The sequence below is a fragment of the Polyodon spathula genome, chromosome 5 (assembly GCF_017654505.1).
Source record: "Polyodon spathula isolate WHYD16114869_AA chromosome 5, ASM1765450v1, whole genome shotgun sequence".
NCBI classification, from domain to species: domain Eukaryota; kingdom Metazoa; phylum Chordata; class Actinopteri; order Acipenseriformes; family Polyodontidae; genus Polyodon; species Polyodon spathula.
In genome coordinates, this window is record NC_054538.1 from 52,460,251 (window position 1) to 52,532,339 (window position 72,089).

Sequence of the window (72,089 nt, forward strand, 5' to 3'; positions counted from 1 at the left end):
TACAGTATGACATTTTGAGAATAGCACAAGCTATATAAGCAATAGCAAACCTTGGTATTGTGTGTCCAGGAACTTTGTTTACCCAAAAAGAGTGACTTTTTTGTGTGACTTTTTTGTTTGTTTTTGCCAAAAGGAAAACAAAGATAAAATTAAAGACATAATTATCCAGAAGACCTTTCCTATTTCTTACATGCAGACTAATAAATTAACAAATACTAATCTTGTCATCAGGGCCTTCATGAGAACAAAAGGGTGCCAAGTTTCAAGATGGAGTTGTGGAACTGTCTCCTACCCAATACAGTCCAATGGCACATAGTGTAGTGTTTTTGTTTGTAAGGTCTGCATACAGTACAGCTACTATATCAGTTTTTCAATGATTATTTAAGTACAGCCACACTAGGTGACAGTGTAAAGGGTTTCTTGAAGTAATGTAAAATAAACTATCCACATAACTTGTACCATTTATGATTTAAAAAATTATTAAAAGAAAAAAACCTATTTTCTCAGTTTGCAGAGGATGTTCTCGAAGGCAGACAGAGCAACTTTTCCCCCCAAAAGGAGTCCGTTGCTATTATCCGAAAGGAAATGGCGATCAACCTTGTAAAGGAATCAGGTATACAGGGTAATAGTGCTGTATGAGAGTTAATACTGATAGCAGTGATGATGCATTTGTAATATTCTAAGCTCTTTTTACTGTACAGATTAATTTGGGGCCCGGTTCATGAAGCTACCATTAATAAGTTACATTTAGCTCAAATTCTCACAATTGACAATACAGTAATAGTTCAGTGACCTTGTTAAATCTAGCCAGGTTTGTTGTATTAAAATTGATCACTTAATTGTACTTGTTTGGGTGAGCGGCAGTGTTGCCATGTTAATCTTGTATTGTCCATGTTACAGTATAGTGATGTTTCATGATAAAAATAAAATAATGTGCAGCTAAACATTTAAAATGACTGGTAAATACAAACAAGAACAACAAACAATTTAATCTACAGTAGTGAAACAGTTCGGTGGTGGGGTTTCTAACTATTTCTAACCCACATGTGAGACTGCAATGTCTGGTGGCCACAAAGAAGTTGCTGTTGTCAGGAATGAATGTTTACCGAAGCATGAATAGTTGATACAGTCTGGAATGTTTAAAAAGGCAAATGGACCTATGATGGATTTATGCATTTATAAGATGGGAGGGAGATGATAAATTATAGAGGACAGGTAAGAGTACCTGAGATGTAGTTATTTGTGCACATTCTCAAATATGCACCCAAATATGATTTTTCCACAGATGATCTGACCAGTCTGTGCCTGTTTTGTGGAGAGCAGGACACTCTGGGGGGTGCAATGTCACAAGATGAATGGATAATTTAGTAGAGAACACTCTAGTTGTATTTTAAACTTTTTCAACTGCAACTCCAAACATCTAGTCAAAATTAAAAATAAATAAGTAGACGTAGGTGTTTTCTAAAAGTTTATGCAAATGAAATGTACATGGTTTCCATACTTTATAATGATTTCCTAATTAAACTCTCTATACCCCATTAGTATTTCTACACCCTCTACTTTCCTTTGTATTTTTCAGATTGCGTGCGATGGCTGCAACAGGTGGTGTCTAATGTCAACTAATGTCAGCTTTTTTTGTGCAGCATGCACATGTGAGGACACACAAATTGTTCCTTTGTACTGTTTGCTCCTCCAATAAAAAACATTTGATCACAAAAAAAGTAAGTTGAGTATGCAGGTGAGAGAGAGAGAGAGATACACTAACAGTATAGTTTGGTAGTTTATGGAAAGTTCCCGCTTGATTCACAGAGGGGACACCAAATTTTCTAGTGACTGGAAAAAACGGTGCCCCTGGAAAACATGCTTGTTTATTGAGTGCAAATGCACACCAGAGTGACAAACCTTACTGAGTATGCAGTTGAGAGAGACACACACACTGTCTAAGTTTTGTACTTTTTGGATAGCTGCTGCTTGATTTCCAGGAGGGCCACTACATTTCAGTGTCCCCTTGTTTTTCATCTGCAAATGCATGGCTGAGAACTATAAATGCACTACAGGGCAAAACCCACTAGCATGATTCTTTTTCAGACGGCAAATAAATAATAATTATAATCTCCTTTCAAGTTAAACATTTCTATTATTGGTTTATCTCTGTGTGTGACAGTTTTGACAAACTGCCAGGAATGAAATTACTTACAAAGAAATAAGTAAATAAACATTTAGACGATTGTACTGCATTTAACTGAATTATAAAATAACTGGATTAATTTACACGTGGTAGATTACTTGTGTAGTAATAATAAATAAATATAAACAACAGCGTTTAAATATTATTTTTATTAGCTGACACCCTTACACAGGGCGACTTACAGTTGTCACAAAATATACAAATTTCACAATCCAGTAAGAGCAGATAAAATATACAATAACTTCAGTCCTGATAAGAGCAACTTTAATTATAGTATATCCACGTACAGTTCGATACTCACAGTATAGTAAGAGTACATACAGTACTTCTGTCCAAATAAGAGTAGTTTAACTAATTTATACATATTTCAGGAAACACAATATATCGTTGTTGTTGTTACTGTATTTAATCAATCTATTCTAGATGTAGTATCGCCGAAATCATAAGTTTACACAAACATCTGCCGCCCAGAAGCAATAAACCCGTTCAAGTTTGCAGCAGTGCACACATTCACGTTGCAGCACGCGTTGCTCTCATGGATTGCAATGATAAATTACACACTTTGCGCCAGGAGTGAGTAATCACACGCTCCCGCTGCCAGGTTTGTTGGACGCGCATGCGCACATCCATCGGAGACACATGAATTCTAGGGGGCACTGAATCCGTCATAACACCGTATTTAAATGAATAATTAGGCATAAAATAGTTTATTTTCTGAAAAACTATAATACAATAAACATTTCTAAAGAAACTAGTGTGTAAACAGGTTTATGTTCAAAACTGTAAAAACAATAGTTTTTAATCTAAAACGAAAGTAACATGATTTCTCTTGTGTGTGTGTGTCACTCGCAGCACAGAATGTTGCGAAATGTTTCTGCTTAAGTGCTGTGGCTAGCTTCAAGGTGAAATCTCTCCTACTAAAATCTCTCCCCCAGTGCATTTCTTGTACAAAATGAAGGAATTGATGGTTACTGGGTCCAGTAGAGATAACAACAGGCTTGTATATATAAATAAATAGAATGTTGTAGGTTATATTCAAAATAAAAACATGTATTGAAAAAGGTTGTTCTAATGTTAATTAAATTGAACTTTTAGATATTCCACACACACACACACACACACACACACACACACACACACACACACACACACACACATATAAATTCTAAGTAGTAAAACTTGTACTTAGTATAAATTATATTTTATATAATTGTGTGTGCGTGCATGCGTGCGTGTGTGTGTTGGAAATGTAAAAAGAAAAAGGGATGCCGCACACTTAAACATACTCCTAAAATTTTTCAAAATTTATTGAGAAAGAAACCAACGTTTCAGCTACAAAGCCTTCATTAGGGTATACAGAGCCACTAATAGTTTTTTTTTTTTTTTTTTTATAGACTAAGTAGCAGATGTTAACAATCAACAAATTAAGAAGTCACAATCAGTCTACATAATTGATAGTTGCATAATACATAAAACATAATAGATTGAAACAAGTTATTAATTAAAGATCAGTATAGAATCACTTGAATAATGTTGATTGATTCATCAATAGTAATAATGTAAAAGATAAAGCTAATATTTAACCAACTAGAAGTTGCAAGCAACTTGACGGCTTCCAAGGCATGCTTGTTCCACAGTAACCATGACCCTATCTGCACTTTCTAGGGAGTTATAAGCTAGTTTTGCATTTGACCTTAAGGAGAGGTCACAGTCAAGGCATTTTTTGAATAGAGCATACATGGGCTCCTATATGTGTTCCATAGTAACCATTACACTGTCTGCACTCTGTAAGGAGCTGTAAGCTAGTTTTGCATTTGACCTTAAGGAGAGATAAAAGGTCACAGTCATGGCAATTTTTGAATCGAGCACATGTGTGTTCGTATGTGTTCCATAGTAACCATGGCCCTATCTGCACCCTGTAAGGAGTTAAAAGCTAGTTTTGCATTTGACTGTAGGGAGAGGTCAAAGGTCACAGTCAAGACAATTTTTGAATAGAGCACATGTGTGTTTGTATGTGTTCCATAGTAACCATTGCCCTATCTGCACTCTGTAAGGAGTTATAAGCTAGTTTTGCTTTTGACCTTATGGAAAAATCCAATATGTCTGCCAAACCATGTGACCTATGACTTTGTTTTCGCATTGACACAATTTGCCAAAGGCCTCTACCACCACTTTATGAAGATTCATGAGTCTAAAACATTGTACATTAAATGAATACTGCAATATGTGCAAATTGACCATAGCTCAAATTTGATTGGCTCATGGCATCCATGTTTTTTTTTTTTGTTTGTTTTATGTAGCAACTTGCTTTGAACAAACTTGATAGACAACCTTGCCAAGGCCATGTATGAAAAGTTTTGATTCAATCAATACAATCATTTCAGAGAAGAAGTCATTTGAATATTTTCGACAAATCCAATATGGCTGCCAAATGTTGTGACTGATTGACTTCACTAGGCCATCAGGGGAGTATGTGCACCATGTTTCAGATCTCTGCTGTAAACCGATTTAGAGAAGAAGATTTTTTTAAATTGTCCAAAATTCTCAAAAAATCCAACATGGCCACCACACCATGTGACCTGTGATCTTCATTTTCTCTCTGACACAACTTCCCTTAGATGCCTACCACCCTGCCAAGTTTTGTGAGTTTCCGTGTAGTGGTGTTGCGATTAGAGATTTTTTGAAAAAAGAGTGGAGGAAAAAAAAAAAACATCCTAACAGAAACAATAGCCTAATAATAATAATAATTTAAAGGAACGGTCTAAGATCAAAATCAATATTCATACCATTAGGAATAAGACTTTATAAATTATGGATCCAAAAAGCTTCTCTTTTTAAGAAAAAAATATAAAAATCACCACCCCTCCTTGAAAATACAACCTTTTAATCAACAGATCTAAGAGATGAAATTGAATGTTTGGCTTCTATAAAATGGGCAGCAACTGGAAATGTTTCATTTTTACATCTTAGCATGCTAAGATTTTCAGCTATTCTAGTTTTAAGAGCATGTTTAGTTTTACAGACAAAAGATTTACCGCAAGGGCATTGGATCAAGTATATTACTCCTTTGTGGAGATACCTTTAATAGGAATCATTTTGCCGGTAAATGTATGTTTGAAAGAATGACATTTCAAAGTGCTGTTACATTGAGCACATGCTCCACATTTATAATTACCATCTGGTATAGGTGTTAAGAGTACTTGTTGAGGAGACGGAAGCAAATCAATTTTAAGCAGAGAATCCCTAAAATTCTGTCCTCTTTTAAAAACAACAAGATGGGAATTTAAGAACAGATGTGTCAAATTGCTATCCGATTTTAAAATGTCCCAATATTTATATCCTTTAATTTGTTCAGAAATCTTGATTTCTGAGAAATGTTTTGGGCAGCAACACTAACCAGTTGACCAGACAAACAAGTAGCTAATGTGCGGTGTAATTTAGAATGTGCGCGATAATATGTGAATTAATTTCTCTTGTTAAATGTTTTGATCTTCATGTCAACGCATGAAGCTCTCCTCACAGTGTTTAGTCGTTATTTTCCTACTTAGTAAGCAGACATGGACATTTAAATATCTCCTCCCCTAAATGACTATGAGTTGAGTAATCTGCATTGGTACGGTCGATCCTAAATCAAAACTGCATAGCAGTGCATTTCCTGAAAGGTACTGCAAACACGTCATGAGGAACACTGATAACTTATGCATGTAAACGTCGCCAATGAGAGCCTACCCACTCTAAAATAATTCAACAGGTCAGTTTAATCATACTTTTAAATATAATTATAATGATATCCTTAATAAAAAATTCTGAAATTTTATACCGTGTATACCGTACATTTTACATTATTTATATTTACATGACAAAATGATTTTTGTTAAGTCCCAGTGAAGAAGTTAAATTACACTATGTAACACAATTTTTGTTCCAGGGTAGTAAGTGTTATTTCTTAATTGCTTATGCCTCAAAAGTATAGAAAATGGCTATTATTCCCCACAAACTTTGCTTTTGTGACCAGGACAGTGATATTTCAAAATATCACTATTTCCAATGGGAAAACGGGCAAATATGTGTCTTTTCGTTCACATAAAGTCAGAAAAAAAACAACATATGAATCCAAATTAACATGTATTTATACTAAAGTAATACAAAAATGACTACAAAAGATTTAGAAGTGAGTAGTTTTTTGAGATTTACAATTATACTGTATTTACAGTATAATCGTAAATCTCGAAAAACTACACACTACAAGCAAAGTTTGTGGGCAATAATAGCCATTTTCTATACTTTTGAGACATAATCAATTAGGAAATAACATTTACTACCACTGGACCACACAGCCTCCTCATTGAGTAAGTAATAAGACCTGGTCCATAATGCCTAGTAATGCCCGATGTGGAGGGTTTTATTGCTTTAACACTTCAATGTTACAGCACAATTAATTTTTATAATTGTTATGTATTTTGACTATTTTTTCATTTTTAAAGTATCCTTCCACATAAACACATACAAGTAACGTTTTACAAAATATAGTCCTCGATTATAACGTTGCCTACGAGCTTCTCTATAAAATTAGTCTACTGTATAAAACAATATTTAAAAAAAATTGCCATTATGTTACCAATTTTATTTTTCCCTAATGACCTACAAGTATACCAGATATTTTCATTATATTTTTCTCCAGTGACTTGATGGGGCAGTGTGGATCATCCGGCACTCATATCCCCTTTTAAATGACTCCCTCATCTCTTATTACTGAGGCAGTTGTTCAAATCAGTGCCTTCCACTTTTGACAGGCGGTTTAGAGAGACGCGATGTGTTTAGTGGAACTACTGAAATAAAGGGTTAAACAAAACATGGCATACGTCTGGACCAGCAGTGCTTGAGATGCTAAAACACTTGACAGGCGTGTGAGATTTCCAAGGAGTTGGCAAGCCTCATCCTCAAGCAGAAGCCACCAGCCTGTAAGTCGGCACATACAGCCCCTGCTAGGGCTAATGCACCAAACCGTTTTCAGGACGCACAATGTGAGGCCACCAAAAATACCAGTTCCCTGTTCCCAAGCAGCAGCCACAAGCTCCTGCTCTTATAGGCCCATCTAGATTATTGGCGATCATGCACCTCAGACACCTGGGTGCTTACCACCATCAAGACAGGCTACTCTCTGCAGTTTTGTTTCGGGACATGATCATAACAACGGCTATGAAACCTCAAGACACTATTTTAGTGTCTCAGGAGGTATCGGCCCTACTGCAAAAACAGGCCATTGCAGTTGTTCACCCTCTCAACGTAAGAGAAGGGTTTTACTCCAGGTATTTCCTGATGCCGAAAAAGGATGCTGATCCTCGACCTCAGACATCTCAATCTGTACTTCAGAGAATGAAGGTTTAAAAGGCTGACAATGTAACAGCTGTTGCAGTCAGTCAGGTCAGACGACTGGTTCACTATGGTGGACCTCAAGGACACCTACTTTCACATCTCGAAAAGACCCGGCTACAGGAAATACTTGGGGTTCATCTTTCATGGGACCGTGTACAAGTTCCGTGTACTGCCGTTCAGCCTCTCTCAAGCTCTGCCCATTTTTCTCTTGCATGGACGCTATACTGGCTCCTCTGAGACTCAAAGGCATCAGAACCAGTACTGCCTGCTCACAGTCTCTCGTTACTGTATGGAAGCTCTTTTGTAGTTGAAAGAATCAGCTCACCTGTGCTCGGGCACAGTTCTGGGCAGTGTCAAAAGGAGAGAGGTGGTGACCACAGACGCTTCTAACCTAGGGGTGCTGTCTGCAATGGGCTGGGGTGCAGGGCGTGTGGCAACCCCCTAGGAGGATCTACATCTAAATGTTTTGCAGTTGTAGGCAGGTCATCTGGCCTTGCAACACTTTTCCCAGGAGATACAAGGGAGACGTGTTGATCCACAGTGGTGGCTTACATCAACCACCAGGGCGGTCTCCGGTTTCTTGGTCTCAATACCGTTGCCTGGAAATTTCTACTATGGACTCATGAACACCAGCTTCCAGTAAGAGCAGTTCACCTGCCAGGGGTGAGGAACTGGGCAGTGGACCTCTCAAGAAGAGGCCCCCACCAGAGCAAGTGAGCAGAGTACGAGCAGGACCATGTTGTTAGGAGCGCGGAGTGGAGTGGAGTGGGTGAACTGAGCGTGATCATGAAAAGCCTCTGGCACCGCTCCCGCTCCAAAAGATATTTTGCAAAGGAAAAATATTTGACACTGTACATATAAGATAAGATCCATAAACAATGCAGCTTTTGCTATGCTCTGACAATACTGTGCAGTCTATGTACTCGCCCTTTATTATTAAAGTTAACAAAATAATCAATAATACTCAATTTGCACAGTAAGAGTTTTATTACAACAGTGAAAGCTATTGTGTGCTTGTATATGAACCATGTTATTTTCAAATTTCACAAAGCTTATACAATTAAAAAATCTCTAACCACATGGTATATGCGAAATAGTCAGTGTATGTTAGGATCCCAAGCTGAAATACGACCCCATCAGCTTGAGATTAAATCACTTTTTTAGATAGCTGAAATAGCGTCATATTCAGCTTTGTGTTGTCTTGCGAATGATCCCATCGAGGTGCAGAAGATTCACTTTACCCAAAGCGAAATTATTCTCCAGGGAAATTAATAATAATAATAATAATAATAATAATAATAATAATAATAATAATAATAATAAAAAAAACATTATTGCTGCAATAAATATTTTGCAGACCTTTTTTGTGAATGTATCAATTATAGTTATCAAATGTGTTTTTGACAGAAATTAATGTTTTAATAATCTATTTTACTAGAAACATAATTGTATTGACTGGAACCGGATCCCTGATATTTGTATCCGATTCATCGGTACCAAAGCAGGAACGAGGTACCCAATTTTGAAAGGAACCAGTTCACACATCTCTACATTTTGGAAGCAATTTACACTAGCAGTGGAGCAGAGCGTGAGTGGAGCTGGCTGCAGTATTAAAAGCACTGGAGTGGAGCGGACTGGGGAAATAAAAACCTTGGAGTGAGGGGTTTCAAAGAGGAAGAGAGCGAGGAGCTGCGTTTATGATCCCTCCACTCCGCCCCTACTATTCAGAATGGTGACTTCACCTGGAAGTTGTGAACCTTATCTGGGAGCTTGGGTGTGCAAAGATAGACCTCTTTGCGACCCAGTCCACCCATTGTCCACACTGGTATTCCCTATTAGAGAGCATTTACCCACCTGGCATAGACGCACTGGCCCACAGATAGGCCACTGTTGCCACTGCTTCCACTGTTTGTGGAGAAGATCAGGCACGACCAGGCTCAGATGCTCTTAGTAGCCCCGAAGTGGCCCTAGGAGAACCAGGTTCTCAGCACTGGAACAGCTCCTTTACGGAAGCTGGGTGTATATTTCATGGCATAGCCTGTGAATGCCTACTTGTGCCACTCTACGATGTACTTTATTTAGAAGATAAATGTCCAAGCTTTAAAATGATACCCTACTTGAAGTGGCACAACCAGGCTGTCGATGTAATTTCACCCTTAGAATGTGATCTAGTAGTCATTAAAGTGGCAACCATTTGTAAGGGGGAGGGAGTATATTTCATGGCACAGCTTGTGAAAGCCTGCTTGTGTCACTTTGCAATCTAGTTTTGTTTGAAGATACATGTTCACATTTTAAAATGATAAAAACATAAGAACATAAGAAAGTTTACAAATGAGAAGAGGCCATTTGGCCCATCTTGCTCGATTGGTTGTTAGTAGCTTATTGATCAACTCATCAAGCAGCTTCTTGAAGGATCCCAGGGTGTCAGCTTCAACAACATTACTGGGGAGTTGGTTCCAGACCCTCACGATTCTCTGTGTAAAAAAGTGCCTCCTACTTTCTGTTCTGAATGCCCCTTTGTCTAATCTCCATTTGTGACCCCTGGTCCTTGTTTCTTTTTTCAGGTCAAAAAAGTCCCTTGGGTCGACATTGTCAATACGTTTTAGAATTCTGAATGCTTGAATTAGGTCGTCGCGTAGTCTTCATTGTTCAAAACTGAACAGATTCAATTCTTTCAGCCTGTCTGCATATGACATGCCTTTTAAACCTGGAATAATTCTGGCTGCTCTTCTTTGCACTTTTGCTAGAGCGGCAATTTTCTTTTTGTAGCGAGGTGACCAGAACTGAACACAATATTCAAGATGAGGTCTTAATAATGCATTGTACAGTTTTAACATTACTTCCCTTGATTTAAATTCAACACTTTTCACAATATATCCAAGCATCTTGTTGGCCTTTTTTATAGCTTCCCCACATTGTCTAGATGAAAACATTTCTGAGTCAACAAAAACTCATAGTTTTTTTTCATAGATTCCGTATTCAATTTCAGTATCTCCCATATTTATAATGCACATTTTTATTTCCTGCGTGCAGTACCTTACACTTTTCTCTATTAAATGTCATTTTCCATGTGTCTGCCCAGTTCTGAATCTTGTCGAGATTATTTTGAATGACCTTTGCTGCTGCAACAGTGCTTGCCACTCCTCCTATTTTTGTGTTATCTGTAAATTTAACAAGTTTGCTTACTATACCAGAATCTAAATCATTAATGTAGATTAGGAATAGCAGAGGACCCAATACTGATCCCTGTGGTACTCCACTGGCTATCTCACTCCATTTTGAGGTTTCTTCTCTAATCAATACTTTCTGTTTTCTACATGTTAAAAACTCCTTAATCCATGTACATCTGTTTCCATGAATCACAACTGCGTTCAGTTTGAGAATTAATCTTTTATGTGGGACTTTGTTGTGCCACCTACTTGAGGTGGCACAACCAGGCTATCGATGTGATTTAACCTTTAGATTGTTAGCTAATATTCAATACGTAACTGTGAGAATAAGTAACTAACTTCAGCGTCGAATTAGGAATAAGTAACTAACTTCAGCCTGGTTGTGAGATCTTGGTAAGGCAATCAATTGCAATGTTATGTGTTTTCCTATTGTCAAATAGCAATCAATTGCGATGTTATGTGTTTTCCTATTGTCAAACAGAGGTACATTTACCATTAATTATACATCATTTTTTGGCAAACAAACTGGAAACCGACACGGGGAGCACGGGGAATTGCACATTATTAATTCATATGCAGTTGTACCGAGACTCCAATTGAATGATTGATTAGCAATCGAGTCTTGGTACAGCCGCATAAAAACAGCATGTCAGTGTTGTGTGTTCGGTGAGTGGAGAACGGGTGTGGAGAAGGAGAATAAACAAAGTTAAATAACATAATTAGAACTATCTTGACTCACCGTGTTTGTCTGTTACTCCACTGTTTGTTTAGTGTTAGTCCGTTTTGTTTCATCTTTGTTTTGGCTACCAGTGCCGTGTCCTGTGTTTTGTTTGTCTTGTAACCTTTTATTTTACAACCTGTTGGAAAACATGGATCGAGAATTGATTAGCAGTTTGCTACGCATGTGGACTGGTAGAGCTATACTGGTGTTCTTCTCTGAAAGGAGACTAATATTGCAGATAGCAGACTGTTTGGTTCAAATTGCATGTACTGCTAACAATTGATAGAGACGTTGCGTATACAAACTTCTTGCCCAACATTGACTGCAAGCTAACGAGATAACAATGCTGTGGACCAGAAGGGGCCAGGCTCTAAGACTTCAGAGAGATCGAAATAGATAATGCCACTGGGATCAAAGGGTCTCAAGAAGATAACAAAAGCCAGATGTATGGACCTTTTGGTCACCAGGGAGCTGAAGAATGGGTCGTCAGAGGTTGTCACACTAGACTACACACACAGACACACACAATAGATTAAATATATGGTGACAGAATAATGTGTTGTACCTTTGCTATTGGTTAAGTGTCAGAGAAAGAGGAGGTGGACCATCTATACAGAAGGGTATTTAATGTCATGCAAACACTGTAATGATGAGTATTCTGTTTGTCCTGTACCTGGGACCAGACTTCCTGCATATTTCAATAAACCTAACAACTGATTGAAGAAAAAGACTCTTTTTCTTGAATCTACTTAATCACCATCATTTTTTTAAGTTACTTCAACTCCACGTCTCTGTTCTCTTTATTAAATGCTGAGCACAACCAAGTCACTCAGCTTCACCAAACTCCATGACAGTATCTCTGGGGCCTAATTAAGCACATTTCATGCTGTTGGTTCCTGTTTCTGGTCTGATGTCACCCACTGCAGCCGTCTTTAGCTGCTGTTAGTCCTGCTAACAACAGTCGTCGTTTCTGAAGGTTAACATTAATTTGGGAGTCATCATTGAGAAGGAGCAGTCGGGGATTCAGCTGCACTTCCACACTAGTCTTATCAGAAAGCACATTAGCCACGTATTGCCAGACCGTTCAATTTCTGGACATTCTCAGAGCAGATGCAGATAAGTTCCGGTCACACCCTATGACAGAGAGGATCTGGAGCCTGAAATCACCAGAATGGTGTTGCATATATTCTATGTGCTAATTTAAAGTGAAATAACTGGTGTGCTAGATTTTTTGAGGATAAAAAGATCTAAGATAAAAGTCTCATACTGCATCCCTATCTCAACTGCCACCCAGTTTATCTAGCTCTCTGTCCCACATAGAGGTAACTGGAAGAGAGCTTGTATTAGAAGAAAGAAATATATATATATATATATATATATATATATATATATATATATATATATATATATAGAGAGAGAGAGAGAGAGAGAGAGAGAGAGAGAGAGAGAGAGAGAGAGAGAGAGAGAGAGAGAGAGAGAGAGAGAGAGATGGAGGAGACTGAGCCTCTTGTGGTGACTATTGCAGCAACTATATCAGCCACAGGGTGGATAGGTAACGCAGTGTCCCATGGTATATCCTTAGGCATGAAGAGCTGAGCGGAGTCTGAGATACATGAACTAGGAAAAACCAAGTGTCCTTGAGGTCCTGGAAGGTAAGAAGACCATTATCATCAAAGCGATCACTAAGAACGTGAATATTTCTGGTGGACCAGGGTGCATAAGTAAAAGGCTGGGATCCTGTCAAAATAGATGAGAACTCATGACATTTTGGGGAGTTGCCAAGAAATCGGTTAACTTTCATCCAAATATATAATGAGTTTGCAATGTTTGGGCCTATTCGTAGATCCTGAAGTCTACTTCAACTAAGAATTCTTTAGTTGAAGCTGATCATGTTGTAAATACCCTTAATTGTAAAGCCCAGCAGTAATATTTAAAATTGGGTACAGCCAAACTTGCCCAATGTTTTAGAGCACTGCAAAGTAGTCAACCAAATTCTTGGATGCCTATCCTACCCAATAAAACCAGTTATAATTGAACTGATTTGTTCCAGATACTTTGGTGGGAGTGAAATGGGGATCATAGAAAATAGGAAATGAATACAAGGAAGTATATTCATTTTTATAATGAAGATCCTACCGTGTAATGTAACCTGTAATGGAAACCATCTAGTCAAATCTGCTTTGCTTTTATTTAGGACTTCAAGCATATTTTCTTTAAGAATCTGCTGGAAATTACGAGATATCATAATGCCCAAATATGTGAGACCTATGACCTGTTGCCGAATATGGACATGAGGAAGGAGAGACGTTATTGCAGTAGGGTTCTAAGGCATAAAAATAGACTTAGACTAGTTTATTTTATATTCACAGAGTTTACCAAAATTATCAAACAAGTTTAATGCATTGGGGACTGAATTACAAATATCAGATAAAACTCGTCACTTACCCTTCATCTGGCAACTTGCCAAAAGTGAGTTAGGTGCTCCTAGTATTTTATTCTCAAAATCTCTATTTGTTACGAGTCGAACGAGGTGCTACACATGATGGTAGCATCTAAGTTGAGCCCAGGGTCACTTTTTCACTTTAGATTGACCTTTGCCAGGTCACAGCTCGGAGGGGAAATTAAATAAATAAATAAATGATTAGCAACTTAGCAGTCACAAAAACCCCCAGGTGAATTTTTCTATCAAAATCTGAGACAGTCGGGCAACAAAATGCCCCTTTTCTGATTCAGTTGGCATGGAATGGCCCAGTACTTTTAGACCGATTCATTTGTTTTCTTCAAATCACACCAATAACTTTCATTGAAGTAGCTATTATGCTGTGATATTAGGCTTGTGATGCACCTCTCCGGGTCACTCGGATATCTGGGTCAAAAAATCAAAGCTGTGTAGGTGCAGTGCTATTGAAAATATTATTTGTGCTAAATACACATCATCGAAGTATAGTAAAAAAAAAAAAAACTCCATCCCTGATGTGCTTATAACTTTGTTAAGAACAGTTAATGGGTCTAGGGTTGGATCTGGGGAAAATGCAGGGCAAGGATAAGCACACATTCATTATTATTTGTTTATTTAGCAGACACTTTATCTCGGAGACTAGGATGTGTGAACTTTGCATCAGCTACAGAGTCACTTATGTCTCACCCAAAAGCACAAGAAGGTTAAGTGACTTGGTCAGGGTCACACAGTGAGACAGCCAGGATTTGAACAGAGGACCTTCTGGTTACAAGCCCTTATCTTTAACACTAGAAGCCCCGTGGCAGTCATTTTGGCTATTTTTGGTTTTAAAATGTAAATTTTTCCAGTCACGTAATTTTTTTTTTTGTCAGTCGATTAGCATTGGGACTAGTTAAAATAAATACCAGACTACGCAACAAAACATGAAGTTGATGTTTTAGATTACGATGGCACAGAAGTATTCCACTGGACCTAGCAGCCATCAACTCCTGGGTAGTTTACAAAGAATGCACAGAGAAAAATCTACCAAGGAGGGAATATATTTTAGTTAGCACAGGAACTTCGCAAGAAGCATTTGGAACAAAGGGAGACTGCCAAGCCTGTACCCACAGCTGAAGCTGGCAACCCTGTTGATAGCCACAAGAAATGCCAATGCCATGTTGAGAAGTGCAATAAAAATAAAACTTCGGACAGATGTGCCTTGTGTGCCATCTGATAATAACCTGATTGCTATCCTTTCAGTTTTATAAATATGTACAGTATGTTGTAAACTGATGTCTGTTCAGATGTTTATTTACATGGTCTTGTTTTGATTTGTAAAATAAATATTGATAATATATACACACACACACACACACACACACACAGTGCCTTGCAAAAGTATTCAGGCCCCTGACCAATTCTCTCATATTACTGAATTACAAATGGTACATTGAAATTTCGTTCTGTTCGATGTTTTATTTTAAAACACTTAAACTCAAAATCAATTATTGTAAGGTGACATTGGTTTTATGTTGGGTAATATAAGAAAAATAAAAAACTGAAATTTACAGACCATCAGAAAGACTGCTGTCTCCCCTCCCCACATCAGGCTCTGGGTTACTTGATGTGTGTAACCCATAGACTGACAGCATTTCAGTATTCAATCAAACACATCTTAAATATAACACTTTTTTTATGTACAGACATCAATTTATTTATTTTTTTTAAATCATTATTCAGATTTAATAAATGGTTGATTTTATTCAGCAATAAATTATCTGTTTACAGCAATTAGAATTTTGTAATCAACATATTGAATAAAATCCCAAATATTAAAACATGTCCAACATGCACTCTACATCTGGTAAATTGCAGCAGCATTAAAAAGGCAGAACCTACAGCTACATTTTTAAAGAGCAATTTGAATAATACAGACAGTCCATCCATTCCAACAGCAAGTACCCACTTCAGTAATGCTTTTGAACCACTATTCTTCATGATGTTGGAAATGGAATGTGAATATTCAAAATCCCGATCTGAAGTAGGATCCACATATTGGGTGAAGCTATGTGGGGCAAAATGTTAAATCTTGGATTATGAAACAGGTCAAGCTTTAATTTTATTCATATACATGAACAACTGTCTACTTTATAAACAGTACTGTACATAGTCGTACAAAGGTAAAGTTTGAGATGCACAATTATCAGTGTTTGAATCACTGAAGTACAGTGCAGAAGGTAGCTGGTTGAAACATTGGTTCTAACTGTTAATGAGTACCTTGTGTATGCAGTATTCTGATCTGGTGCAATGCCAGCATTTATCCTGTTTGTACAGCAATCCAAAACATCTTAGCATATGTACTGGCATAAACACAGAATGGGTATTTGGATTTCATTTTCAGAAGTCACAATTTCAGATACTAACCCAGTGCACATACTGTAATATTCAATTATTTAAATCATTTAAGACAACACAATTAAAAGTCTAGGTTTTAAAATCAATAAGCATCAGTGCCCAGCGGTCCAGCTAAGCTGCATACCTGCCATTTTTAAGCATTAAAAAGTCAGAAATACGCACGAAATTTACATTTAATGCAAAAAAATACACATAGCAATTTTGCTGCACAGCTTGTCTGCCTCCCCTGAAACTTCATCTCCTAAAATACAATGTCTTCAGTTACTAGGAAACTGTACAAAAAAGCCCAACATTATCCAATCTATGGCTAGCCCTGCTGTCTTTGTAGCAAATCGAAGTAAGAATAAGAAACATTTCGAAGTTACACAGGTTGAAGCGGAAACACCCCAATCCAGCTACAAATCCAACTAGAACCATCATCAGAGGTAACTGCTAAAAAAAGGTGCCTATAATATTAAACTGTTACACTTTATTAATGCATTTCCTTATTTTATTTATCTTTATGGCTTCATATTGAAGTTTTAACATGTTCACTTAGTTCATGAATTCAATGTTAAAACAGAAGTAATGTAATTTAATTTCAGCCAGTGTGATACCTTGAAAAAAAGTGCCAAGCCAAAAAAGAACCTTGTAGAACACAGACATGGTTGTACAGTAGTTCCAAGTAGCATTGCAGTTAAAATGTAAGACTGTTTTTTAATGCCAAACCCATTACCATTAAAGACTGTACAGTATTTATTGAGATTACTCTTGCCTTCAAGGTAATGTTGCATTTTACGCTCTCAGTGTTAGAGGGCAAGTTACTCCCAGACCCAAAACCTTGGTAGTCGATTTGGCATAAACTTATTATCTTTTATCCTATTACTAGCAATGTGCTTTGATTTTGTACTTTAATTGATATTCTGTTTTGCTCAGTTAAGTGATGATAAATACTTCATGCACAAAAATTTTGGTTTCATACAACAGCATGTTAAGTATCCAAACTATCCCATATCCATTATTTTCTCAAAATCCACCCAGTCGTTAAACAGAATACAATAATATTAAAAAAAATACAATAGGTGTGTTTGTGTGTGTGTATATATTTATTTTATTTTTTGAATTACATATTTCCATCCATCTGCATGTTTTCCTCAAGAATATCTAAAAGAGTCTCATTTTCTTCATATTCTTTTAATGACTGAATCATATGGTCAAGGAGCTCCTCACCCATCATAAATCCCTTAATATCATGAACAGTTTCACTTATTCTGTGGTCAGTAACCCTGTCCTGGGAGAAATTGTATGTTCTGATCTTCTCTGATCTTCCTTTGGTTCCAATCTGTCAAAAGAACAAGGAGTTCAGGTCAGAAAGTGTGATAAAATACCTCACTGCAATGCATGTAAGATTGTATTTATAAGACATTGAAACACCATCATTATATTTAAGACAATTGGTATTGTGATTAAAATACCAAAACAATAGGCTCACATGAGTGATTATGTTTTTATGTAGTTTCAGTTAGAATCATACCTATCCAAATTAAACCACTTGTTTTAATATTTTCAGAATTTTGATCTGAAAACCTATATACATGATGGCTTTTCATAGAAAAAAAATAATAATAAAAAGTGAGACAATTTTGCTAAGGTATAAGTTAATCATTCGGAAAGCTTACATTCCAGTGGCTGCAGCAAGTATTTTGAGCAGATCTATACAACAATGTGGCTGCTGGTGAAAAGGCAATGAGTATCCTTTTTACTGCCTCCTTTATAATTTATTTTAGCTTTTAATATTCTGAAAGTTCATTTAACTTTTGAAAATATATTGGATATGGGACTGCTTTTAGTTTTAGGCTATTGGAGGAGAAAAGTTCAATTTGTTAATAAAAAGTGCACAAAGCAGCAATCACACTTCCTGTATGGTGCTCTGTTACTTTGTATGTTGTTGGCCTTTTTTTTTATTTTATTTTTCAAAGCTTAAATATATCTGTGATACCTACTTGGACCTTTCGAGCGTTATATCTTTTACTTGTTTCTTCTTCAAGTTTCATGCTATAGAGTTTTGCACGCAACACTTGCATTGCTTTTTCTTTGTTTTTCAGCTGAGATCTCTCCTGCTGACACTCAGATACCACACCTGAAAATGTGAAACAGTGACCTTTAATAGGAACATTGACTTATTTGGATTAAAACAAGCTGTGTGTTTTGATTGCCAAAACACTCCCTCTCAGTTTTACCCTTCACAATACTAGAATCCTGCTTACACCAATTTACTGATCTTAGCTGGGAGCCCACAGGAAGTGTTGTCTGGGCCTGTGCGCTCCTGAGGAATTACAGAGGAAAGCTGGCTGGGACTAGATCTTTAAAGACCACTACTGCTCAGGTGCCCAAGATTCCAGAGTTTTCTGCAGACCAGATGACATTAAGCCATTCTGACACGCAAGTTGATTGCAGTACTGAGGCTACATGCAAATGAGTTTAAAAAAAAAAAAAAAAAAAAAACAACACACATGACGAGCAGCTATTTCTTGCAACTACAACCATTTTATTAAACCATTCTCATGCAACCTAGATTATTCAGAATATACACACAATAATTAAAACAAAAACATTCTAATCTATGCATTAGGTAGCAATTTTAATTATGATTTGTTTAATAATTTTGAAGAACCACTACTGCAAAGTAACTCTGTTTAATTACCTGTTGGAATGTGTAAAATTCGCACTGCACTGTCAGTGGTGTTGACATGTTGGCCACCGGCCCCACTTGCTCGCTTTGTTTCAATCCGCAAGTCTTTTAAATGAATGGTGAAATTAATCTGATAAAAAAAAAAAAAAAAAAAAAGCATCACATTATTTTCTCAGCAATATATCATATAGAGATTCAGTGGCCTTTGGGTATATCTTAATGTTTTCATTCTCATTATTTCAGAATCTTAGGGGCACATTTTTAATCACAGGGCAAGGCACTAACGCTAAGGCAAAGGTTGTCAGCAACTGATTATAGGGTGCTAAGTGTGCACAATCAGACTTTGGTCAGTGAAGTGATTTTGGTGCCATATTTTGCCCTGAGTTTTTACGCCTGCGCTACTGCCTGGTGTCATCCACACATTTGGGGAGAGGCCTCATTAGCATTTTCAACTTCTGAAAAAAACATCAAGTCTTTTCAAAGAGCAAACGCTATCACACAATAAAAACAGCAGTTTGTGAGGGATGGAGGCTTTTCTCCAAGCTTCCCCTATCTTAGCTCTTTGCTTAATAGTTTGCAGGTGTCATTTCCTTAAGGCACATGCAGGGTATGCTAATGAGTTCCATAGCGCACGCCTTAATAATAGGCATTCACCTCAGTAAATACTGCCTTACTTGCGCATTATTTATACTTTAAGAAGGTTTAGTGAATGAGACCTAAATTCTCCTTGCTGTATTTGTTATACTTTACAAAAACAATGCACTGGCCTCAAGCTGAAAGAGGGGCATTCTTAAAATAAATAAAAACATTAATAGAAAATTAAGAAACTATGTAGATTAACTAGATTAGACAGCTAGATTAACAATGCTGTTTAGGAAAGAAAAATGTGTTTAACAGGCATTCCAAAAAAACCAAAAATGGGACCTTAAATACAACTGCATTAACACAACAAGCAAAACAAAAAACTGCCAAAATAAGAGTGTTTATCTTGCATGCTCACAGGCATCGTATGTGATACAGCTTTGCCCTGCAACTGCAGGCTTGTAGCCTTATACATACAAGGCACTCAGTGCGATGACCCGGCTTGGTAACCCAGTGCTACTCTGGATTACAGCTTTGAACTGATCAAAAACCATTTTTTAAATGGAATACCTGTGTGAAGTAATCTAAAAGGATCATTTTATTATAAGCACATATCCAATTTGTGTCAGGTTTAATATGCGTGGACATTCTAAAAAATAGGGCATAATATAATAATTACATATAATTATAACTGCATTAACACAATTAAAATGCTTAACTATGAGCTCCCGAGTGGCGCATCCAGTAAAGGCGCTCCTCGTGGAGTGCAGGATGCGTTCTATAGTCTGGAGATGGCAGGTTCAAATCCAGGCTATGTCATTGCTGACTGTGACTGGGGGTTCCTAGGGGGCGGTGCACAGTTGGCTGAGCACCATCTGGGTAGGGAGGGTTTAGGTCAGCTGGGTAATTCACGGTTCACTGTGCACCAGCGACCCCTGTGGCTCACAGGGCACCTGCGGGTCAGAAGTGGAGTCATTCAGAATCTGTGTTGTCCTCCGGCTCTACAGGTCTGGCGGCTTTGCTGTGGATCCACAGAGGATGTGTGTTTCAGCCTCCATTTCCCAAGTCACGAGGGTTGCAGCGGTGAACCGGGATAAAAATAATAATTGGGCATTCCAACTTGGGGAGAAAACCATTAGCGACGACTAAATAAAAAAGCTTAAGTATAAATTACTTATAGTAATAATAAAGCATGAAGTGTACTTATTTCTAAATTATATAAAAGGTTTAGATGCAGAACACAAAATACACTATTTGCACCAAAACTGAACTAAAAGCAGGCTCATTCATCTCACACTGCCTACTTTCTGATGTTCACACAGTGTCCTTTATCCTCAAAACACGATAAACACCACGTTACATACAACTCAAATGATCGTTTCTTTCCGTGATGCGTTATACGCTAGGCTTCTAATTTAGCAAAATCCAACATATCCACTGAGCCAATCGTAGTCGTGTGACACTATTGGCAGTGCCCAGGAGGTATAGTAGTGTATTTAATCTTGTAAATTGTGATTTTACGATTAAATGATGATTAATTTTTAAAAAATGCAACAAAGCAGATTTTCTAATGGGGTGTAGCATTCACAAATAAAGCTTAGAAAACTGTCACTCGATTGGAACTGTGAAACCTCCCTTCATGTCCTTTGCAATGCCACCCCAATTAATGGTGTTTTATGTTTGTGTTCTCCCTATGCACGGGATGTGAACTTTATCGTTTGAATTTATTGAAATGCTTTGCATCTTTAGAAGTGTAAAGTCATTTTACAAAAATGTGAAGATTTATATTTGGTTACGACCCATTTATTTAAAGAATTTAAAATAAATGTTTAAAACAGATTTCAAACACATCAGTGTTTATTTGAATAGTCTGAGACTACACCAAAAAGCACAAGTGTTACCCAAATAAGCATTTCAGTGCAGAATATATATATATATATATATATATATATATATATATATATATATATATATATATATAGGTTATATAATATATATAATATAGTTGCAGAATATTCATGTTTAATTCCTAAAAGTTGACTCGCTGTATACAGTCAGCAAAGAGCCACGAGTCTTATCCTTGGAGTTATGATCCTGACCTGAACACCTTCTCCCATTCTAATCTGAGGCAAGCAGACAGATTGTGCCGAACTGGGTGGAGGTGATGTGAAATGGATTATGATTAAGCCGAGACCATCCAACTCATTTCACTTGTAAACTGAGACAGAATGAAATCAAGGTCTGCACAGATGAAAGGCATAAGAGGTTCTTGGATTAGCTTGCTCCAGAAAAAGCCCCAGAGAGCTATTTACCATCATGTTTTTTAAAGGTTTAACATGAAATCATATGCTGTTCTAGTGTTTTGTAACAATTACAAATGACTAAATTATAGATGTATTTTATTTAGTTTTCTGATAGTGTGACATGTACAAATTGAAAAACATTTTTTTAATAAATATTTGACCTGCAGGAAATATACACTCACATTTATGTGCCAGCTTTAGCATAACTTAATTTCACTTTTAACAACTATTGCACAAGAAAAAGTAATACCATCCAAAATGTAAATAATACAACCCCCACCCCCCCCCCCCCCCCAAATAAAAAAATAAGATAAATATACGGCACAATTCTTACCTCAGTTGGCAGAGGTAATATTGCTACAGTCATTGTACTGGTATGAGTGCGTCCCTGCTTTTCAGTTTTTGGAACTCTCTGAACACGATGTACTCCTCCCTCGTATTTCATGTGTTTGTAGCTTGCTGGACCACTTATGCTGGCAGTAGCATGACGTAATCCTCCTTTAATAGCAGAGAACAAAGTTAAATTTGACATACTTTACACCTATTTGTTATTGGTTAACTGAGCATATACTAACTTGCTTGAAAAAAATAACACTATGTAACACAATTTTTGTTCCTGGGTAGTTAGGTTATTTCCTAATTGCTTATGCCTCAAAAGTACAGAAAATGGCTATTATTCCCCACAAACTTTGCTTTTGTGACCAGGACAGTGATATTTTGAAATTTACCTATTTCCAATAAGAAAACGGGCGAATTTGTGTCTTTTCGTTCACATGAAGTCAGAAAAAAACAACACATGAATCCAAATTAACATGTATTTATACTACCTTAATACAAAAATGACTACAAAAGATTTAGAAGTGAGTAGTTTCTCGAGATTTATGATTATACTGTAAATCACTTTTATGAATCAGCCCCCAAATGTAGTCTCCCATCATGTTCACGTTATACTGTCCTTGGTAGCGGCGTTCAAAGTCCAGTATATCCTGGTGGAAGCGCTCGCCTTGCTCCTCCAAGTGCGCTCCCATGTTCTCCTTGAATTTATCAAGATGAGCATCAAGGATATGGACTTTGAGGGACATCCTACAGCCCATTGTGCCGTAGTTCTTTACCAGAGTCTCAACCAGCTCCACATAGTTTTCGGCCTTGTGATTGCCCAGGAAGCCCCGAACCACTGCGACAAAGCTGTTCCAAGCCGCTTTCTCCTTACTAGTGAGCTTCTTGGGGAATTCATTGCACTCCAGGATCTTCTTTATCTGTGGTCCGACGAAGACACTGGCTTTGACCTTTGCCTCAGACAGCTTAGGGAAGAAGTCTTGAAGGTACTTGAAGGCTGCCGACTCCTTATCTAGAGCACTGACAAATTGTTTCATAAGGCCCAATTTGATGTGCAGTGGTGGCATCAGCACCTTCCGGGGGTCCACCAGTGGCTCCCTCTTGATGTTGTTCCTCCCCACAGAGAACTCGGTCCCCTGTGGCCAGTCCCGCCTGTCGTAATGCGCCTTGGTGTCCCTGCTGTCCCAAAGGCAAAGATAGCAGGGAAACTTGGTAAAACCGCCTTGGAGACCCATCAGGAATGCCACCATTTTGAAGTCTCCTATGACCTCCCAGCCGTACTCATCATACTTCAAGGCGTCCAGCAAGGTCTTGATGCTGTTGTAATCCTCTTTGAGGTGCACTGAGTGAGCCAGGGGAAGAGACAGGTACTTGTTACCATTATGGAGAAGCATGGCTTTGAGGCTCCTGGATGAGCTGTCAATGAAGAGGCGCCACTCATTCTGGTTACAGGCGATTCCGACTGCCTCGAACAAACTAGTCACATTGTGGCAGAAGCAGAGCCTATCTTGACGGGTGAAGAAGCTGGAAAAAGGTTGGTGACGCTTCCTCTGATCTGCAACTTGCACACTTTCATCCAACAAGTTCCACTGCTTGAGCCTAGACGTCAAAAGCTCGGCATTGGACTTGGTGAGACCAAGATCTCTAATCAAGTCGTTGAGGTCTTTTTGGTTGGGGTAGTATGGGTTTCTCTCCTCAGCTCCACCTCTGAAATTGTCATCTGGATCTACAACGTCTTCCTCGCTCTCTGACTTGCTGCTCTCTTCTAAAGACGGCTGCTCTCTCTCCGGAGGAGTGGGTACGCAGAGCTCATGGCAGTGTGGCACCGGGGCGATGGATGAAGGAAGATCCGGATACATGATAGCAGGTGCATTCTTGACAGTCCGACGTTTGGAAGGGTCCACCATGCAGAAGTAGCAGTTGCTTGAGTGGTCAGTGGGTTCCCGCCAAATTCTTGGGATAGCGAACTTCATGGCTCTCTTTTCCCCTCTGTACCATCCTACAAAAATAAATTTATTTCACCCATGACTAATGTGTAAGAGATTCTTGCAACATTTTACATATATATTTTTTCAATAACATTGAAAATTGTAAAACATTTTAAAATTAAAAACTTTTACAATTTTAAAAATGTTAAAAATGTTAACAAATTTTATAACATAAAATTCAGAGCAACAATTGTCCATCTTACCTTCCAGAGATTTTTTTGCAGTGCTCGCAGGTGAAATGAGGTGCCCAGGGTTTGTCTTGATCCCCAACAGGCATGCCGAAATATGCCTTGTAGGCCTCACACATCTTAGCAGATGCTTCCACGGAGTACTTTTTCGCTCGTCTTGATAAATTGGCCGCAGACATAGCAAAATGCGTCTGCTGGATGCTTGCAGCCTCTTGATGCCATCTCAGAAAAATGCAGATATGTATCCACTTAGGCAGCTGGAACTAAACTGAACTGGTGGGCTTAAGGCCCCTGTATTTATACTACTATTTATATAACTGGAAAGTTCTAGAAGTTACTCCAAGTCTACTCAGCACAGCATCTATCTGGAATGTTCTGGAAAATAGGTAAATTTCAAAATATCACTGTCCTGGTCGCAAAAGCAAAGTTTGTGGGGAATAATAGCCATTTTCTATACTTTTGAGGCATAAGCAATTAGGAAGTAACACTTACTACCCAGGAACCAAAAAAAATAAAAATTTGTTACACGGTGTAATAATTGGGAAAGAAAGTTTTGTTAGCACCTGCTCATAATAATAGGTACTATACGCATGTTCATTATCTGATGTGTAATTAAGCTTTACTCTGAAAAATTTGAAGCCAATATATCAATTATCCAGAAACCAAAAAGTCATTCCGTGTCAATGCAATCAGCTATGTCATCACACGTCTCAGATTTTCATGAAACTAAGTTATGAAGAAATAGGAAGTTTTAACTTTTAATTCAAAATAGTTTCCGAGATATGGCACGTCACAACTGGGGTTATCTTCCCATATGTGGCATACATGGTATCAAGCTAAAATTTACACTCAAAGGGGTCCTAACAGGGGTCTAGCTTTGATCAGAAATTCATTGTGGGATCTTCTCTGTTCCTGAGATATCAAGATTTATCCAACAAACAAACAAACAAAAAAATAATAATTCAATTGCATTTTCAGGCCTAGTCTAGTTCCAATTTGGGGAAAGAAAGCAATTCCTTCATCAAAATGCTTGAAAATGATAATAAATAAATAAATAAAGTATTTTACCATTATTGTTTATGTGTCATGACTTTGTGTGTTTAAAATATTCCCTGTGATGTGGGGTTTTTTGATCTGCCTAAACATCAACAGGGTTAAGAAAAGCATCACATTTTCGCTGGCCCAGTATATTTTGCTACATAAACTCCACTGGGTCTCACAGAAAACCAGTGTTCTGGCTTTTGTGTTCAGTACAACATCATGGATTGTTATTGCTGTATAGGTGGATTTTTTTTTTTTTTTTTCTCCAGCAGCTGAGGAGATTAAGCTGCAGCAGAGGCTACTTGTACGAATTCATAATCCTGCTTTCCAAGAGAATAAAAATTCTACAATTTGCAGCGATCATGCTGATCGCAATGCATTGCACTTTATCCCCTACATGGATGAGCCCTAATTATATATATATATATAATTAGACACACACAAACACACACACACACAGTGCCTTGCAAAAGTATCCAGACCCCTGACCAATTCTGTCATATTAGTGAATTACAAATGGTACACTGAAATTTCGTTCTGTTCGATATTTTATTTTAAAACACTGAAACTCAAAATAAATTATTGTAAGGTGACATTGGTTTTATGTTGGGAAATAATTTTAAGGAAAATAATAAACTCAAATATCTTGCTTGCATAAGTATTCAACCCCTGTTCTGTGGAAGCTCCCAGTTTGCACCGATGAAAGAAATTGCCCTAACGAGGACACAATTACCTTACCAGTGGCCTCCACCTGTGAACCATTAAAGTTGCTGTCACATTTTCTGGATAAAAAATCCACTGTTGAAGGATCATTGGTAAAGCTGTGAATCTGAAGGAAAATGAAGATCAAAGAGCATTCTACAGAAGTTAGAGATAAAGTAATGCAAATGCATAGATTAGGGAAATGGTACAAAATAACATCCAAGTGTTTGGATAGCCCAGTGAGCACAGTTGGATCAATAAAATCAGTTAGTGGAAGCTGCATCACACCACCCAGGCACTGCCAAGAAAAGCCTGTCCCTCAAAACTCGGCACTCAAACAAGAAGGAGACTTGTGAGAGAAGCTACAGAGAGGCCAACAATCACTTTGAAGAAGCTACAGAGTTCAACCATATCAAGAGCTCTGCATAACACTGGCCTGTATGGGAGGGTGGCAAGAAAGAAGCCGTTACTCAAAAAGTACCATCTGAAAGCACGTCTGGAGTTTGCCAGAAAGCATGAGAGTGACCCAGCTGCGATGTGGGAAAAGGTTTTGTGGTCAGATGAGACCAAGATAGAGATTTTTGGCCAAAACTCAAAGCGCTATGTGTGGCACTAACACTGCCCATGCCTCAAGACACACCATCCCTACAGTGAAGTATGGTGCTGGCAGCATCATGCTGTGGGGATGCTTCTCATCAGTAGGGACTGGGCATCTTGTTACAATTGAAGGAAGAATGGATGGAGCAAAATACAGGAAAATACTGCAGAGAATCTGCTTCAGTCCGCTAAAAAACTGAAGCTTGGGAGGAAATTCACCTTTCAGCAGGACAATGATCCCAAGCACAAGGCCAAAGCAACATTGGAGTGGCTCAAGAACAAAAAGGTGAATGTCCTACAGTGGCCCAGTCAAAGTCCTGATCTCAATCCCATTGAGAATCTGTGGTACTATTTGAAAATTGCGGTCCAGAAGCGTCGTCCAACCAACCTGAACAACCTGGAGCAAATCTGCCAAGAAGAATGGGCCAAAATCACTCCGACACTGTGTGCAAAGCTGGTACATACTTACTGTTTTAAAATAAAATATCGAACATAACGAAATTTCAATGTACCATTTGTAATTCAGTAATATAAGAGAATTGGTCAGGGGTCTGAATAATTTTGCAAGGCACTGTGTGTGTGTGTGTGTGTGTGTGTGTGTGTGTGTGTGTGTGTGTGTGTGTGTGTGTGTGTGTGTGTGTGTGTGTGTGTGTGTGTGTGTGTGTGTGTGGTGTGGCATTTTTGATGTCCCAGAGGTTATCCCGCGGTCCCTATGACCCTTATCATAGTTATAGTTGTCGTCCTAGCAAATTGGCACTTTGGTTAGTAATTATTTTGTACCTCTTACACTTTTCAGAGAATTCGGTACGTGGAGCCCTCCTTTTCCGATATGTTATCTCACTGTTCCGTCGTGTCCCTTTGACGTGAATTTCACTTCTACTCCCGAACTCGATTACTTGCAAGGCACCTATCGCTAGCTTCACTGGTTTTCTGCTTATTATTCTTTTTGAATTAAATTCCTTGTGTCTTCGAAAAAAATACTGTAATATGGTACAAAGTTATGTCAAAATTTCGAAAAAGCTCTGTACGAGATTCAGTCGGTTATGTTTTGAGAAAGACTAGAACACATTTGGAAAAACATCACAAAATTGAAACCAAACAGACGTTACCTCAGAACGTACTCTAAACATGAAAGGGGAAAACGGTCCAATAATACAGGGTTACCATATTTGACTCCCACTTTGGTTGTTTAGAAACACTAATTTCCGGTTATGAATAACGAAAATACGCGATTAAATTTTGGTACAAAAATTCAAAAAAAAATACATAACACGACGTTCAGATGGGATATGGTGTGACCAAGGCTATAAATGTTCAACACAGTAAAATCACCCAAATGCCAAATATAAATATATTTATATTATTATTATTTTATTATTTTATTATTATATATATATATATATATAATTATAGTCCTTTTACGTTGACTTAAAAACGTTACTGTAACAAAAAGACTAAGACAAGTAAAGGTGACAAAACGTATAGGAAAGGGTTACATTATCTTTTTGTTTTTAATTATGAAAGCAAAATATGACCCAACATATATGGTACTCCTTAATACAGTATTTTTTTTTTGACAAACGTAGACATTCCGCAGACGCACTCCGTCCTACGGTTATCGGACCCTCAACGGTGTTCGAGTCTGTGTGTGTGTGTGTGTGTGTGTGTGTGTGTGTGTGTGTGTGTGTGTGTGTGTGTGTGTGTGTGTGTGTGTGTGTGTGTGTGTGTGTGTGTGTGTGTGTGTGTGTGTATATATATATATATATAGTATACACACCGTAAAACTACGGTCTCCAATAGGCGCCAGGGCTACTGGTGTAGCCTAAATAATAACTGGGAATTTCAAATTGGGAGAAAATAACTAATAATAATTAGCAACGGCTAAATTTAAAAAGTAAATAAATAAATAAATATACACTATTACTTAATACCCACTGACACAAAATCTTTTAATGACGTTGCGCTCAGTCACATACCTGAAAAACACAAGACAAGACATCGGTTGTTTAATCTACCATTATTGCTACATACTTAGTTTCCTTCCTGTACTTCCTGTACCGTGGCTATTGACAAGCGATTGCTTAACATGCTGCCAGTCAGAAATCAGAGAAAGTAATCCCATATAATTACTTCTATTTGAGAAATTGATGCATTCATTGTGCCCTCTGAATGCCAGTTATTGCCAAGCAAAATCAATCAAGTGTTTAAGAACCTCACGATTTTTTCTTACTTCCTCATTGTGATGTATTGTATCCCTACGCTTCTGCTTACCCAGTTGAACATCAATCCGGGTTTGTCCAAAAGTTTTGAGTGTAACAGTTTGTGCTGACTTCATTAGACATCCTAGATTGCTGTAATCAGTGCTGTTCCATAACACCTTTTCTGTACTGAACAAAATACAGTTCCAGCAGTATGCTTCTTTTTAATTGACAACTCGGATACCTTTCATAATTTGAATTTTGTAAGAGAGGAGTACATTCCTTCCCTTCCTGTGTCAGTTTGGGTATTTGTGGTGCATACCTCAATTTTTCCTGAAAGTTCTTGAAAATTGATTCATAACCAAATCAACTATAATGTCTCTGCTGTCTTATGACATTATTTTTAAATTTGTAAACCGTATATAGTTGATTATTACAAGAACGACAGAATCCTTGTACATAAATCACATTTAAGGACCATTTTTTCTTAAGTTTTCTAATGAAACTTCAAGAGTTATTGCAATGAAGATCGTAAGCTCGCTACTGTCCACGAACTACAACACAGACGGAGATGAGTGGTATTAAACCCTGACGTCGGTTTTGTCCCCGTCTAGAACGAGAGGGTAACCATTGAGATCGAAGTTCGTAAAAAATTAGTTCTTTGCACAAAAGAACGCGTTACTCCTCGGGACGATCTACACTCCGGTGCGAAATATTACTTTGAAGTTCTCAATAACAGTTACTCTAGCATATTTTTGTTCTGCCTCTACTCACTAATAATTGGACTGCAGCAAAACAAGGGGCAGATCTTTGCTCTTCCATTGGTTAAATCTACTTCAAGCATTTTTAATCAAGAAAGTGTTTTCTTGCCCATGATAGGAATAGTAATTCTGCCTGGTAAAAAAAAAAAAAAAAAAAAAGACAGATAATCCTTAAATCTGAGGAATAGAGAAAGATTCCCAAATTCTGGACAGTTAGACCCCTATGTGTAAATTTCAACTTGATACAACCTGTGCCACAACTTCATTTTTTGCACATCTGTGGGACTACCTGACTGCCGCAAAAAACAACCCTTGATTATCACTGGAGCTTCATTTAGCCATGAAATGTATAACTTGAGTTTCTGACATGATTTTTGGATTCTAAGGCTAAAAATTTATTAACATGGAAAAATGTGTAACTCTATGTAGCAGGGGGAGATCTGTGCTGACTCTGCTGACGTGTTCATAGTGCAGGAGGAAGAGGGCAGCAGTTGTCCATTACCCCCGCCTGTGAGTCATGGCAGTGACACAGGGAGGTGGGAAAGGGGGTGTGTGCACTTGCCCTCTCCGAGTGGCTGGGTGGCGGGTCTTGGGGAGATTGTTAGCCCTATAAGATAACGCTCTAATGTTTCCTCAGGTCTGCCCTTTTAGTCATGCTGAGTGTACGGAAGCGCAGTTCCAGGATTAAGAACGGCTGGGAGAAAACAGTGATTCCCATAGCAGTATCAGTATTTTCGTGGTCACTGTCTATCATCGGTGATAGCAGGGAAGCCAAGGACAACAGAGGTCTCTGCGTATTGCCCGTTCAGAACACCAAAGTGATCCACCTTAGTAACCCACTCACATCCAGTCACTGGGCCCGGCACCCCAACGCTTGCCCTATGCCCCGTGGTATGCTTCGAAGTTGCAGCACCTGTTATTTGTAGTTTTATTACCGTGTTTTACTTTCCCTTTTTCTTTCACCTTTTGTTTTCATTATTATTCTGAGCACTTGCATGTGCACTGCAGTTGGATTCCCTATAAGCCGTGTCAGTATTTCGGTGGTCCTGTCTATCATTGGTGATAGTCAGGGTTCCTGTTGTCACAGGAGACGGGGCTAAAACAAATCAAAGAGTTGGTAATAATAAAACTGGGCACCTGTGTGGTGTTGTGTCAGTGAATTACCCACCACCCTTCCACACCCTATTGTATATATTTCGAAGTTCTTTGATTTTTACTGCCACGTGTGCGATTTGAAAATGGAGTGATAACCCCCAAATTATGACCTGTCATAGCAACTATTTGGAGTTAAGAGCTAAATATTAATAGTCTTCATAACGTGGCACTCTCTAACTATGTACCGAGTTCATGAGCCCCTATCTTAAAGATTCTGATATCCAATACTGTATCAAAGTTAAAGTGAAGGGTATCCTTTTATTTTGCCAAAAGATTTAATAACATTCAAAATATGAAGTCTTATGAGTAGTTTATGAAATATGAGCAGTTCAAGGTGACTTTACAAGAACACATACGCTCCCTAACTGTACGCTTTATATACTAAAATAACTTTACAAAAAAAAAAAAAAAAGGTTTAAGATGATTTCACAATACTCACCAATTTCACTTGGAAAATATTCCAGAATTTCAAACCTCCAACTCCTAAAGGATGCAAAGTTCTGATACATATCAAACATTTCTGCTGTGAACAGCATTGCCTCCTGTCCTCCCACTCCAGCTGTAACTTCCATAATGAGATCACTGTCATCTGATTCTTCTGAAGGAATCAGGAGTGAAATAATCTGAAAGTCATAAATAAAATATGTTTATTTTTATTTCTACAGGTGGTACAGTCTAGTTTCAGGTTTTATTTTCTGAAAGAAACTGTGTGAAAGTGTTTCAATGAGAAATTTACATAGGCCTGAAATGTATGAATTATACAAGAACTTGATGCACTTTTTTTTTCATTCACTGAATATTACCTTATGCTTCAAGTCAGTTATAGCTTCCTTGTATAAACGCCTTTCACTTTCAGCAAGGTCTCTTATATCAGCATCATCATCTGAAAATGGCCAAATGCAATTGTATAACAGTAAATAAAGTATGTAACTTCTTTAAAAAAGCAATATATTTACAACCTAAAATAAAACAAAAAATCTGATCTGTCAACCTCTTATTCCTTAGTATTCCCTTACCCCCAATGTTTGTCTCTTGAACTATTTGGAATGGTCAATGGTCGAATAAAAGCTAAGGACATAAAGATAATATATTCATCAAATGTTGATTTTGAGATTCATGGTACCTGAAAGAATGTATAGAAATATACAGTTCATTTATTTCATATGTTGGGAGTTTGATCAGAAAACCACAGTAGGGGTGTTCAGTCTGACAAAGTAGCAATTCCTGGTTTCCTACATACACAAATGAGTATACAGTAGTAAGATTAATCAATTGTTCCTCTAACAGTCACAACATAGTTTCATTCACAGGTAAGTACTGGCCACACTGATAAAGGCGCTCAGTCCTATTTTTTGTTTTACTTTAACTGGCTACAGAAAAATGCATTAATTAAAAATAAATATGACTGTACTATACTCTCACCTTTTAACAAAGTCTCAGTGTCTTGGAATTCTTGCTCTTTAGACCTTAGCTGTTGAATATGTGAGACCACTGGTGCCAAATCAGTAACTCTTCTTCGCAACAGTCTCAGCACATCCTCTGTACCACCTGCATGTATTCTGTTAAGGCAATCCTTGTACTCTGTCTCCAGTTTATTCAAGTATTGCTGTAGAGAGTCCTTTCCAAATAGCCCCTCTATTGACTGTACATTTGTGCTCATAGGCTGGACTAACTGCAAAGTCTTACAGAATTGTGGACACACATGTGTACTCTTATGGAACGTAAATCTTGCTTTCAGATCATCATTAACTCTCAAGTATCTGCACTGCATTTTCCACATTTTACAGGGGATTTGGAAGGAATAGAGTCTTGCTTTGTTGTATATAGTCTTAAACAGAGGGATGCTTCTGGAAGACATTGTCTTTGTTGGAGATACACGTTTAAGGGCGATGTGCTGATCGATGAGTTCTTCACAATCTAAAAAGCAAACGTATTTTCACTGAAAAAAAATAGTTTTAATGTCACAAAAAACTTCCACGGTTCTTCTAAAAAAGTAATGGTTATTTGGGTAGCGACAAAAAGTAAATTAGACACCATGCTCAGCTTATTCAAACCATGAATATATTAAAACAACTGAATAACGAAGTACATGTTATAACATTTTAAAAAAACAATACTCGTGTGGCTCATGTATAAAGACAGGATTAATGTATTCCTTTGTTTTTGACAGTTTGATGACAATTTAGCTGTCTCACTACGTAAATAGTGAAATAAAGAAACGACAAAGGCGTCTTAACAAAAAAGGCTTTGATTTCCTTCATTTAGATATTTTTATTTCTTACCTTGGGATTTCTGTGTAAATTATGCCGCAGTTCCAAGCACGTGAAAAAGAGGTCAGTACTATCGGACATGCAAATATGATTTTGTATATGTAAATTATAAACGCAGGAAACCAAATCTAAGTAGTTCTAAAGTAACTGGTTTTGTGAGGACCGTATGACATTTCGTTGATACTGTTTTTCATGAATCCCCAAATCCCCCAAAAATGTGAATAACTTCACTTGACAGGGCGCAGCCATGTTTGTATACAGCTACGCACAATATGCGCAGCTGTACGAGGAAGCTGTCAAAGACAGTCGACTCCGCCTTTACTTCCGGCAGGCTGCGCGCAAAGGGTTATGGGATATGGAGAGCGCTCTTGAGATATTTTTCTAGTGTCAACGGAACGGTGTGAAATTATGCAGATTATGATGACAGTGCGTAATTATTTTGAAAAATGCAATTGCTAAGCAGAGCCGTACCGATCCTTAATGGCGCCCTGTGCGAGATATAACTCCAGCCCCCTCCCCCCTATGTACTATTCTTGCCTTCAGTGCAGAGAGTACGCCAATGCAAATTCAATGTATATGGCTAGATTGGACATGTGTTCTTGGAAGTACTGGAAACATCCAAATAATAATAATAATAATAATAATAATAATAATAAATAATAATAATAATAATAATAATATAATATCTCAGTTTGAGTAGTTATTAATATTATAAGTGTGGTTCATGCAGGTTTTTTTTTTGTTTTTTTTTTCTAGTGGGCATATTTTGTTGCTATTGTTCAATGGCATCCAAGCAAAGAAGCATGTGTTCTTTCTTTAAGCTGGAGAAAACGGAATTTGCAAACTCCAACAGTTTTATTTCATGCAGACTAGTGTTGTTTATTTTGATTATTTTGCAATGTAGGGTAACGTATTTCTTCACTTTAGGCTATGTAAGAATGTTTGTAATTTCATTCGTTGATTTATAAGTTTCATTAAAAGCATGGTTAATATAGATGCTCGTAAATATTATTTTCTTTTTCACGTCAGTTTAGTTTACACTGTTAATCTACATGATCAGTACGAGAAAGACATTACTCGCACACTTAATGTGCTCTCCACAAATTATTTTTGTATTAATGCGCTGCTTGTTGAGACGTTGTAGCATCATCTGACTGCAGGTTTGGAGATCCAATTCTTCCACTGGTTTAATAGTTTACGTTCATTTTCTTTGCAATGCTTTTTCAACTTTCTATACACAGCTGGTGGTTTCTTCTTTGGTCTCATTTTATTGCAATAACCATCAGGAAAAAAAGTTATATTCTACCTTTAGTACTTATTCGTCAGCCAATCAGCGCCCTCTGCACTTTCATTTCATTTGTCATGTTATTTTTATTTTGAATCGTTATTGCACAAACATGTTGTACTTATTATTCATCAGTCAATCGGCACCCCTCTCAAGTCAGCCGGGCTGGAGTGCACCAGCAGGACGTGCCCCTGACTTTTAGCTACCTCAGACTTAAAAGCAGAAATAAACCAGGCTTAAAATGTACACCAAGTGCACTTTGAGTTACACCTGGGCTTAACTCCAGCGCCAACTCCTGGCGTAGGATATAGTCTCAGGTGTAACATATTTAAATAATTGGAGCAACGTATATACGATATAGATAAAAAATAAAGGTAAAACGTCAGTGCCGTTGCTAGAACTCACTGGGCCCTAGTGCAAGAATGTGAAGTAGACAGAAAAAAAATTAAGCCTAAAATAAATCTAATTGAACTTTTCTTCCAAAAATGAGTACAGATCATGTGATTTTCTGGGAATTCAACATCAGTTTATTTAGTTGCACAGGTTTATGTTTCATTATTTCAACTCTTAGCTCTTTGGTACAAAAGTCAGGCCAAGTAGGTGGATCTAAAAATCACATAAAGGTGTCTGACTGGGTACCGGGTTTACAATACACGATTCAGAACCTTGTATTTGCTGTTGTTGTATATTTCCAATGCAATGTCTCTGATTCACCTCTTTCCTCTGGCTCAACTGTTGTTTATTTTTCGTGCGAGAAGGAGGTTGGCAGTTCCGCTGCCACGCTGTACTTCCATCTGCTGTTGTCGTCCCACTTTTATGATTCTTTTTGGGAAATTTCTAGCTGTCTTTTCTGCTCTTCTTGCTTTGAACAGCCCGCACAGCGCTTTTTTTTTTTTTTTTTTAATTATTATTTTAAATAAACCAGGCCATTATGGAAAATTGGGGTTTGATGTAGGAGTTCACAGAGAATTAAAGTTGGCTGATATGCCTATGTGTTTATTTTTTCTGAGAAGTATTTGTGATTCTATACCTTGTTAGTAAACTGTTTGTTGTTATCTTTATGAACAGCAGCTGTGAAAGAAATGCAGACCACCCCCCCCGTAAATTTTTGAACCACTGGGAGAACAGTTTCTTGTTTTTCGATAATGGACTTCGAAAAATAAATAAATAAATAAAAATATTGGTATGGGCAAAGATACTCTAGAATATCTTTGGTATGGGCCCCAGCAGAGGCTGGGCCTGGGTGCAGTCGCATCCCTCGCGCCTCCCCCAGACGCCAGCTCTGTAAAAAGTATGCAACGTTTAGTGCATAGATTCCAGTACATCATGGTCCCCCACACCCACCAGCATACGAAAGAGTTTACCCCACTGCGGGACATGCCACCTCCGTGACCCAGCTTCACACTTTCTTCAGAAACTCGGCCTGGAACTCTGGGGCTGCAGAGCCAGAATAGACCCCTACCACAATAACAACCTTCAGACCTTCGAAACTGCTGCCTTCTTGCATCGAGTCAGCATCTCGAGTCCACCAACCGGAGACCCTAACCTTTGCTGTTTCCAGCTTGCCTCGAGACCATGCTGCAACAGTTCGAACGACTGATGTCCCAACACAGCAGGAGACCACCGCTACAGCTTCACCACCATCCTCAAATATTACATTATCACACCACAACTACGCTCCCCCTGGTCACAAGCCGAAACTTCGTCACTTCTCCAGCCAGACATCACTGGAAGCCTTCCTGGCACAGTTTGAGCTTGTAGCCACTGAGCATGTCCGGAGCTTTGCCATCAGAGTGTCCTACCTAACCCAATCTCTTGAAGGCGCCGCTTTAGAGATACTACTAGATTTAGAACTGGAGGAGAGAGCTGACTACCAAGTCCTTTTAAGGGCTTTGAAGAGGCGGTTTGGGGAGAGTGAGTCCTATCTCTTGCTACAGAACCAGTTACAGAACTGCAGGTGGATCCATGGAGAACGCTTGGGGGCGCTGGGGACTGACATCAACAGCTTGGCCAGGAGAGCATACTGCAGTGAGGGCAACAGCTTTATCCGCCGCGTCGCATTGGACGCGTTCTTGCGCGGTATAGAACCCCCAGAACTATGCTACCAAGTCCGTCTTGCAGCCCCGGCCACCCTGGATAAGGCAATAGATCATTTGTGGGCCAACCCGCAGCACACTGCCTTCCCAGCCACCCGATATCCTGGACCCAACCGGATACGGACAGAGAGAGAGAGCCTTACCCTGCAAAAGTCCGGTCAGTGAGCCACGGGTAGAGACGTGACCCAGAAAGGATTTGTTGGCGGTTTGGGACTCCGGAACATGTCATGGCTGTCTGCCAAGTGTTGGAGACCCAGGCTGAGACGCAACAGCCTCCAGGAAACAGGAACGGTTCCGCCTAAGGAGGCAGATAAGGACTTCACCTGCCGAGCCCGCGAACGCTATACCTGCCACTGTGGGACACACGGGAGAAGGAGCCTTCCATGCACTCCAGTGAAGATCGAAGGTATGCTGCGTACAGCTCTCATTGGCACAGGCTCCTCCATCACTGTCGTCCGCCCTGATATCATCTACCGAGCCTGCACCAATTGGAGAACTCGCCCCCATAGAAGCAAGATGCCACCTAAAGATTGAGCACGCTGGCTGCCGCTATCGCCATGAGGTATGGATAGCCTCTGTCCAAGACCCCTGCATCCTTGGTCTGGACTTCCTCCAATGCGAAGGCTCGTTGTTAGATCTACAACATGGCCACATGGGGAAGCGCAGCCCGCTGCCTGCTGAACCTTCCCTTCAAGTTCCTGTCGCCACTTCGTCTACCACCGTACCTATGGACAGCGCCAATCCACCTCCTTGCCCACCTGTGCGCCCACCAGTACTGATCCAGTTGACGCACCCTGTCCCCAAGAACCAGTCCACCATGGAAATTGTCCTGGAACGGAGCTGTGAAGGGCTAGACGATGTTCTACGTGACCAGCTACGACAGCTGTTAACTGAGTTCCCGGACATATTCGCCTCCCGACCAGAACAGACCGGGTGCACCCACCTGGTGCAACATTTGATAAATACGGGGAACATCAGAACCATTCATCAGCCATGTCACCTTGCCTTTGACTGCCAGAAAGTTGCTGATTGGATTCAAAATGAGATGTTGGCCGCTGAAGTGATAAAACCCTCCAACAGTCCTTGGGTATCCCAGACTGTGCTGTTTAAAAAAAAAAAAAAAAGATGGAGAATCAAGGTTTTGCACCGACTACCATCGCCTCAACGATATCACGAAAAAGGACTGTTATCCACTGTCCTCGTATTGATGAGTCCTTAGACCTGGTTGCTGGCTCTACCTGGTTCAGCTCCCTGGAACTTAGAAGCAGATACTGGCAGGTAGAGCTTTACCCTGATGCCTGCACCAAGACCGCTTTTTCAACAGGACATGGACTCTGGCAGTTTAAGGTGCTTCCCTTTGGCCTCTGTAACGCACCTGCCACTTTTGAACTTTAATGGAGAGGGTGTTGTCAGGCATTCCCCCCCAGCAGTGCTTAGTGTATCTGGATGAACTTCTAGCTGTCGTTGCCGCCCTGCACCAGTTCCGAGCCTACCTCACCGGTCGTCACTTCACCTTGCGCACCGACCACGCTTCACTTCAGTGGCTAGTGAACTTCAAGGAGCCAGAAGGACAGTTGGCACACTGGCTAGAACAGCTGTAAGAGTTTGACTACACCATTCAGCACAGAGCGTGTATGCAGCACGCCAATGCGGATCCTGTCTTGCTGCCCCAGTGCACCTGAAGGCTGCCACTACTGCCTGACCAGAGAACAACAGGAACAGGTGAGTGCCTCATCCCCTTGCCTATCTGTAAGGAGCTTCCCACTGTCTTCCCCTATGACTGGTGTGCACAACAGGAGTGGGACCCAGATCTGCAAACCCTGTTTCTGTAGCTTGCGTGAGGCACTCATCTCTGCTGGGAAGACACCTCCGGCTGTTCATCGATAACCAAAGCGCTGCGGTCCCAGTGGCCGGGGATAGCCATCAAAGAAGGGGTCCTGCAATGCCGCTGGCTGGAACCCACCACCCTTGAAGAACGATGGCAGCTGGTGGTTCCTTGCCCTCTCCATACTCAAGTCTTGTCTGCTGTACATGGCACCCCTGGCACGGGACACTTTGGGGTGCACAAGGCATGCCGGCGGCTGCAGCAGAGCTATTACTGGAGCCTGGAGTCGCAGAGATATGGAGGACTACTACCGCCGCTGCGACCTGTGCACTACCAGGAAAGGCCCCATGGACAGTCCCTTGCTCCCCTCTCCAAACTGGGGCTCAGGGTCGCCATCGATATGTTTGGCCCTGTACCCCTCACGGAGTCGGGAAACAGGTTTGTGCTCGTGGAAATGGACTATTTCAGCAAATGGCCTAAAGCATAAGCGCTACCTAATCAAGAAGCCGCCACTATTGCTAACACCTTGTAAAAAGGGTTCTTTATGCGCTTCAGCATGCCCCAAGAGCTACACTCGGATCAGGGTCATAGTAAGATGAGCTGGGTGTTTACTGAAGTCTGCCAATGACTAAGGATCAAGACGTGTACCACCCTTCTTCGCGACAGACTAGTAGAGTGCTTCAACCGGACCCTGGGAGCACAGATCACCATTACCACAAGTACGCACTAGACCAACTGGGACCCCCAGCTACCGCTTCTCCTCTTAGCCTATCGCAGAGCAGTCCAAGAGTTGACCGGCTGCATGCCAGCGCTTCTCATGTTGGGGAGTGAGCTCTGGACGACCCATCAAGTTGCTCAGTGACAATGCTTTCACCCTCAAAACAATCCTCAACTAATGGGAAATTTACTAACCCTCAGACCACCACTGGACACCCGATAAGACCTCACCGCTTGCCCCTCCGCTACCGGACTTAAGCAGGTTCTTTATGGGCCGGGAAGTGTTTGAGCGGGGGGTAGTGTAGCATCGGGTCTCGCAGTACCGCCGAGTGGGAGTCTTTGTGCTACATTGAACTTGCGGGGGGACCGGGACTATTACTTTGCATGTAAATAGTTGTATTCTGTGTATTGCTGTACAGTGTGTGTGATGTGTCTGTGTTGTGATTACTTGCCTGTTTCCAGCCAGATCCTTATTTCCACTGGAACCCACTACACGCCGCCTCCACAATATTTATGTAGCACTCATGATAACCCTCAGGTGCAACCAGAGGTGAAAGTAAGCCGGCACAGCCTGGTACTTTTATATTTCGACTATACATAATTTTTTTTTTTTTTTAAGTCCTTTCCTGCCTCCCGGATTCTTCTTGGTTGTTCGGTTACTAGTGATGTTTAAGCAAAAGAACTCGAAGTCAGTCAGGTCCCATTCACGTGACTTTTGATGACAGAGGGGTGAATGTTTGCCATGGTAACCGTCACTCTTGCAATGAGCGATGCTGACTGTGAAAGGGGGTTCCGCATATCTGTCAACATTGAGTCCAAAATAAAGGAGTGTGGCAAAGTGGTTGCTGATAGTGAACAGTTGCAGGGGTGAGGCAGTGCAGGAATAATCATAGGCACTCAATAATAATCCAGTTTTAGAAAAAAAAAGGTGCTTTATTCCCGGTCTGATGACCTCAAAGAATAATCCCAGGCAATACACAACAATGTGTATTGCAATGTTTCATAATAATGGGTTGCAGTCCCAAATAATAAACACACTTAGCATATCCACAATATAAAATACACGGGCACCAAATCCGGGTGCGTGCTGTAATGCTCGTGATGCGTGATTACAGGTTATTTTCAGTGACTGTAGTGCTGTGTTGAGCCGGGTTTTTGTGCTGGTCCAAGGAGACAGCTCTAGATTTGGGTTTAGCCATCTAGTGATAACAAACCCAGACAGTTACTAAACAGACACAAATAAACAAACAAAACACTCACAAATAATTTTCAGTATGCTTTCTCTGCGTCTCACACGGTCCTTCCAGTTTCTCACATAAACCAAGCGAAGGAAAAGATTTATGATTCTGCGTCCCCTTTATACTATCATGCATGACCCCTTGGTAAACAATTGCAGCTGTCTCTATTGCGTGCAGCTGCTACATTGTATTTTAGTTAATAGTCCAAGGCAACAAGTAGAGCAAAAACAGCCTTCATTTTTTGTCCAGGTCAGAAACAGTACATTGTTAAATTGTCCCTGTTTGTGACTGCATTGTCTTTTTTTTATTTATTTTTTTAGTACAAAACATCATCCATGTGCTCAGCAAGATAGTAGCAGAGTGATGTATTGGCTTGTGTTAGCGCCATTCAAAAACAAAACAATGTGATTCGTTATTTGTTTAATCATTCTGATTATGTGTTTATCACGTTTACATGGTAATATTAATAGCTTAATCTCTTTTTTAAATCTGGCTTTTTGCACATTTTGAGATGACAATATAAAGAAAATAATGAGTTGTTATCATCTGTAATAAATACACCCGAGATGTTCAATTGTTTAACTATTATTATGTTAATAATATTATGTTAAAATTAAAGTTGCTTTCACCTCTGGGTGTCACAGAAAATATGACACTGTCACCATTTTTCTCCTTTTTCTGTAGTCATGTAGTGGAAAAATCAGATGGGGTATGTGGAAGGGTGTGGGTATTCACTGACACAGGAGACAGAAAAGTGTATTTGCAAAACACTGCACAGGTGCCCAGTTTTATTTATTGCTTTTTTTTGTTTCTTTTTCAATGATTTATATTAGCAACGCAGAGGAGCAGATCTGAGGGAACAACAGAGTATTATTTTATAGGCCCAGCAATCCCCCCAAGGCCCGCCTCCCAGCCACTCAGAGGGAAAGCCCACACACTCTCTTCCCCACCTCTCTGTGACACTGCCATGACTGACAGATGGATCCCACGGGGCTGCTGCCCTCTTCCTGCAGCATCATGCATACATCAGACGGTCAGCCCAGATCTCCCCTGTTACGGGATATGATGAATTTTCTTTATAAAAACCAAAAATCTTACATTGGCTTGTGACAGAAATACAATGATTCTTTGGTCGTAAATCTTCCTCCCGACCTGTGAGGGCGCTAAGCAGTGAAAACAGAGTTCTTTGGACGGGCTGGTCTGACAGTTCTTTCCCTGGGTCGGTAAGTTGGCCAGGACTGGTGACCATGTTAGTATTATTGTGGGGTGGATATTTGTGTTTATTATATGGGATTGCAACCCATTATTATTTACGCCGCACAGTACACATTGTTGTGTACTGCCGGGGTCTTATTATTTGGTCTGCAGACATGGATTCAATAAAATACCTTTCCAACTGGATTATAACTCTCCTTGTTTGGTAATTGCGCACTGCATCACTCTTGCACCTGTACACAATCAACCACTTTGCCACACAGTGACGACAAAGCAGAATAGTTACTTGTTTTAATTTTGTGACATCCTGGGTCATGTGTGCTCCATTTCTGTTAATTTCCAAGGTAGGCGTATTACTGTTTATCATTTTAAAATGGGAAGGGCAGGGTGATTGAGTTCAAACAGGCAGAGTTGTAGGGATAAAGAGACTCGACGGAGTGCATGCAGTTAACAGTTGCCATTGTAACTTACATGTGATCCATTTTATTTAAAAGATAGATAATATTTATAAATACATCTTTAAGTATTACAGCAAATCGAGGTAATAAATACCACACCTGCTTGTGTCATTTCCACGACACAATTTCAAGAGAATCCAGACCATTTTCTCATATGTCATCTTGCATGCCACTGTCAACACCTACCAAACCAGTGAAAACCGGAGTAGCTTCTCCAAATATATCAGTGATTGTATCGCTATACATTGCCGTCCTTTTTAGCCTTCGCTAAAATCCTTCTATTTTTTCCTCACTTCCTCAACACTTCTGTGCTCATCGCAGCATTGATTAACAGAATCAGCTTTTTCTTTCCTAATGCCTTTCTTTTTCTTGTTTGTGACTATATTGTTTTGCTTGGCAGTAAGAATAGATTTATATTTATGATACATTTCTATCGATTTTCAAATTTCACTGTCGGTAAAATTAGTTTTCCTCTTTTTTTTGCGCTCGGTACGTCCATTGTTTTGAATTTATAATTGTAAAGGCTCACAGGTGTAGGAAGTTGTTTCTAAGTGCTTAGCAACTAAATTGTTGTTTTTGTTGTTGTTGTTAATGTATGTATATATTTTCTTATCGCAGACGCCCTTATCCAGGGTGACTTACAGTTCTTACAAAAAAACATTACAAAATCAGATCAGTCCAGCAGGGAGCAATAGTGGTTTGATAAGCGGAATCACAGCTATTACTGAGAAACAAAGAAAAAAAAAATGGATGGTACTGTAACAGAAAACTAGAAAGTCAAAAAATGTAAAAGAATTAGAATAGGTAACATGTACTCATATTTGTGTGACACCTGTCAAAATGATGTAGACAGAAGTAGAGAAATCATGAACTCACTTCCCAGCAAATAGAATAGCATAGATACATCTCTTTGAATTCTGTAGAATATGTGATGGCTCTTTAAATATTTAGCCATGCTAATGCCTCTGAAATTGATAAACATTAGATTCAAATGTGTGCATGCTGCGCAAATTTCATACGCTTAAGCACAAAAATATTTAATTTGCTCTGAAGGCCAAATTTGAATGAAAATGGCTAAGTTTTGCTATAAGCGAAACACGCTTGCAATGGGCAGAATGTCGTGTAGTATTCCAGTTCTGCGCAATCACGCGTAGCATTTCTGTGCATTTCTGCTATACTGGTATTGAATGCGCAGGTGGTTTTGAGAGGCACAAACACTTCTGCGAATTGAGCAAGAAACTGTCCAACTTCGTACAACTGTTTTGTGCCATGTTGGAAAATATAAATATTTGTGCAAAAGCACAAATTTTGCAAGGGGATTGCGCATCGTTTCGAATATCTGGGCCTTAAGCATTAACGTTGGGTATAGTTACGTCTGAAACTTTGTTGGTGCACCAGACATATTGAAAAAAAAAAACAACATCTGACTTGACCGACTTTTAAGACTTGGACTAGTACAGCTATTGTACAATTGGAACAGCATTTGAAAGGTGAAGCTGAAGAGACTGAAGGTGTATCAAATATATTATACTAATATCTTTGGCTATGTGCTTTATTAATTTATAAAAATAAAAAACATTGTTTAAACAGTTTTTCAAGAATAAAATAACCACACAACATATGGATGGGGATGCCCGATGTCAGTGACCTGCTTCTTCTCTATAGCTATATTGTTATGTGTATTGTTAATATTATTTTTAATGTTATGTATTCCCAAAGTTTTCAATATTACATAATTAAATGTCTCCTTTTCTTTTATCTTTTATTTAAACATATTATTTGTAATAAAAGCACTGTTATTTAATTTAATTATCTAACATTTGGGTAACATTGATAACTTTGAGAATACATAACATCAAAAAATATTAAAAATACACATATAACAGTATAGCTACTGGGACAAAGCAGGTTATTGAAATCAGGCATCCACATCCATATGGTGTGTGGTTATCTTATTCTTGAACAATTGTAACAAATATGTTGTTTATTTTACAAATGAATAAAGTACAGAACCAAAGACATTAACATAATATCTTTGATATAGCTTCAAAAGTTTCCGCAGCTTTATGCTTCTGAATGCTGTACCAATAATAAAATCTCTGGCTGGCTGTGCTGTTACTCTGTATTTCTGCTTATGCTTCACAATATGGGACTGTGCTCAGAAAATAGAATTTTTCATAATAATTATATACTGTCATAATTTGTCAATGTTGCCGTTTTGTTCAAGAGACCTTGGGCAAAAATGAAATTTACTTAAAAAATGTAATGAATTTTTTTAATATAGCAAAAATCTACAAAATGTGTCACGGCTCCATTGACTGTTATTAGAAACATTTCTACTGAGCTCTATTTATCCCATTATTCTTTGCACAGAGCATAATCCCTCCCTCGCCAAACATGACCCTTTGCACAATTTACCATGACCCCTCCCTTACTGTATTTGACAAACATGTCATATGACCTGTCCTTCGCCAACCTGATTCCTTGTGCTATATTTTAACACTCACAGAAAAAAAATGAGAGAGAGAGGCAGAAACCAGCATCAGCCGGTGAAAGAGATTCACATTCACTCACACTGCAATGCATAAACAGGTAACACATTACACATTATTGTAAACAACAAAATCCCATCCCCTTCCCCAGTCCATTTTCCACATATCCCTTGTTGAAGCTGCCGCACTGCTACACTGTCCCCCTCTTAAACACATCTCCCAGGAAGAAGTGACCTGAATCCTGAATCCTGACGTGAAGGGGCAACCGGATCTGCCGACGTGGTCTCAACCCAGTTGTAGGAGTCAGATGGTCATGAATGCTGGGTCGGTTCCTCCAGCAAAGGATGCTGCAATGTTAAGCCCGGGCTCTGACTCTGATCTCAAATACTTCTGCTTGGAGGAGGGCGAAGGAGCTGCCATGGGGATTGCTGCTTGGTACCGGGCAGCAGGCTGTAACTCATGGCATACGCGGTCACCTTGGTAGGGGGCAAGTTGATCCTGGTGATAAACAAGATGTCGGCCGGTGGGGGAGGGGGGCGGAGCATCACCCTGTAGACTACTTCCCCTAGACGGTTGACAATTTCACAGGATTTCACCCAGGGGCTATCGAGCTTGTAGACTCTTGTACACCATTGCGGTTTTATCATTAAAATTACTGTATTTGTGTTACAATTTGTTAACAAATATAAATATTTATATATAATTAAAAAATAACATCTATTTTTTGTAATCTTCCCAGAGAGTTATGGTATAGCCCAGAGCTCAGCCAGTTATGGTACAGTGTATCAGTTAAAGGAAAAAAAAAAAAAAAAAAAAGTCAAACCGTGGTAAACTAGGATAAATGCATAGTTTAACCATATGAAAATCACGGTAAAAAATGTATAGCGGTAAACTTTTTGGTATAACACACAGATGGTTGAAAACAGTAACACATTATTGCCAGTGAGACAAACATTTATCAGTTCCTATCATACTGTGTAAGTAAGTGGCCAGGTTTCAACTCAGTTTGAAAAATCAAAATTCTCTCTCCACTGTCATGACTTATGTAACATAGCACACACACATACCATGCACATACCCCACGTTATAGGAAATGCACCTCTAAATCGCTGTACGACTAAAGGGTGGATAAATCAAAGAAATGAGACTCTAGCAGTGGAGATTCCATTTGTGACTTAACCTCTCATAACTTTCTATTATAACTAAAGCCATACCAAGCAATTATCTGAGATCAGCTGAAAGTAACACTGGCAAGCTTATTTAACCAAATAGGAAAAAATAAGTATACAGTATGAGGGGTCAGGTTTTTTTTTTGTATGTGACACCATTTCAACATCATGTCGAAAAGACTGGGGAACGAGTAATTGTGTTACAATCTGACTTGTGCTCGTGGCTTGGGATACCCTATATAGCAAGTGCCTGACAATAATGTGGTGAGAATATGTAAGCGGCTGGTTATCCTCTACATCCTTCCCCTCGATAAACCGAACCTGCCCCCAGATGTGTGCCAGCGAAGGATAGTTCTTTTGTTCCAATGCTAGGTCCACATCTTGGTCCCAGAATTTCGGGACATCGAGCGGAGCTAAAGTAACTTGTCATCGCAGGTCACACTGAGTCCCAATCCCCTTTCCCTTGCATTTAACAGGCTTTGAAGTTTCCCCCAACAAACCCCAACCTTGTTTCATTGATATTACTTCCCATTTTTCAACCCTTTGTTCTCTTTTTGGGGTTTTTCGGGAAAAATCGGGAATGGAACAAATCAGCATGCAGCAAGAAGATTTTCCGAATAGTTTCTCCCGCTGCTCCCATGATCTTACTGGAGACTGGCTTCACCATTTTGTTAATAACTGTTTCAAAATATGGCCAGTCAAATAACTGGATATGGCAAATTTGCAGCCACGGCCATGATTATGTGGCAGGTATGACATACAACAGTCAAATCTAATTTAGTGAGGGGGTAATCCTTGTTATCCCCATAAAATACAGAAAATGACCACAACCCCACGTGACCATCAAGGTACCCCCGTCAACAGAGCTTCTTCAATTAAAGTAATTGAAGAATGCATGGGTACTCACTAATGTGTGGGTACTCACACCACCAACCCGTACATCAATAATGCAAGGCCCCTCACAATCATTACCCCTGGAATTATCTCGTGCTTTTAGTACGTAATGGGAGGCCGCACCACATTCCATCGCCGCCGGACAATTCCGGGCAAGGTGGCCAACCTCATGGCACCGGTAGCAGATGGGGTGAAAGGGCTCCCACGGAGCTTGTATGTCCCGTTGTTGGTTTGGCAATGGGGAGGGGTTCTCTGCTCTCACCCCGCTGGGAGTCGACCTTACCCTCCATTGTTGTGGGCGCCCATGGGGTGCCGATGAGAAGTGTATCCGTGATGGGAGGGGGTGACGTGCTGTGGGGGTCCTGTCCTTGGGCCCGCCTTTCAGGGTCAGTTGGAGAGAGGAGCAGGGGTGATGACCAAGGGAGCTGAGGACAATGCATCCTCATATCCCTCAGCCAATCGAACTGCTGTCTCTAGCGTGATGGGTCGATGCCAGGTGACCCAGTTTTGGGTGTCAGGCCCCAGCACCTTCACGAATTGCTCAATAGCAATTAACTCTGTTATTTTCTCTGCATCGTTGGTGCCCGGCAGATCCACTGGGTCACATGATTTACCAGCTGCTGCGCCACCACGCGGGGTAGCTGGTATTCCCAGAACCAGCGGCAGTGCATTTCTTCTGTGATGTCTAGCTGTTGGAGAATGGCCTGCTTCACCTGATTGTACACCAATGCTTGTTCGTGTGTCAAGGCTTGGTAGGCTGGCTTGGCCTCGCTGATCAAATTGGGGCCCAGCTGGGTAGCCCACCACTCCCGAGGCCACTGTGCTGCTGTTGCCTACCTCTCGAATGCAACCAAATAAGCCTCGGGTTCATCCTCCAGCGACATCTTCACTACCCTTGTCCTTGGTAGTGGCACTGCTGGTTCAGCCGTCGGTTCCCTCCCCCAATTGGCCTCTAGAAATAGGCTGTGCATCCTCTCCATCATGGCCATCAGTGATTCCTGGTGTCTCCGCTCCTGCACCTCCAACAGTGCTGCCAATGCAGTTGGATCCATCTCTGTCGAACTTCTGAACACAGAGTGTTGTAAGGTGCAAGCGGTGTGGGGAACAAAGTGAATGTCCAAACAGTATTTCTCCCAAAAATGGTCTGTGTTTATTATAATGAACAGAAAGAGTCTGCCCTTCTACCAGCAGTGGGCTTGCAAAACCAAAATAATAATAATAATCCAATGGACTATGTCTGTGCAGCGTCCTCCATACACAAAAGGGTGTTTGCTCAATTCCGGGGGATCATGATGCAAGTGAACATGGTGTTGTGCAGGGAAGGGCTCAGGTGTGACTGCTCAACCCGTTACCATGGTTTATTAATAGAGGGCCGTCCCGCAGCTTATTGAAATGGAGTCTTTTTGGGTACGTGCAACTACGCGCTCCCCCTAATAGGGCCACCTTCCGGTTTCCACCTACTGTCAAGGCTGCCCATCTAGGAGGCAGTATACCACCATCCTTACACAGCGCCCTTTCTGGGAGGGAGATTTACAACACTGATCCCTTCTCTCTTTATCACACGTTTACTTGACCATCTTGAACTTGCTATTATACCACACATGGGCAATGAGCCAAAAACAAATACATTTCTGTCTTGTTGAAGAATTAAAAGAAGCCTGGCTACATGAATTTAACCTGAAGTTAGCACAACTAGGTAGAAATGTAGCATTTCATCTAGCTCTTCTTGTTGCATTTGTGACATTTCAACTTGTCATACAGTTTATGCATTTCTAGGGCATGTTACCAATTGTGGCTGTTCTAAATGTTGGAAGCTTTTCCCAGGAAGGCATGAGAGAAAGACTATAGTGGGTGTGCAAGAGATGCATGGCCAGAAAGAATTTATGAAAGACACATGGAGTGGTGTGGGCAAATTCTGGATAAAAATACCCAGCAGGGTGTAGAACTTGAATGTGACTGTGGGGTATTTTGATATAGTACAGATACAGATGCATGTTATAGACTAAATTCATATTCTGTTTCTAGGAACTGCAAAACATGTTATTACAATTTGGAAGGAATTATAGATCAAGATGTGAAAAGTATTCAACAGGGAATTGATGACTTTGAAGTGCTCAGTGATTTATGTAGCATACCCAATACAAATAAATCAGGTTTTGCTCGCTTTACTGCAGATCAATGGAAAAACAGGACACTATTTTTCCATTCCTTGCTTAAAAGGCATTCTACCATTTCAACAGCTGGATGTTTGTAAACACTTTTGTAAAAACATGTTATTTATTGTGTTCATAAATTATAACAAATTAAATGCTTGCTGAGGCAGACATGGAGCTTATTATATTCTGCAAGATCTTTGAAGAAAAGTATGGGTCTGACTGTTCCTTTTAGAGATGTAAGCAATAAGTATACATTTCTAAAGACAATGAAAAGTCTAAAAATGTTTTATTATTCTTTGTTAAATATAAATACTATTTACACAATTACTACATAACCATAGGCATTACATTAAAATATTTAAGTATAATTCACAAGTTTGTGTGCAAGACAGTTGTGATTAAACAATTTTTATAACTGGTTAAGTTACATACAGATATACCATATTGTATTTGAATAAATGGAAAAGTTATTTAAATCAATTGAAATGAAAAGCTCAAGGCAAGAAAGTCCTAATGAACACATCAATCTCTACCAAGAATGGTTTTCAGTTGTAAAACTACTCATTTGCAAAAGAGTAGCACAATATTGTGTTCAGACATTGTTATCAACATTAGACAAGTATAATAAAAACACATTCCAAGCATATATGGAAAGGAAAAAAGACATGTATTCTTAACAATGATGAATAGTGTCACAAGTTGTATATTGCCATTGTATTTCAAGCTGTAAAAAGAAGAAAATTCATGTCTCATCATTTGCACTGTTGTTCACTAACTATTCAGACTGTAGGTATATCTAGCCTGGAAAACACAGAACTGAGGATATAATACAGATTACAGCTTCACAATTATTAAATTAATGAATACAAATAGTGCAAGATTATTAACTTGAACAAAGGGGATTTTTGTTTGGATCAGTTTTTTAACATGTTGGAATTGGGAATGGTACATAAAAGATTCAATTTGTATATTTATTCTGGCTATACTACAAGTTCAGGGGCATCAAAACAAATATTCAAAAAATATGTGATTATTTTTTGTATTTGTTTTCCACGTAACTGCCTGCCAAAATAGTAGCAGTAGTAGTAATAATAATAATAATAATAATAATAATAATAATAATAATAATAATAATAATAAATAATGGTTCCTGAGCAATGTTTATTTTTTATTGTTATCTCATTTTCTTTTCAAGACTAATACACATAAATCATTAAAATTCAAAATATTAAACTTTATTCCACCCCTCACAATCACAATATACTACAATATTAGTCATATCGCTGAATAAAGCTGCAAAACCTTTGCTCTAGGTTTGTAAAGTCATTAATGAAATTAATTCCAACATTTCTCCACCAGGAAACCATGGCAAATGTTTCTTTTAGCATCCAAGTAAGCAACGTGATAAGGAAACTCCCTTTTTTATTTGCTTTACAAAATAAACACAAAGTAAGGGCTCATAAAGGACTTCATTTATGATCTCCTCTATTATCACCTGCACAAAAAACACTTGGCTTTTGGAAACAATATAATAATAATTACAATACAGTACATATATTATAAAATGAAGGTCCGGATATTTAAGAGTTGCAAGTTTTACAAGGGCAGTTTTAGGAATTTTTTCCCCTAAATTCTGCCTTGAGAAAAAGTTGTGCCTGTGATTAGTCCTAATTAGGATCTGTGAAACCAGCTGTATATGTTTACAGACACCTGCTTTGTTAGTGTCTATTTACACACACACACATGTGGTATATATAATATAGATATATATATATTATATATATATATATATATATATATATATATATTGTCTTATGCCATAACCATAACACAGTGACAGTTTATGACAAGACATATTTATTAAGTTAATCTTTATGAATATTTCTGATAATGAATGTATATGCTATATTTCATAAATAGACAAACATAAGAAAAGGCGCTAAATATGATAGAATAATCAGCAATAGTAGGCATAAACCTTGTTATCTTCGGCTTTGCAGAAAAGCTTTAAAACCTTTATTTCTCAAATATATTACAATGGTCAAATATTTGCATAGGGAATACAAGATTAGCCCTTACACAGTTATTTCCTGAATTCTTTACACCTGTATTCTTAATAAGTTTGTTTTACATGCAGAAGCTTTACAGTGTCAGGCTTCAAGTAGACATGAGTTAAAATTTTACATAAATGATTAAAATGTCAATTAACATAACATACATGAGAGGTAGTGGCAAAACTTGACGTTTTAAAAAATAATTAAACATATAAGGCCAGTATTTTAATGTTAAAACAAATAACCATACAAACAGCTTTATTGGGGTTATTGTGTTTGTTATGAAGCTATGATTAGTTTTTTTTATTACTTTTACACTTAAAAGCACTCAGTCAGCATTTAAACAAATATCCGGTGGTGCTGTGCAAAATGCACAAAAAAGAAAGTGAAGTGAAATATTCAAAAACAACATCAAGGCATCTTCTCTGCATCCATTAAAGGTGTTCACTAGCATGTGAAAGTTATTCAGGCAGCGTGCAGCTGTACATCCTGCAGCATTTACACTGCTTGTTTACATGAACATTAAAACAAAGTGATCAAATTCAAGAGAACCTCTTTTACTCAGACTGACCTCTTATAAAAACTGGAGGGTGTCCCCCAGTATTAAATCTTGTGGATATGAACCACCCTATATCTGAACAAATAATGTCTCTGAAACTGGTCCGATAAAAGGGGTTCATAAAAAATGCACTATTTTTAATGTGATGTTACAATTGAACAAATAATACTTTTAATACTTTGTGGCACTTGGTTAAGCATTGTGCTGTATTGCCTGATTTACATTTAGCTACAGTGCGGAATGCAAGGAAAACTTTATGAACCAAATTACTAAGCTTTTCAGGCGCATTTAAAACAAAAGCAAAGTTAGTGTCGTACCATTGATTACAATATTAATGTGCACAGATCCTTAACAGCTGTGCACCATGATCCTTCTACATATTGCTGAGTGTGTTTCAGTATTAAATGTGAACCAAGTAATAAGATATATAAAGTAGTTCACTCTGCTGTTTTATAATTTGATGTTTCTACAGGGTAAACTACAGAAATGGATGTTGGTACATATTGCTTGTCTGGCATACCAGAATGCAGGCTTACAGCACAACATGTCTCACTGTGAAAAGCAATACAGTCGTGGCAAGCACCCTTTCCTGAACTCATAACATCCCAGATAATCTCCTTATTAAATTTTAGTTTTTACTGTACATTAACTGTATATAAGATATGCCAGAGGAGTTGACATTTATACTTTGTTCAAAAGCATTATCTGAGGAATACATATTATCATTAACAGGAGGTTAAGTGGTCAAGGCAAACTTCCAACCTCCTTTTTGCAGTGCTGTAAATGTAAGTTAAATCAGCCCTTAGTGTTTATCTTACATCAAATTACATGTGTTTTTGATGTATTTTCTTTAAATATATCAATGCCAATGTAGAAACAGGTAATCTAATGTGGTGGTACCTTATGCCCAAAAAAGTATCAAGATTACTTTGTTTAATGCATACACATATACAAAAACAACATGGAAAGTTAACGGTTCAGGTACTGGTAAAGCTTGAAGATATCAGTACAAGACAATAAACATCTTTATGTTATAAAACAGCACACATCTATTATTGGATCCCTTTTAATATTTGTGCTTCTTTTGCAGTGAAAGACTACAGGAATCCAGGTGAATGGTTTTGTTAGTAGTGATAAGTAGCTCTTATACCCCATTCTGAAATATAGACGGTGAGACAGAAACTGTATGAAAATGGTAACCATTAAGTTGACAAACCATTTTAGGAGTTTCACCTTTTTTTCTGTCCAATCAGATTAATCTAGAAAGAACATCAGTGCTGTGCCCTGCTTCCATAAGGGAAGCAAATTTTCCCAAATCTTCAAGGCTCCTGATAAAATATACATTTTGAGACCTCTTGAAACATACAGTAATTCCCTTCATTTACTGACCATCATCTTTAAGCGTTTTACTATCAGTTTGAGAGTAGTTGCATTTTACTCCTGCAGCTACTTAGCAGTCCATCAAAATTCCCTTCTTGCTATATGCAATAAAAAAAATCAGAATATATTTATTCTTTCAATATCACAATGTTACACTTAAAGTTAAAACCACTAAAAATATTATAGTTTTAACTGATTAAGTTATTATTGTGATTTATGAGTGAGAACATACTACAAAAGAACAGACAGTGACTGTGTTCTTTCACAGTAGCTTGAGTAGTGCTTCAGCATCAGGTGGTTTTAAATTGCTTCACTTTAAATATTAAATATCCCATCTCTCTTTTGATAATTAGGTTTCTGAAGTAGAGCTTGTCCTACGCTGAAGAAGAGACTTGTATATAGGAGAGTTCAAAAACCTTGGGAAGGAGTCTCTGTGCATTAAAGTATATACCTGAAGCTGAGCTTCATCATACATGTTAGAATTTGGCTCTGTCAAGTTCCTGTTGACCACTTCTCGCACTCGAGAGTCAAGGCTAACCTGGAAAATAAGAAGGAAATGTATGTAAGTAACATACAACCTCCCACCCCCCTACAAAGTAGATATATAGAGACAGAAATATACCTATACCCCCAAAGTGAAACAGTCAATAAACTTGTGCTCTCCAAGTTTCTTCACAATTAAATGCAACTGTGACCTATGTAAGGTACATTCGGGTATCTCCCCTATATCCTTATTAAAGAGTATAAACTATAGCCCTATTAAAGATTATTGCGTAGACTCTTTTTAAAGCTGACAAAAGTATTTTCTAGCAGAATATTACTTTTCAAGTTGTAACTGGGATTACTGAGCTGCTGGAAGGCATACTATACTGTGAATCTGTATTTCTGCTCTACAAGTGGATGCTGAGCTATTTAATGGGATTATTACTGAAGTGTATGTGGTGTTACAGTGGCTTGCGAAAGTATTGACCCCCCTTGGCATTTTTCCTATTTTGTTGCCTTACAACCTGGAATTAAAATGGATTTTTATTTGGATTTCATGTAATGGACATACACAAGATAGTCCAAATTGGTGAAGTGAAATGAAAAAAATAACTTGTTTAAAAAAATTCTAAAAAATAAATAACGGCAAAGTGGTGTGTGCATATGTATTCACCCCCTTTGCTATTAAGCCTCTAAATAAGATCTGGTGCAACCAATTATCTTCAGAAGTCACATAATTAGTTAAATAAAGTCCACCTGTGTGCAATCTAAGTGTCACATGATTTGTCACATGATCTCAGTATATATACACCTGTTCTGAAAGGCCCCAGAGTCTGCAACACCACCAAGCAAGGGCCACCACCAAGCAAGCAGCACCATGAAGACCAAGGAGCTCTCCAAACAGGTCAGGGACAAAGTTGTGGAGAAGTACAGATCAGGGTTGGGTTATAAAAAAATATCCGAAACTTTGAACATCCCACGGAGCACCATTCAAGCCATTATTAAAAAATGGAAAGAATATGGCACCATAACAAACCTGGCAAGAGAGGGCATTAATCAGAAAGGCAACAAAGAGACCAAAGATAACCCTGAAGGAGCTGCAAAGCTCCACAGCAGAGATTGGAGTATCTGTCCATAGGACCACTTTAAGCCGTACACTCCACAGAGCTGGGCTTTACGGAAGAGTGGCCAGAAAAAAGCCATTGCTTAAAGAAAAAAATAAGCAAACATGTTTGGTGTTTGCCAAAAGGCATGTAGGAGACTCCCCAAACATATGGAAGAAGGTACTCTGGTCAGATGAGACTAAAATTGAGCTTTTTGGCCAGCAAGGAAAATGCTATGTCTGGCGCAAACCCAACACCTCTCATCACCCCGAGAACACCATCCCCACAGTGAAGCATGGTGGTGGCAGCATCATGCTGTGGGGATATTTTTCATTGGCAGGGACTGGGAAACTGGTCAGAATTGAAGGAATGATGGATGGCGCTAAATACAGGGAAATTCTTGAGGGAAACCTGTTTCAGTCTTCCAGAGATTTGAGACTGGGACGGAGGTTCACCTTCCAGCAGGACAAATACCCTAAGCATACTGCTAAAGCAACACTCGAGTGGTTTAAGGGGAAACATTTAAATGTCTTGGAATGGCCTAGTCAAAGCCCAGACCTCAATCCAATTGAGAATCTGTGGTATGACTTAAAGATTGCTGTACACCAGCGGAACCCATCCAACTTGAAGGAGCTGGAGCAGTTTTGCCTTGAAGAGTGGGCAAAAATCCCAGTGGCTAGATGTGCCAAGCTTATAGATACATACCGCAAGAGATTTGCAGCTGTAATTGTTGCAAAACGTGGCTCTACAAGGTATTGACTTTGGGGGGGTGAATACTTATGCACGCTCAAGTTTTCTGTCTTATTTCTTGTTTGTTTCACAATAAAAAATATTTTGCATCTTCAAAGTGGTAGGCATGTTGTGTAAATCAAATGATACAAACCCCCAAAAAATCCATTTTAATTCCAGGTTGTAAGGCAACAAATAGGAAAAATGCCAATGGGGGGGTCAATACTTTCGCAAGCCACTGTATGTGTACTGAACTTCACTTAAGCAGGAAGTTCAGTAGCACGAGTAACCTGAATTGGGAAGGCACTGAAGAAGTTGAATAAAGAATGGACATACTGTCCATAACTTAGAAAAACCTGTGTATAGTATAAACAAGTTATACACAGCCCAGTCAACCAAAAGATTCATGTGTTATTTTTTTATGTATTGGGATGTAATATAATATGTTTTATTTATCATGGAAAAGCTCAGATTTTTATTCAGAGGATTGAGATTTTGTAAACAATCATATTTGAGATTTGATAAGGATTTTGTTAAGACAAACATATAAATAGCTCACCTCTCTTGGCGAAAGGACAGAAATATAGTCTTCATAAATGGTCCTAGATTTTTCTTCTATCACATTAATGTTTTTTTCGTTTTTCAAGTCTTCACAAGCAAGCCAGAAAAGCAAGTTCTCTTCACTGTACTCTGAACGTAGAAACTTTCTAAAAATATTTCTTCCACCAGGATTGCTCATCATTTTATCAAAGTTATGGGTCCAGGACCGAATCTCTTCAAGTGTTGGCTGTAGACTTAAAAAAAAAGAGATTTATTTCTAAAAGCAGCAAAAACAAAAGGTAATTAAGTTTTCACCTGCCAAGGCTCCAGACAAACTTTTTAGGCCACAACTTTTTTCAGGTGTGTGTCACTTTAAGAGCAAGCTGGTTGCTACCATATTCAACCACTTATAATATTACAAAAACATGTTATGACACTAAAGAGATACTAAAACAATAACTTCGTTTTTACTCACTTGTTTATTGCCTCATCCAGCTGAGTGGTTTTTAATCTATGCAGCTTATGACTGCAATGAAAACTGCATGTTTATATTTTAGATATTTTGCAAGCACATTGTCATATATTTTAGATATTTCCTAACTGTTATTTCTGATTAGCAGTGAGTGGTAGATTTTCTACTGCAATCAAGTAAGGTGCATTAAATTTCATTTTTAATTCCATAAATATAGCAGTTACTTAAGTAGCACATTGCCCTGGCTACAGCTGACAGTGAAGGAGAAAAGTTCCTAATTATAGTCCCAAGTATTTCTATGCTTTCATCGCTCTTCAAATGGTCAGTTTAAGAAATAAACTCCCTTCTCCCTGTAACAGCCAACTCTGCTTCAGTAGAAAACATTTACTGTTTTTCATTATGGTAACGTCTTGAATTGTCGTGCTTGCTGTTCTACAATTAAATAATCATCAAACTACTAAGGTGCATACTAACCAAATCTGTTTTACAGTATCTGGGATAACTGCAGCTGCTAAAGACGATGCAGAGGACAAAAAACAAACAAATTTGACTGGCGAAAGACGACGTTGGTTTATTTTAGTTAATAAACAAAACTTTTTTCACCTTGGTACAGTAACGTTTTGTAATTATAGACCCTTCTGCTGCGTTTCAGACAGAATTATTTTATTTATTTTAAGTTTTCAGGACATTTTGTTAAAGGCACGTGAGCAACACATAACCCTTAGTGAATTTTTGTTTTTGTTGTTTTTTGTTCTTGTTGTAAATTGCTTTAAAACAAACTGTTCATTTTAAGGTATTTTTTACACAACGGTACTCATACACATTTGGTCACCATCACTCCTATTGCAGGAAACTGGGTTACCGTATTTCATTTTCTGATGGTGTTAATACACCCCTCTGGACTTCCAGACATTTACATTCGACCAGATTGTTGCCATTCTACTCACTCTTCAGTTTGAAACAAGTGATATGCGTTTTTTTTGTTGTTGTTTTTAAACTCCAAAAAGACAGTTGTCAAAATCCCTTTAGTCACGTGTTACCATTTTAGTCACAGTCTGGAGCTCTGCCGCAAAATCTTTTGGTGTTTGGCATGGGGTTGTCTTGCGAATTACCCAATTCACTTTACCCAAAGTCGATCTGAAGAATCGACTTTGGGTAAAGTAAGACTAGTTTGAATTATTCTTGAGGTAACCCCAAATGTGTCAAACTAGACTAGTAAATAAAATTAAAAAAAAAAAAAAAGTTAATCGGTAATAAATACAATCCTTTGACACGGACCTTTGTCATTTCATAGAACAAACTTCTAAGTGCCATGCCAGTAAGTGTCATTTTATGGTAATTAAGGACAGATGTAATTGGTCATCTGTTTTTTTATATCTCTAGATGGTTAAATGCAATTATTTGTAAAATGTTTCTAAAACTATGGCTACATGCTAACGCTACTATTAATTAAATTAAGTTTATTTTTTTTAAATATGTAAGTTAATATGTTTTTTTTTTTTTTTGCAGAATTGCTACAGTGTAAAATTCTTAACTTCAATTAAGCCCTTCTCTACTGAGTGCCGACCACATGGCAGAATTGCTCCAGAACCACTGCTTCCCCCATAAGCAGGTTGGTTTTCTTCTCAGCCAGTGTACCATGTGGTCACACAACAGCTCCACAACCACCCTGGGGCGTGTCTCCGGGGATCTTCGGTACTCCCTGAACCATACCCAGTGAGTCTCTGCCATAATTCCCAGAACTCCCGTGGCCATAATGCGGTGGTGGCCAACCACTCAAACACAACCAGGTATGCCTCTGGGTCTTCCTCTACCGACATCTTCATTGCCGAGCCTTCGTGCAGACATTGCTGATGTTCCTGTAGGAGCGGATCTTGTGGAAAATGCCAGCCCTACTTGTTCAATGAGCACAGTGTAGCGCTCCTCTCTCTTTCTCTTCTGTCTCCCGCCTGCTGTCCAGCACCTCCAGCAGCTCTGCTAATGCGTTGCGGACCATGATCCCGTGTTCTGACACCACATGTGGCAAAGTGGTTGATTGTGTACAGGTGCAGGAGTGATGCAGTGCGCAATGAACAGACAGAGATTTGTAATCCACTTGGAAAAAAGGGTTTTATTTATTATAATCCTGGTCTGGTGACCAAATGATAATTCCACGAAATACGAATGTACAAACACGGTCACTAGTCTTGGGTGTGTGCTGCAGTGCTCGTGGTGGGTGATACAGGTTTATTTGTGACAAAAGTGAAGTGCTGTTCCGGGTTTTGTGCTGGCCCTTGGCGATAGCTCCGGAACATGTTAGCCGTCTAATAATTACAAACAATACAGACAAACAAAACAAAACATGTATGGTACTTTTTATCACTGGGTATCTCACGGGTTCTTCAGGTTTAAATGCTCAAATCAAAACGAAGGAACAGATACATCGTTTCGCCCCCTATTTATACCGTCACTCATGACCTCTTGGTAAACGATTGCAGCCACTCCTGTAATCCGCGGCTGCCACATTATTTACCTTCCGGGTCAATGAGCTAGTTTACCGAAGCTCCGTCTCTTTTCTACATGACCAACTTCCTTTTAACCCTCGGAACGAAGTGTCAGGTCAAGTAGTCCAGAGTATTTTGTTCCCGTTACTTAGTGCTCTCACAAGTCGGGAGGGAGATTTACCACCAAGAATCATTGTCTTTCTGTCACAGGGTTATTTTGTTTAATAATCTGATTATGTGTTTATCACATTTAAATGGTAATACTAATAGCTTATCTAATTGTTTTGAGATGTTATCATCTGCAATAAACACACCCAATGTTTAATTTTTAAACCATTCTTGTTTTACTATATACTTTTATTTTAAAGGCTTGGGGTTGGTACGGTGTCTGTGAATTGAAAAAAATGCACAACACTAACAAAAATAATTAATGCCAGTAGGACGTGACCCTATCACCGAGATGCCTCCTTTTCATTTTATAAATTTTCATTTATAATTGAACAACTTGCGCTCCTTATATTATTACACTATGTAACACAATTTTTGTTCCTGCGTAGTAAGTGTTATTTCCTAATTGCTTATGCCTCAAAAGTATTGAAAATGGCTATTATTCCCCACAAACTTTGCTTTTGTGATCAGGACAGTGATATTTCAAAATATCACTATTTCCAATGGGAAAACGGGCAAATGTGTGTCTTTTCCTTCACATAAAGTCAGAAAAAAACAACATATGAATCCAAATTAACATGTATTTATACTAAAGTAATACAAAAATGACTACAAAAGATTTAGAAGTGAGTAGTTTTTCGAGATTTACGATTATACTGTAAATTTACTGTGTTAACTCTTTGAAACTCGCCTTCCAAAATGCTATCTGATTGTCTGGTCTCCTAAGGTGTCATAAAACTTAAAAAGCCAAGCTACAGTTGTACCATTATTGTGTTAAATGTTAGTTAAATTGCTTTAACAATAATTTTTAATTACATAACTTGTGGACACAAGTTTAATAGTTATTTTCAAGTAAGTTTCCCAATAAATCTGAAGTGTTTACTGTGTTTTAAATGAATATTATAAACTAATAACTATTTTTGAATATTATCCTTTGATTGCACTATGATGTGTTTTATATGCTGGTAATCATAATTTTGTATAGATAATGAAACTAAAATTTGTATACTTATCTAATGAATGTAACTAAAGCTATACTTAATAGGAGGTTTAAATGATAAATGTAAAATCTTCTGATAAAGAAATAGGTGGATACACCCCGTTTCTAACACACCCTTTTTGTGTGACACGCAACTGTCTATCAAATACTGTGAACCAATGGGAGGACCGACAAGAACTTATTTACAGTACAACGGAAAGCCTATACACTGTGTTATTTAAACTCAAAATAAGGATTTTCGCTCTCTGGATTCACTCTTTCTCTCTTCAATGTCATCGCTCTCAGCTCATCAAATGTAATCTTCAAAGCTGTCTTGGAGAAGATGGGCTCCTTCCGGAACGATGAAAGCTTTTGCCTACAGCCTTCACGGAGATGCTGTGCTGTGCTGCTGCACAACTAACTTCCACAGAGAGGACGACCGTGTTAAGAAGACTTTGTTTTAAACATCGCACCAACAGAATAAGTATTAAACTTATATTGTCTGTTTACAAGTAACTGAACTAAAGCCATGCTATTGATATCGTCACAATATGTAATATGCGTCTATTCAACTAGATGCTGGTACATTGTACATGTGTAGTTAGTCACTTGGAAGCTAGCGCGTGTATACATAATGCATGACTGAACCGAACAATGCATGGTGAACTATTAAGACTGCTTCACTAATGCAGAACTCTATGACCAGAGAGCACATCAAGGATTCATTATGAACATTTAACAATGCATTACTCTTCCTTGAATGTTTTATTTAGTTTCTTCTTTATACATGTGTTTTTAACTATGAAGCCAAACCTTTACTCTTCTTCCTCTGAGAATAAGAATACATGTAATAATAATTTGGATTGTTAGGTTTCTTTTTGTCTTATAACAAATACACATTTATGATTGACTTGAAATACTTAAACATACATAATATTAATTGTTAATCTCTTTTCATCAAGGGATAGTTAAGCCAGAATGACTAGTTCTTATTGAAGTATTGTGTTTATTATGGTTAACAATTACATTATGAGCTATAATGGGTATTTTCTTTAATGGAAATTGGGGAGGACATAGTTGTGACATAAATCCTAGATATACAACGTAAATATGCACGACAATACACAGACTGCTAGACTCTATCTATCTATCTATCTATCTATCTATCTATCTATCTATATATATATATATATATATATATATATCTATATATATATATATATATATATATATATATATGTTATTATATATTATATAAAATTTATTTTTATCTATGTATTTGTTTTTTATTATAGTCTACGCTATGCCTGTTGCTAAGGCTACAGCTTAATTTATTTAGCTCTTGTTAATTTTTTTGTATGGGTATATGGGAGCTATTTCCCTTCGAGGCATAGTTCTGTGTTCATTCAAAATTATCTTGTCTGATGGTATTGCTTTGATAGGATATCGGGACTAGTCATACGTTTCTCATTTTTCCTCGCATTATTAGTTCTACTGCTGCTACTTAGGTCATTTTGACTCTGCCCCTTGTACTACTACCTGGTAATAGATGTATAACAGAATAATGTATGCTATATTTCAGTGGTATTAATTCTTAATTAATTCCCCACCCCCCTATATTTTACTATAGACATGTTGTTTACATTTCTTCAATGTTGTCTGCTTGCGAGGTGGTTTAGCTCACAGCAAGCCAAGGTGTCCTTATTCTTGCCAAGAGACAGTTGAACCTTAACATTCGTTTATAAGGTAATGATTCCTAGGGGAGATTGTGTTATGTGACTATGTTGCTGAATATGTAGAGGTCTGTATTGCTGTTCTCTATGCACCAAATATCTTTGATGTACAGTTTTACGACCAGGTGGAACACAAATTAGCTTCATTGGTGACTATTCCTGCTATATGTGGGGAATTTCAAGCAGCTGTTCAATCCAATTTTAGACACTTCTCATCCTTCAGCCACACATTCACCTAAAACTACTCAATTATTAACGCATTTGCTATAGATCTATTGATTTGTGACCTCTGGCAGATACAGAACCCCTCTATACGTGAGTATTCGTTTTTTTCGGTCAGACACAAAACTTATAGCAGAATCAATGCTATTCTAGTATCCTGTAATATTTTGTGGTTTGTGAAGTCCACAGAGATCCAAAAAATATATTAATCCCAGACCACACCCCTGTGTCATACACTTTCAATTTTATTCTTGAGAAGGGCCAAGCACTTTGAGGTTTAATACCTTTCTGATGCAGGATGTCATATTCGAAGTTGCATTTGAACAAATCCAGACTACAGCAGATTACCAGGCTAGAGGAGGATGGTAGACCTGTTGAATCACTGATCTGAAACTCAGCTTTTGTAGTTCTAAAATGGACCACTTACGTTCTTTGAAAAACAGACAGAAAAAGCTGTCTAGAAATAAAGCTGAATTTATTTTGCATAAATCTAGACAGTTTTATTATGAACGTGCTGAATGCCCAAGCAGATTATTGGATTTGCAAGGGTTGGCATGACAAGCAACAGCGATGGCAAGCTGAAGGGGCTCCAGGGTGCATAGCCTGCGGGGAGTTTGGGCACCTCAAGGAAGACCCTACAAAGACCCCTGCTTTATGAAGTGAGACAGAGAAAGAATGAATCTTGATTATAAATCTCCCTCCCGGCCTGTGAGAGTGTAGCTAGGTGTAGCTAGGTGATCTGTTAATTTTGTTATGGTTAACACTCGCAACCCCGCGACGGTCATTTTGGCTTTAAATGCAATTTTCTCTAGTCGTGTAACATATATGGGGCTGAGCATTCATGTATCATTCTGTCCGTCTGTATTAAATATTCTTACAAAGCATGAAACATGGCAGTGCAGAAATAAAGGAGATACATTACATTATACCTAAAAGCCCCGGGAGCAGTCACATTGACGGCCACACAGAAAACAATTGTATTTTGATTATACAGAATGGTATTCTACTTTATTATTTTTATTTACCAGCCTGCAATGTGTTTAGTTGTAATCAGATTAGTCTCTGACAGTCTATTGTTTTCAATCAGCCTTTTGAAGGCTGGAGTCTGCTTGCCAGCTGCGCTTCTTTGGTTAGTCGATTAACATTGGGACTAGTGAAAATAAATACCAGAGACCGTGGAGTTTTACTACGCAACAAAATATGGAGTTGATGTTTTGGATCAGATGGCACGGTGGTCTGTTCGGTGTTTTACAATGTATTGGACCTAGCAGCCATCAACTCCTGGGTACTTTACAAAGAATGAACAGAGAAGAATTTACCAAGGACAGGATATATTTTACAGTTAGCACAGGAACTTCGCAAGAACCATTTGGAACAGAGGGAAACTGCCAAGCGTGTACCCACAGCTGAACCTGGCAACCCCGTTGAGAGACGCAAAAGAGATGTCAATGCCAGGTTGGCAAGTGCAATGAAAATAAAACTTAGGATAGCTGTGCCTTGTGCAGTAAGGCAACGTGGAGAAGCACATTATCTGTGTTGATTGTAAACAGTTTTAGACTCAGGCAAAGGAATATCCTTTTGTTGAAAAAAAGAAAAATAAATTAGACTTTGTTTATAACTTCTTGTGCTGTGCGCTTCTGTAAAAAGTTTTTTTTTCTAAGTTTATTTATCTACGTTATTCAGTTGCTTTTGCTCATCTGATAACACTGTAACAATTTTTTTTTTTTTTTTTGGTTCCTGGGTAGTAAGTGTTATTTCCTAATTGCTTATGCCTCAAAAGTATAGAAAATGGCTATTATTCCCCACAAACTTTGCTTTTGTGACCAGGACAGTGATATTTTGAAATTTACCTATTTTCCAGAACATTCCAGATAGATTCAGTGCTGAGTAAACTTGGAGTAACTTCTAGAACTTTCTAGAACTTTCCAGTAATATAAATAGTAGTAGAAATACAGGGGCCTTAAGCCCACCAGTTCAGTTTAGTTCCAGCTGCCTAAGTGGATACATATCTGCATTTTTCTGAGATGGCATCAAGAGGCTGCAAGCATCCGGCAGACAAATTTTGCTATGTCTGCGGCCAATTTATCAAGACAAGAGCGAAAAAGTACTCCGTGGAAGCATCTGCTAAGATGCGTGAGGCCTACAAGGCATATATCGGCATGCCTGTCGGGGATCAAGACAAACCCTGGGCACCTCATTTCACCTGCGAGCACTGCAAAAAAACTCTGGAAGGTAAGATGGACAATTATTGCTCGGAATTTTTTGTTATAAAAATTTTTAAAAATTTTAAATTGTAAAAGTTTTGAATTTTAAAATGTTTTACAATTTTCAATGTTATTGAAAAAATATATCATATATGAAAAATGTTGTGAGAATCTCTTATACATTAGTCATGGGTGAAATAAATGCATTTTTGTAGGATGGTACAGAGGGGAAAAGAGAGCCATGAAGGTCGCTATCCCAAGAATTTGGTGGGAACCCACTGACCACTCAAGCAACTGCTACTTCTGCATGGTGGACCCTTCCAAATGTCGGACTGGCAAGAATGCACCTGCTATCACGTATCCGGACCTTCCTTCATCCATCGCCCCGGTGCCACACTGCCATGAGCTCCCCGTACCCACTCCTCCGGAGAGAGAGCAGCCGTCTTTAGAAGAGAGCAGAAAGTCAGAGAGCGAGGAAGACGTTGTAGATCCAGATGACAATTTCAGAGGTGGAGCTGAGGAGAGAAACCCATACTACCCCAACCAAAAAGACCTCAATGACTTGATTAGAGATCTTGGTCTCACCAAGTCCAATGCCGAGCTTTTGACGTCTAGGCTCAAGCAGTGGAACTTGCTGGATGAAAGTGTGCAAGTCACAGATCAGAGGAAGCGTCACCAACCTTTTTCCAGCTTCTTCACCCGTCAAGATGGACTCTGCTCTGGCACAATGTGACCAATCTGTTTGAGGCAATGGGTATCGCCTGTAACCAGAATGAGTGGCGCCTCTTCATTGACAGCTCATCCAGGAGCCTCAAAGCTGTGCTGCTCCATAATGGTAACAAGTACCCGTCTCTTCCCCTGGCTCACTCAGTGCACCTCAAAGATGATTACAACAGCATCAAGACCTTGCTGGACGCCTTGAAGTATGACGAGTACGGCTGGGAGGTCATAGGAGACTTCAAAATGGTGGCATTCCTGATGGGTCTCCAAGGCGGTTTTAGCTCTAGATAAAGTTTCCCTGCTTCCCTAAGCTGTCTTTGCCTTCAAAGCCGTTGTCTTCGTCGGATCACAGATAAAGACGATCCTGGAGTGCAATGAATTCCCCAAGAAGCTCACTAGTAAGGAGAAAGCGGCTTGGAACAGCTTTGTCGCAGTGGTTTGGGGCTTCCTGGGCAATCACAAGGTCGAAAACTATGTGGAGCTGGTTGAGACTCTAGTGAAGAACTACGGCACAATGGGCTGTAGGATGTCCCTCAAAGTCCATATCCTTGGTCATCTTGATTAATTCAAGAAGAACATGGGAGCGTACTCGGAGGAGCAAGGTGAGCACTTCCACCAGGATATACTGGACTTTGAACGTCGCTACCAAGGACAGTATAACGAGAACATGATGGAAGACTACATTTGGGGGCTGATTCGTGAAAGTGATTTACAGTATAATCGTAAATCTCGAAAAACTACTCACTTCTAAATATTTTGTAGTAATTTTTCTATTACTTTAGTATAAATACATGTTAATTTGGATTTATGTGTTGTTTTTTTCTGACTTTATGTGAACGAAAAGACACAAATTCACCTGTTTTCTCATTGGAAATAGGTAAATTTAAAAATATCACTGTCCTGGTCACAAAAGCAAAGTTTGTGGGGAATAATAGCCATTTTCTATACTTTTGAGGCATAAGCAATTAGGTAATAACACTTACTACCCAGGAACAAAAATTGTGTTACATAGTGTAATAAGCCGATTTCTGTTGAAAAGTAAACAAATGTATTTCTATCGTTTCAGTTTTATAAATATGTACAGTATGTTGTAAACCGATTTCTGTTCAGATGTTTATTTATTTACATTTTCTTGTTTTGATTTGCTTCGGTTGTTCAGATGTTTGTGGCGTACTCAATGAAAAAAAAAAAAAATTATATTCGACTGTTTCTCCTTTCGTTATACTATTTACAGTGTTTTGAATACAGCCAACAGAAAGACTGCTGTGGGGCTTCTAGGTATGAGTATATCTCCGGTCCTGCTTATGTTAAGAGTGAACCACGAAAGGAAAAACTGTAAACTGACCGTGAGTGTTTTGTTTGTTTGTCGTGTCTAATAATGGTTGTTAGTTCTTGTTAGACGGCTAACACAATCTGGAGCTGTTGCTTAAGACCAGCACCAAACCCGGACAACACTGCACAACCGTTCACAAATAAATTGTATTTCACCACTCACTCTGGAATTGTGATCGTGTGTTTGTCTTGTGTGTGTTTAAAACTGTGTTTATTGTTTCAGGACTGAGCCCCAAGGATTTAACTGATCAATACACATCGTCAGTTCTCATTATTATTTACTGTTGTCAAGTGACTGGATTACAATTAAAACCATCTTTTCACCAGTAGCTTTGTTGTTTGTCATTCTCTTGAACACTGTATCACCTCTAAACTTGTGCACTGCAAACCACTTTGCCACATGGAGGCCTACCACCGGGATGAACTGGATTCGGCTGATGAGTGACTCCGCCTAACGGCCCAAAGCCAGCTGCCTGCCCAAAAGCCAGCGACGGTCCACTCTGTCTCCCAAGTCACCTGGAGCAGTGGTTTGAATGCCCTACGGTGTTGCCTTGCCTGGACAGAAGTCAGGCACTATACAGCGTGCTGCCCACTCCAGGGTGAAAAGGAGGAGTCGCCACTGCCCGGAAGAGCAAGAAGGGGAGGAGCAGCCGTTTCCAGAGGCAAACCAGAAAGGCAGTGCTAGAGAGGAGCTGTTGCCATCCCGAGTGCCACAGAGGGAGCTGCTACTATCCTGAGTGACAGAGAGGGAGCTGCTGCCCTACCCATTGCAAAAGGGGATGGAGCCTTTACCGTCCCCAGCACCACATAAGGGTGAGGAACCACTGCCTTCTCCAGGGCCGGAAGGGGAGCATTCTCGGCTGTCTCCAGTACAAGAGGGAGAAGCTCTGTGGTTTACATGCATTACATTTGCTGCTAAGGGGAGAATGGTGAAAAACAGCTGCATGTCCACATCCGATGTTTCTGGCGTCGCCGCCATGTCCAGAGTGCCCAGTGTCGCCCCCCCGATGGTCCATTGCAGCCATCACCTCCCGAAGGTCCGCTCCAACCATCGCCTCCCGAGGGTCCCCTCCAGCCGTCGCCTCCCCAAGGTCCGACCCTGCTGTTGCCTCCCGAGGGTCCGCACCCCCGGGGTTGCCGGTCCTGCATAGCCTGGGATAGCCTGCCCTGCCCCCCTGCTGGCATTTCTGCTGCCAGTGAAGCCTTTGCAGGCTGCAGTTCTGCTGCTGGAGTGCCCTGCTTCGCTGTTAGGATTGGTGCTGCCAGCTTTATCCTTGCTGGCCACGTGTTCGGAGGAGGCAGCCACTGCCAGGATCACCACAGCTGGAGGAGCCAGCATGGCCGCTGTCGGCATTGCAGCCGCCAGCCTGGCTCCTGATAACATTGCCATCTGTGGGAACCTGGAAGCCTCCACTCGTGACCCAGGACAATGTACAAGACTTTTAATTTTAAAGGGGGAGGTGGCCGTGGAGGGCATGTGGGCTATGCACATGAGGGGAGGTGTGTGGCAGTTCCTAGACTCTGAGTCTTATTCTTGACGCTACCCTGCTACAGCCCCCTCCTGCTAAAGTCAATTAATTATTTGTTAGGAATCGGCTCCTTTCACAGAGACCAGAAGTCTGTATTGATCTCTCTTGTTTGAAAAAGGGGAAGGGTCCTTTAGAATGTTCTAGCTATCATCTGCTGTCTCTCTTGAATGCTCTTGAGTGTTTAGTCCATTGGCTTGAATCATGTATTCACTCCCTAATTCACCACAATCAGACAGGGTTTATGAAAGGCAGACTTGCTTTGGATAATTTGTGTCGTTTGCTTAATGTTATAGATCTGGCCAAGGGATCGCCCTCACCCTTTGTTGTTCTGTCATTAGATGCTGAAAAGGCCTTTGACAGAGTGATGGGATTCTTTGTGGGCTGTATTGCAGCGTTTTGGCTTTGGTGCTCCCTTTATCGATATGATTCGTACTCTGTACAGCAATCCAACTGCTTATGTTTTAACTGTATCCATGATGTCTGCTCAGTTTCCCCTGGCAAGAAGAACCATACAGGGCTGTCCTCTTAGTCCTCTTCTGTTTGCAATTTCGCTGGAAACTTTAGCACAAGTGGTTAGGCGGTGATTACTCCTATTGACATCCAGGGCACTAAACACCAGATATCCCTGTATGCGGATGATGTACTGTTATATCTTGCAAATATATCTAATTTCCTCCCTAATGCATTGCAGCTGTTAGATTATTTTTTGGTTCTTTTCCCGGTTACAAGATCAATTGGTCTAAATCTGCTTTGCTGCCCTTAAATCTACCTGCTACAGAGCCACTACATATTACCTTGGCACCTATTCTTACTTCCACAGACAGTTTTACGTGCCTGGGCAAAAAATGTATAAAACGCTGCCATCAATTATGGAAGGAAACTTTGGTAATATGTTGTATAAAATACTGTTAAATTTGGATGGGTGGTAACCGCTTCAGCTTATCCTTCATGGAAGAATATCTGTGATTAAAATGAATGTGCTGCCGCATATTTGGGAATTTAACTGATTCAAGCCCAACACAAGAAGAAAAAATTCTCTTTAAAAAAGACATGATCTGGAATACAGGTTTCACACAGGTATGAATTATGGATTTTATATTATTTAAAGAAACAGTTTTGGTTTGTCAGCATTTTTCAGAGCAGCATTAACGCTAGAACCACCACGGCAGTCATTTTGACGCTTTGAGGTTTTCAAATTGAACTTATTCTGAGTGTCTGAAAGTTATGTGGTTGACTATTCATGACCGTTTTCCTAAATACATGTATTAAATAGCCTGATGGCATCTGACAGGCAGGTTCACTTTCCGCCTACCTAGAACATTTTAAACAACATCAACATCAATATTAAAATGAAACAAACTATAGGGTACAGTACAAGTACGCTATAGTTTGTTTAATTTTAATATTGATGTTGATGTTGTTTAAAATGTGACCGTCATAATGACTGCCGGCGGTGGTTTTAGGGATGAATACACCCATGGCGGTTCTAGTGTTAAAGCATACATTTTTTTTTTGATTTGCATGGGTACCATTATTCACAGTACTTTGCAAACTTGGAATAAAGTTAACATATTTTTTGTGCACCTACTGGACTGCACACACTATCCCCTATCTGGTGTAATGCCTTCGTATTAAATGGCTCACACCCTTTTGTTTATTCTCCTTGGTCGACATGCAACATACACACATTCAGTGATATCTTTAATGATTCCGGCCTCTGTTCTTTTCAGGATTTGCAAAAACGATACTCTTCCGGGCTTCTCTTTCTTTTTATATCTCAGGCTACGCTAATCCCTTCCCCTAGGGTGCCCCTTTGTGTCCTCATCCACTGGTAAATCTCTTTTACAGCTCTCCTCCCAGTCTAGGGATAGTTTCATTCATATATGATAAATTCTTATCCTACAATGTTAAGACCCTTCCAGCTACTTCCATTTGGGACATGGAGTTGGGCAAGCTTGCTGTCACCACTCACTGGGATACTATCTGGGAGAATATTTTTATATCGTCTAAAAATCTGGCACATCAGCTTATTCATTTTAAAATGGCTCACAGATTCTATGCTACTCCACTTAGGAGGGTCCACATGAAAATGGTGGCAGATCCTACCTGCCAGGCTTGTGCCTTGGAAGTGATGGGAACATACTTGCATATGTTTTGGGAGTGCCTGAAAATTGTTGTATCCACTATGGGCTCTCTAGTGGGGGTGGTTGTGTCCCTCACTCCTGAGGTATTTTTGCTGGCTGATGACTCTCAGTTAGTATTGCCTTACAATCTAGGAGGCTTTTCCTGTCAGGGATAACAGTAGCTAAGAAAACGATCCTGAAGGGTTGGGTGGAGACATCTATCTCATTTTCTTCTGTCTGGTTAATCTATTTACATGACATCATTCTTTTGTAAAGATCTACAGCTCGGTTACACTTAGCCACTGTCAACAAAAGGGCATCATGGGACACTGCCTCCGATAAAGTGGTACAATTGTTTGAGCAAGATCAAGTTATCCACCTAGGACAACTTTCATTCAATTAATTAAGGTAATGTTTTCCTTGATATTTTAGTTTTAGTAGTATCTTCTTGCAATATTCTTTTTTTGTCTTGATATTATGTTGTATTTCTGTACTGCTGTAATATTTTTTAATCTGTATTGTCGCTCCCATTTCCCTCTTCCCAAAGGGTGGGGAAAAGAAAGAAAATAATCAATAACAATAATTGTTTACAAAAAAATGTATGCCAGTAGGAGAAGAGTGAAGTGTAGTGTAACTGCTCTATTCTCCTACTGCATGTCATTCAACACCGAGGAGGTAGTTTTATTTCCCTTGTTTTGATTTCATCAGTTTCTAAGAGTCGCAGGGCTGAACTCTTTGATATATGTTGTGTTTGTTTCTCTTCAGCCAGCAAGACACCTGAACACTCACGGTCTCCTGATCCAGGCAGTGCTTCGGTGAGGAAGATAAGTTGATTGTCTTTTAGATTTGGCAGATCCCTTGGCTATCCCCCAAACAGCAATGCCACAGTGAAAGCTACACTAGCTTCTGCTCCCCACTGACACTCCAAAAACATCACTCACCCTCCCTGAATTTCCTGTCTGGAGCAGGATTCTACGGCATCTCTTATTATCCAAAATACCGTACATACAACAAAAACAGAAATGCATTTAAAGGGTACATCAGCACTACATGAAAGATATAACATAAACTATCCCAGCTTGCTGTTCCGAATGTATTTGGTCATTGTATAATAATCCCTATGCGCCTAAACATCTGCATAATGCCACACTGCTATGTCCAAAATCATTGCTCCCCAGCATCTCTTCCGAGCCAAAAAACATGACTTCTGCATGTACCTTCACATGTAGTGGCACATGCCCAATGAAGCCTTTAACAATTTAAATTGTTATTTTTCCTCAGCTACACAGAGTGACTGCAGACAGGGAACGTCCAAAATAATGCTAGACAACATTTCAACATCAGATTGTTCAGAAACTAATAGGAAGGTGGAATTGTGGCCAAATTGGACATTCCCACTCAACAGAGTGTAGATGATTGTGCATGTGTTGTGTCAGGAAATGCAAACGAAAACCAAAGATGAAGGATGAAAAAATGCAATACTTACTTTTTAAGGTTAGATCATCCTCAAAGACTTCATTCCGAAAGGAAATACATTGTTTCCGAATCTCATTTGCTAGTTTACTTGATATGTGTCCATTCTGCAAACATTCAGAATCAGCTTGAGCTATATCTAAGACTTTGGGGACATACATTGAAATAACACAGTGCTACTATAACTGTGGGTACATCCCTTCATCAGCTGGAAATGAGATCTCCATCTTCGGTTAACTTTTTTTATTGAATCCAAGATTAATCATAGTACTACATCAAAATTCAACATGCAGAGAAAACATGTACAGTGTGAAAGATGTCTACTACACAAAATGAAAGCAGGTACAAGTTCCTTCCTTATGGAAAATTAGACAGCCCACGTTTGTCACACAGATTAGTGTGTTGTCACACTGAGGTAATATAGTTAATACAACGCTTCATTGGGCATGTGCCAGTACATTTCAGAACACATGTGAGGGTACATGTGGATGTCATGTTTTTTGGCTCAGAAGAGATGCTGGAGAAGAGTGATTTTGGACATACTGGGCAGAGTTTAGGTGAATACGGATTATCATACAATGACCAAATACATTCAGAAGAGCAAATTGGGATAGTTTAGGTTTTATTTTTCATGTAGTGCTTTAAGAAACTTAAATAATAATCATACAGCTTCTGCATTACAGCTAAAATGTATTACTTCTCTTGCTAATTCCTAAATGTTTCTTTTTTCTGCTGTATTTACTCCTACATTAGCAAAGTGCCCCCCCCATGTTCCTCTGCTTTCTTCCACAGCAATAAAATAATCTAAAATGCTATTAAACCTGTAGCAATAGTTCAATCGCTGCCATCTTTCACAATACCTTGCAAGATATTATAAACATGGGGTTCACAGACCATATAAAAAGAACACAGTGCACTTGGTCCTGGAAAATAAAATAAAAGGACCAACAAAAAAAGAACTTTAGCTCGCATCCAAACTAACTCAGCCCTTTTGCAAGCAGATAAATGAGAACAGCAAGCACATTGATACACTATTTCAAACTAGACCAACCAGACCGAGTCAGTTTGAAACGGACCCGGTGTGAATGCTGCCTAAGGTTCCACGAAGTCCATTATAAACGACTGGCACTAGGATTGACTTAAAACAAAATAGGAG

General features: G+C 39.1%; 2 protein-coding genes across 3 annotated transcripts; both read right to left on the reverse strand.

Annotated features, from left to right (window-relative positions):
• Window positions 1-17,382: 17,382 nt before the first annotated feature.
• Window positions 17,383-33,364, reverse strand: mtrf1l (mitochondrial translational release factor 1-like). Of its 2 annotated transcripts, none has more exons than XM_041250751.1 (8): window positions 33,115-33,364; window positions 32,255-32,749; window positions 31,636-31,715; window positions 31,272-31,455; window positions 22,201-22,364; window positions 18,994-19,111; window positions 18,293-18,429; window positions 17,383-17,631 (listed from the first exon to the last, which is right to left on the reverse strand). In XM_041250751.1, exons 2-8 carry the CDS (start codon window positions 32,688-32,690, stop codon window positions 17,413-17,415), a joined length of 1,338 nt encoding a protein of 445 aa, XP_041106685.1. In that variant the 5' UTR covers window positions 32,691-32,749; window positions 33,115-33,364; the 3' UTR covers window positions 17,383-17,412. The 2 variants fall into 2 exon arrangements, with proteins under 2 accessions (XP_041106685.1, XP_041106686.1); XM_041250752.1 differs by having other exon boundaries at window positions 32,255-32,771.
• Window positions 33,365-50,582: 17,218 nt separating this feature from the next.
• Window positions 50,583-55,828, reverse strand: LOC121316421 (regulator of G-protein signaling 17-like). Its single transcript, XM_041251493.1, has 2 exons — window positions 55,515-55,828; window positions 50,583-53,178 (listed from the first exon to the last, which is right to left on the reverse strand). Exons 1-2 carry the CDS (start codon window positions 55,695-55,697, stop codon window positions 52,990-52,992), a joined length of 372 nt encoding a protein of 123 aa, XP_041107427.1. The 5' UTR covers window positions 55,698-55,828; the 3' UTR covers window positions 50,583-52,989.
• Between the last annotated feature and the right edge of the window lie 16,261 nt (window positions 55,829-72,089).

Coding starts and splice junctions, on each gene's coding strand:
- LOC121316421 (XM_041251493.1), bottom strand. CDS start 55,697: ATGATGAGCAATCCTGGTGGAAGAAATATTTTTAGAAAGTTTCTACGT. Junction 53,179..55,514: donor CTGTCCTTTCGCCAAGAGAG/GTGAGCTATTTA, acceptor CTTATTTTCCAG/GTTAGCCTTGACTCTCGAGT.
- mtrf1l (XM_041250751.1), bottom strand. CDS start 32,690: ATGTCTTCCAGAAGCATCCCTCTGTTTAAGACTATATACAACAAAGCA. Junction 31,716..32,254: donor CACTGAGACTTTGTTAAAAG/GTGAGAGTATAG, acceptor GGCCATTTTCAG/ATGATGATGCTGATATAAGA. Junction 17,632..18,292: donor ATAACGCTCGAAAGGTCCAA/GTAGGTATCACA, acceptor TTCTTTTGACAG/ATTGGAACCAAAGGAAGATC.